The sequence below is a fragment of the Camellia sinensis genome, chromosome 8 (assembly GCF_055761805.1).
Source record: "Camellia sinensis isolate YWXY chromosome 8, ASM5576180v1, whole genome shotgun sequence".
Taxonomy (NCBI): Eukaryota; Viridiplantae; Streptophyta; class Magnoliopsida; order Ericales; family Theaceae; genus Camellia; species Camellia sinensis.
Genome location: NC_138968.1, coordinates 171,059,158 through 171,131,246, shown reverse-complemented (window position 1 = coordinate 171,131,246; position 72,089 = coordinate 171,059,158). Strand labels below are relative to the sequence as shown.

Sequence of the window (72,089 nt, the reverse complement as noted above, 5' to 3'; positions counted from 1 at the left end):
GTAAGCCCGAATGGCATCACCAAAAACTCATAATGGCCATACCGCGTACGGAATGCCGTCTTCGGAATATCTTCCTCCCTGACCCTCAACTGATGGTAACCCGATCTCAAGTCTATCTTAGAGAAACAACGGGAACCCTTCAACTGGTCGAACAAATCATCTATTCGGGGCATAGGATACTTATTCTTAACCGTAGCCCGATTCAACTTCCGGTAGTCTATACACAATCTCAAGGCACCATCTTTCTTTTTAACAAAGAGGGCCGGTGCTCCCCACGGTGAAACACTAGGGCGAACAAAGCCCTTATCGAGCAATTCCTGGAGCTGAACTTTCAACTCAACCAACTCTGCTGGAGCAAAACGGTAAGGTGCCATAGAAATCGGCGCCGTACCAGGCACTAAATCAATAGAGAACTCTATCTCCCGGTAAGGTGGCAAACTAACAAGATCTTCGGGAAAGACATCCGAATACTCACAAACCACCCTCGGTAACACAATCTGGGTCTCATCACACTCACTACTCTCAAAGCTAGCAAGTAGACCACTAAGCTCACTTCGCCCTCGCGAATCAAACCCCGGTGGCAAAACACTACCAACCCGGTCTCCCAAGAAATGGAACCACTCCCCGCTCAAGGTACACAACGTAACCCTCTGGCGGTAGCAATCAATAACAGCCCGGTATGACGATAACCAGTCCATACCCAAAATAACATCAAAACCCTTCATGGGCATGACAACAAACGGAAAAGGAAGCCTATAATCGGCGACCTCTATATCACATCCTCTAACACCCTGTTTCAGAATCAACTCACCACCCAAAGGCGATACCACACAAATAGGAGATGCTAACTGTGCTAACTCCAATTCCAAAACAGATGCAAATGCAGCAGATACAAAAGAATGAGATGCACCCGTGTCTATCAACACATTAGCAACTGAGTTGCAAAACAGAAAAGTACCTCTCACTACTGATGGAGCTGGTACTAAATCCTGCGCGGTAACAGCATACACGCGCCCCGTAGGCCCCTGGTCTACCTGCTCACCTCTCGGAGCAAAAGACTGCTGCACAGACTGGGATGACGAAACTCCCGGATTGGCCCTCGAGGCCTGCACAGACTGAGCTGGCTGAAAACCCTGCGTCTGTCTAGAACCAGACGCTCCCGAAGTGGCACTCAACTGTGGGCAAAACCTCTTCATGTGCCCAGGTTGTCCACACTGATAACAAATCAAGAGCTGCCCCCTGCCCAAACTCTGACTCTGCGGTCTAGCTGAAGAAGAAGCAGCTTTCTGACCCCCACCCTTCTGCGGGCAAACAGAAACCTTGTGACCCAACTGGCCATACTTGTAACAAGTGAATTCTCCCTGACTGCCTCTCCCCGAGCCTACACTCGGCACTGGAAAGGTCGATCTAGAGACTGCACCCTGAGACTGCTGAGGGTTATAACCCTTCTGTCTCCTGACATCACCCTGACTATCCTGGCTCCTCTTGGAGCCTCTCTGACCCTCATCCTCCTCCTGCATCATAAGCTCCATATGAGCTGCAGCATCCACTAGGTGTCTATACTCTCGAATGTAAGACCCACCAATTCTCAACTTGAGGCCCCGCCTCAACTTCCGCTCAAACTCATAACAACGGCGTTCCTCAGACGCCACCAGTTCAGGTGCGAACCTGGACAGACTGGTAAAAGTAGCCTCAAACTCGGCCACTGACAAGCCCTGCTGATTAAGCCGGCTAAACTGATCCCTCAGCTTCTCCCTAGCTGCTGCTGATAAAAACCTCTCCTGAAAAGCATTCACAAACGCCTCCCAAGTACCACCAACACGAGCTTTCTCGTACTTCCACCATTGACCCGCATCTCCCTTCAGCTGGAAGGATGCCAAGGTCACTTTCAGTGCTCCGTCCTCGATGCCAAGCATCTCAAACGTCTTCGTTGTCTGTTCGAGCCATTCATCTGCCTTAAGCGGCTCTTTAGGATCCCCGATAAACTCGTCCGGATTACACCGAAAGAACTCCCTCTTCAAGAAGGAAGGCCCTGTCTCAGCTGCCTGATTCCCAGCTCTAAGAATACCTAAAGCTCCTGCTAACTCTCTGGCCAAGGCACCCATAGCCTGCTGACCCACTGGCTCAGCCACATTGGCCTGCCCAACTCCCTCCTGCACTGCCGGAATCTCACCCGGTAACGGCGCTTCCTGCCTTGCAGGTCTACCACGCCTAGCACCTCTTCCTCGTCCTGACATCCTAATAAAGGCAACACAGAACATTAGCACATTCCTAAGTGTGCCGAAACTAAACACTCACGTCCTAATGCATGGACAACAATAATTCATTCCACGTAAGCACATAATCACATAAGCACCTACGAATTTTATTTCCGGATAATGATAGTCCCAATGCGTTACTATAGTTCCGGTTGGAAGCAGCAGTGATCAAGTGCCTTTCCAACAAGACTACTAGAAACTCAAGGATCCAATCAACATCCTAGAAATTAAATCCCATACCCACATAGTCACATAAGCATGTTATCAATTGAGCACATAGCATATGATACTACATCTAAGTCTCTATCAAGCGAGACAAACCCATTGTGATCCTAATCACTTCCCACGTACCCAAAGTATTCGAACCCGGTACGCTCTGATACCAAGTTGTAACGCCCTCAAAATAATAACAATAAACCCATCAGATAAGACATAAGTATTACATGTTAACCTCATAACAAAATGCCCTACGGGCTTACAGCTTTCCAAGTTAACACTTGGTTACAACAAAGAGTTCTAACTCGTTTACACATTAAGCCCTTGGCTTGAAATTACATGTAATACATCAAAAGTAAAACGACAAAACTATGCCCGCCACTAGCCTCCCAGCTACGTCCTTGGAGGTGGCATGCTTCCTGTACCTGAAAATGATATTCCCATATAGGGTGAGCCACAGCCCAGTAGAAATACACTAAACCAACCATGGACAATGACTAAAACATTAGCAATTGATAGTTGGTCAACACTGATTCAATCACATAAATTACATATTTATGTCAACGACTTACAAGTCCCAATTACTTTTCATTTTCCCTTTTTCAACAGATAAGCATGCTAGCTCTATCATCATTTCCACAGATATGTATAAAAACTATATCTCACATTCAGATAAGCATAAAAGCTATATCCACATTCTCAACAGATATGTATATCAACAATATCCACAGATAAGCATACAAGCTGTATCCACACTCTACAACAGATATGTATATCAACAATATCCACAGATAAGCATACAAGCTGTATCCACACTTCACTTCACAAAGATAAGCATATGAGCTCTATCTTCACTTCTCTAGACAAGCATATGAGCTCTGTCTACGGAGTACATCCCCTATCTCCTCCAAATACCTATCCGGTTTAGAGGTCCATCCCCTATCTTCCCCTAAACCGCGGAGTACATCCCCTATCTCCTCCTCTACACATAACGCATATAAACACATTGGTTCTATATACAATCACACAATACAAACAATTAATGTATTCTTGCAACTGTCAAGTTCCATAACACATTCCATTGATTAGTTTCAGTTTGTCTAATCAACATACATTGTCTACAACAATCACGACTATCCTCCACCGATAGCCCCAAGCAGTTATTTCTAAAACAGAAAATAAATGCACAAATGGATATTCAATCAACATTTCATTTCCTCATTTCTCACCAATTAATTATCCCAATTAATTAAACAATGTAATTAGGTCATTTTCCATAATTACCATTTCAACCCTTAGGTTCCATTTTCATCAATGATTCAACAATCATTCTATTTTTCTATGCCAAACATGCATCTAGGTTTATGATGAGTAAAACCCCAACCTTTGTAAAATTACACAAAAGCCCCAAACTTTCACAAATTACCAAACCAAGCCCAACATCTCAAAATACCAAAATTTAAAGACAAAACCCATAGAGAGGAGTAGGTTATCCCTACCTCAAATTCGGAGTCCCAAAGGAGAAGACGACAAAACCCAACGTGCTCCAAAACCCGAGATTTTCAGATTAAAATGAAGCCCTCGACGATCAACAACTTTTTTGTAAAGGCCAAAGGTGAGCAAATCACTCCTACTAGATCAAAACCTAGAGAGAAGGTAGTATCTAGAGAGAAAGACTCAACAATGGTGTTTTTGGAAAAGTAAGAGAGAGAAGAGAAAGTGAAAAAGTGATTTAAAGAGTCACAAATTTCGGAACTTAAACCCAGTCTTCCGCTCGAGCGTAAAACACCCCGCTCGAGCGGCCACTCACAGACTTCCGCTCGAGCGGCCAACCTCCCGCTCGAGCGCAGAATGCTCTCGCCCAGCACTTTTGCAGAACCAGGCCTCCGCTCGAGCTCCCAACCCTACGCTCGAGCTCACAACACTGCACAACAAGATACTGGATGGATGTAATCTACGCTCGAGCGCCAACACCTCCGCTCGAGCGTACAGGCCAAAAATCTGGGCAACTAGTTTTGGTTTCTAAACTCAACCAACCTGTAACAAACCCGCTCAACACATCCTATAACTCAAATACAAAGTAAGAAAGGATGTAAACAAGATAATAAACAACTACCAACATCCACGGACACATGTCCGGATCACTATACAACAAGGGTAAACCCGGGATCGCTATAACCTCCCCCCCTTAAAGAATTTCGTCCCCGAAATTAAGCACAAGTTTTCAAAACAAGTTTTTCTCCCTTTTAATCAATGTTACACTTGAACATTCAACAATTCGACCCATTACCGGTCATCCCATCCCTTTAACAAGAGACATATCACAATATGTAAACAACATATGTATTTTCAACATGCATCAACATTATGCACTATCCTTCCAATTTCAACAATATATTTAACGCATATAATGTCACTTTCAACTTCCATATGAGGCAAGTTCCAAAACATACTTCCAATAACCAAAACATTTTCAATGTTTCACAACTTAAGACATATATAAAAGCTCTTAGGTTCAACAACATGCAAAATTTAAATACAAGATTACATATCAACAAACAAGTCCGGATATTTCTCTCGGACTTCCAACTCACGTTCCCAAGTGGCTTCCTCCACTCCGTGATGTTTCCACAAGACTTTCACCAAAGGAATGGTCTTGTCACGCAGGACCTGATCCCGCCTATCTAAGACCCGAACCGGTCTCTCCTCATACGAGGCATCCTCATCTACCTCTAAATCAGTCCAATCCAACACATGTGATGGATCTGGCTCATACTTCCGAAGCATACTCACATGAAACACGTCATGCACTCCGGATAACTGCGGCGGTAAGGCTAACCGATAAGCAACCTCACCTATCCTCTCAAGGATCTCAAAAGGACCTATAAACCGAGGGGATAACTTCCCACTCTTTCCAAACCTCATCAGACCTCGCCTAGGTGATATCTTCAGAAAGACATGATCACCTACTTCAAACGCCAAAGGTCTCCTCCTACGGTCGGCATAACTCTTTTGTCGACTCTGGGCTGTAACAAGCCTCTTACGGATAAGCTCAACTTTCTCCATCGTCTCCCTAACCAACTCCGGACCCAATAAAGGTGCATCACCCACCTCGGCCCAACACACTGGAGACCTACACGGTCGGCCATACAAGGCCTCAAACGGTGCCATACCGATACTAGACTGGAAACTATTGTTGTAGGCAAACTCTACCAATGGCAAGTGCCTCTCCCACGTCTCACTGAAGTCCAGGACACAACCCCGAAGCATATCCTCGAGGATCTGAATAGTACGCTCGGACTGCCCGTCAGTCTGAGGATGATAAGCCGTACTAAAGGTCAACTTAGTGCCCAAGGCACTCTGCAAACTCTGCCACAACCTGGCAGTAAAACGAGGATCTCTATCTGAGACGATCGTCACTGGGACCCCGTGCAATCTCACTACGTCCCGAATATACAAGTCGGCAAGATGATCTACCGAATCTCTCACGCGCATAGGAATAAAGTGCGCCGACTTAGTCAACCGGTCTACAACCACCCAAATAGCATCACTACCCCGCTGAGTCCTCGGAAGACCTACAACGAAGTCCATAGTGACATGCTCCCACTTCCACTCGGCAATAGGCAAGGGTTGCAACAAACCCGCTGGCCTCTGATGCTCGGCCTTCACTTGCTGGCAAGTAAGGCATTTCGATACGAAGACAGCCACATCTCTTTTCATACCCCGCCACCAAAACTGGCGACCCAAATCCTGATACATCTTAGTACCTCCCGGATGCACCGCAAGGCGCGAATGGTGAAACTCTCGGAGTACTTCCTCTCGGCAAGACTCCGGTACAAACAAACGGTCTCGGTATCTCACACTCAGGTCGGGATACACCGTCAAACCCTTCTCAACTTTCCCACTGGAGATCTTCTCTCGGAGGGATTCTACCTCAAGGTCACCTCTCTGTGCCTCTAACACTCTAATCACAAGTGTAGGCTGCGCAACAACAGAAAACAAGGCCGCAGCCTCAACGGATTCGCCTAGTAGCAAATCAAACTCGCCAAGTGCTCCCAACATTTCCCATTCTCGGATGGCTATACAAGCTACATCACTAATGGTTTTCCTACTAAGGGCATCGGCCACAACATTGGCCTTTCCCGGATGATAATGCAACTCAAAATCATAATCCTCGATGAACTCCATCCACCTCCTCTGCCTCAGATTCAAGTCTCTCTGTGTAAACAGATACTTCAAACTCTTATGATCCGAGAATACCTCGAACCTCTCACCATAAAGGTAGTGCCTCCAGATTTTCAAGGCAAAGATCACTGCTGCTAACTCTAGGTCGTGTGTGGGGTAATTCTTCTCGTGTATTTTCAACTGACGTGAGCCATAAGCTACTACTTTCCCCTCTTGCATCAACACACAACCCAAACCCTCTCGTGAGGCATCACAATAAACCGCATAACCCAACCCTCTCTCCGGAATAATCAACACCGGAGCGGTGGTCAATCTAACTTTCAGCCCTTGGAACGACTTTTCACAAGTCTCACTCCACACAAACTTGACTCCCTTCCGAGTCAGTCTAGTCAACGGTGACGCTAACCCGGAGAAATCTTTCACAAACCGACGGTAATACCCAGCTAATCCCAGAAAACTGCGGATCTCAAACACACTCTTAGGCTGTGCCCAATCTTGCACTGCCTCAACCTTGGATGTATCAACAGACATCCCTTCCCCGGATACCACGTGGCCTAAGAATTTGACTTCCCTCAGCCAGAACTCACACTTCCCAAACTTGGCATACAGCCTATGGGCTCTAAGTAACTCAAGCACCACTCTCAAGTGTTCCTCGTGCTCCTCCTTAGATGACGAATAGATAAGGATATCGTCCACAAAAACAACCACAAAGCGGTCTAAGAACTCCCGGAAAATCCGGTTCATCAAGTCCATAAAGACTGCCGGTGCATTGGTAAGCCCGAATGGCATCACCAAAAACTCATAATGGCCATACCGCGTACGGAATGCCGTCTTCGGAATATCTTCCTCCCTGACCCTCAACTGATGGTAACCCGATCTCAAGTCTATCTTAGAGAAACAACGGGAACCCTTCAACTGGTCGAACAAATCATCTATTCGGGGCATAGGATACTTATTCTTAACCGTAGCCCGATTCAACTTCCGGTAGTCTATACACAATCTCAAGGCACCATCTTTCTTTTTAACAAAGAGGGCCGGTGCTCCCCACGGTGAAACACTAGGGCGAACAAAGCCCTTATCGAGCAATTCCTGGAGCTGAACTTTCAACTCAACCAACTCTGCTGGAGCAAAACGGTAAGGTGCCATAGAAATCGGCGCCGTACCAGGCACTAAATCAATAGAGAACTCTATCTCCCGGTAAGGTGGCAAACTAACAAGATCTTCGGGAAAGACATCCGAATACTCACAAACCACCCTCGGTAACACAATCTGGGTCTCATCACACTCACTACTCTCAAAGCTAGCAAGTAGACCACTAAGCTCACTTCGCCCTCGCGAATCAAACCCCGGTGGCAAAACACTACCAACCCGGTCTCCCAAGAAATGGAACCACTCCCCGCTCAAGGTACACAACGTAACCCTCTGGCGGTAGCAATCAATAACAGCCCGGTATGACGATAACCAGTCCATACCCAAAATAACATCAAAACCCTTCATGGGCATGACAACAAACGGAAAAGGAAGCCTATAATCGGCGACCTCTATATCACATCCTCTAACACCCTGTTTCAGAATCAACTCACCACCCAAAGGCGATACCACACAAATAGGAGATGCTAACTGTGCTAACTCCAATTCCAAAACAGATGCAAATGCAGCAGATACAAAAGAATGAGATGCACCCGTGTCTATCAACACATTAGCAACTGAGTTGCAAAACAGAAAAGTACCTCTCACTACTGATGGAGCTGGTACTAAATCCTGCGCGGTAACAGCATACACGCGCCCCGTAGGCCCCTGGTCTACCTGCTCACCTCTCGGAGCAAAAGACTGCTGCACAGACTGGGATGACGAAACTCCCGGATTGGCCCTCGAGGCCTGCACAGACTGAGCTGGCTGAAAACCCTGCGTCTGTCTAGAACCAGACGCTCCCGAAGTGGCACTCAACTGTGGGCAAAACCTCTTCATGTGCCCAGGTTGTCCACACTGATAACAAATCAAGAGCTGCCCCCTGCCCAAACTCTGACTCTGCGGTCTAGCTGAAGAAGAAGCAGCTTTCTGACCCCCACCCTTCTGCGGGCAAACAGAAACCTTGTGACCCAACTGGCCATACTTGTAACAAGTGAATTCTCCCTGACTGCCTCTCCCCGAGCCTACACTCGGCACTGGAAAGGTCGATCTAGAGACTGCACCCTGAGACTGCTGAGGGTTATAACCCTTCTGTCTCCTGACATCACCCTGACTATCCTGGCTCCTCTTGGAGCCTCTCTGACCCTCATCCTCCTCCTGCATCATAAGCTCCATATGAGCTGCAGCATCCACTAGGTGTCTATACTCTCGAATGTAAGACCCACCAATTCTCAACTTGAGGCCCCGCCTCAACTTCCGCTCAAACTCATAACAACGGCGTTCCTCAGACGCCACCAGTTCAGGTGCGAACCTGGACAGACTGGTAAAAGTAGCCTCAAACTCGGCCACTGACAAGCCCTGCTGATTAAGCCGGCTAAACTGATCCCTCAGCTTCTCCCTAGCTGCTGCTGATAAAAACCTCTCCTGAAAAGCATTCACAAACGCCTCCCAAGTACCACCAACACGAGCTTTCTCGTACTTCCACCATTGACCCGCATCTCCCTTCAGCTGGAAGGATGCCAAGGTCACTTTCAGTGCTCCGTCCTCGATGCCAAGCATCTCAAACGTCTTCGTTGTCTGTTCGAGCCATTCATCTGCCTTAAGCGGCTCTTTAGGATCCCCGATAAACTCGTCCGGATTACACCGAAAGAACTCCCTCTTCAAGAAGGAAGGCCCTGTCTCAGCTGCCTGATTCCCAGCTCTAAGAATACCTAAAGCTCCTGCTAACTCTCTGGCCAAGGCACCCATAGCCTGCTGACCCACTGGCTCAGCCACATTGGCCTGCCCAACTCCCTCCTGCACTGCCGGAATCTCACCCGGTAACGGCGCTTCCTGCCTTGCAGGTCTACCACGCCTAGCACCTCTTCCTCGTCCTGACATCCTAATAAAGGCAACACAGAACATTAGCACATTCCTAAGTGTGCCGAAACTAAACACTCACGTCCTAATGCATGGACAACAATAATTCATTCCACGTAAGCACATAATCACATAAGCACCTACGAATTTTATTTCCGGATAATGATAGTCCCAATGCGTTACTATAGTTCCGGTTGGAAGCAGCAGTGATCAAGTGCCTTTCCAACAAGACTACTAGAAACTCAAGGATCCAATCAACATCCTAGAAATTAAATCCCATACCCACATAGTCACATAAGCATGTTATCAATTGAGCACATAGCATATGATACTACATCTAAGTCTCTATCAAGCGAGACAAACCCATTGTGATCCTAATCACTTCCCACGTACCCAAAGTATTCGAACCCGGTACGCTCTGATACCAAGTTGTAACGCCCTCAAAATAATAACAATAAACCCATCAGATAAGACATAAGTATTACATGTTAACCTCATAACAAAATGCCCTACGGGCTTACAGCTTTCCAAGTTAACACTTGGTTACAACAAAGAGTTCTAACTCGTTTACACATTAAGCCCTTGGCTTGAAATTACATGTAATACATCAAAAGTAAAACGACAAAACTATGCCCGCCACTAGCCTCCCAGCTACGTCCTTGGAGGTGGCATGCTTCCTGTACCTGAAAATGATATTCCCATATAGGGTGAGCCACAGCCCAGTAGAAATACACTAAACCAACCATGGACAATGACTAAAACATTAGCAATTGATAGTTGGTCAACACTGATTCAATCACATAAATTACATATTTATGTCAACGACTTACAAGTCCCAATTACTTTTCATTTTCCCTTTTTCAACAGATAAGCATGCTAGCTCTATCATCATTTCCACAGATATGTATAAAAACTATATCTCACATTCAGATAAGCATAAAAGCTATATCCACATTCTCAACAGATATGTATATCAACAATATCCACAGATAAGCATACAAGCTGTATCCACACTCTACAACAGATATGTATATCAACAATATCCACAGATAAGCATACAAGCTGTATCCACACTTCACTTCACAAAGATAAGCATATGAGCTCTATCTTCACTTCTCTAGACAAGCATATGAGCTCTGTCTACGGAGTACATCCCCTATCTCCTCCAAATACCTATCCGGTTTAGAGGTCCATCCCCTATCTTCCCCTAAACCGCGGAGTACATCCCCTATCTCCTCCTCTACACATAACGCATATAAACACATTGGTTCTATATACAATCACACAATACAAACAATTAATGTATTCTTGCAACTGTCAAGTTCCATAACACATTCCATTGATTAGTTTCAGTTTGTCTAATCAACATACATTGTCTACAACAATCACGACTATCCTCCACCGATAGCCCCAAGCAGTTATTTCTAAAACAGAAAATAAATGCACAAATGGATATTCAATCAACATTTCATTTCCTCATTTCTCACCAATTAATTATCCCAATTAATTAAACAATGTAATTAGGTCATTTTCCATAATTACCATTTCAACCCTTAGGTTCCATTTTCATCAATGATTCAACAATCATTCTATTTTTCTATGCCAAACATGCATCTAGGTTTATGATGAGTAAAACCCCAACCTTTGTAAAATTACACAAAAGCCCCAAACTTTCACAAATTACCAAACCAAGCCCAACATCTCAAAATACCAAAATTTAAAGACAAAACCCATAGAGAGGAGTAGGTTATCCCTACCTCAAATTCGGAGTCCCAAAGGAGAAGACGACAAAACCCAACGTGCTCCAAAACCCGAGATTTTCAGATTAAAATGAAGCCCTCGACGATCAACAACTTTTTTGTAAAGGCCAAAGGTGAGCAAATCACTCCTACTAGATCAAAACCTAGAGAGAAGGTAGTATCTAGAGAGAAAGACTCAACAATGGTGTTTTTGGAAAAGTAAGAGAGAGAAGAGAAAGTGAAAAAGTGATTTAAAGAGTCACAAATTTCGGAACTTAAACCCAGTCTTCCGCTCGAGCGTAAAACACCCCGCTCGAGCGGCCACTCACAGACTTCCGCTCGAGCGGCCAACCTCCCGCTCGAGCGCAGAATGCTCTCGCCCAGCACTTTTGCAGAACCAGGCCTCCGCTCGAGCTCCCAACCCTACGCTCGAGCTCACAACACTGCACAACAAGATACTGGATGGATGTAATCTACGCTCGAGCGCCAACACCTCCGCTCGAGCGTACAGGCCAAAAATCTGGGCAACTAGTTTTGGTTTCTAAACTCAACCAACCTGTAACAAATCCGCTCAACACATCCTATAACTCAAATACAAAGTAAGAAAGGATGTAAACAAGATAATAAACAACTACCAACATCCACGGACACATGTCCGGATCACTATACAACAAGGGTAAACCCGGGATCGCTATAGTCAAAGTCCATACAAACCAACTATTGTCCAAACTAAAATAATAATTCCATACAAAATATAGAATCATACAAAAATCAAAGCCCTCCGTATACAAAAAATACTTTTACAAAAGCAGAGTAAGACATAGTTAGCAGGATTACACAAAAGTGTCAAGTGTCCTCTATAAACAAAAATGTAGACTATCCACAAGTCCACACCAAAAGTCATCTACAAAAAATAAAAAAATAATTACATCCATTACAAAATATCAATTCAGAAAAACATAGGAAAAAGGTTATAATCTGTTACCCAAAAGACAACCTAAGAGAAAGGGTGAATTAGATTTTTACAAATAAAAATAATAATACCCTAATAAAAATTATGACTAGCACAATAGATAAATATAGTTAATGAAATAAAAATAATTAAAACAAGTATTCTAATAACTATGTCGGTTAATGATTTTAGCACAGTGAAAATGTGAAATATAGCTATGGCAATTTAAATAAAATAAAGAAAAAAGGGAGAGAGAGACAAACAAATTTATAGTGGTTCGGGTTCAACTCGGCTTACGTCTACTCCTCAAGCTTCATTTGAGATTTTTCACTATACTCTAGCTTCACAGGGTGCTAGCAACCTTTTCACAGATGGAGTAATCCTCCACAGATTTTACACAGACTTTCTAACTCAAGAACATTGAGTGTACTACACTCTTACAAGGTTGAAAAGAATGTGTTTTTGCTTTCACAGAAAGTTACAAGAATTATCTCTCAAAGACAGATATAAATATTAAACTCTGATTTTTCTGTAAACCTCACACAGGAATGATGGGCTTAAAGCTATACGTCTCTGTGTATAATTTCTGAAAGAGGATGTAAAAAAAAATTGAAGAACACTTCTCAGAAAATTTTTCAGAGCATAGATGTGAGTGATTATAGATCAAAAAATAGTTTCTGATTTTTTTTGTAACTCGTTTACATTAGAGGCTTTGGTATATATAATGAAATTTATAGCCGTTTATAGCCGTTGTATTCATTTGAATTTATAACATTTTATAGCCGTTATATTCATTTGAATTTCTTCCACTCCATCATTACTAATTTGAATATCTTTCACTTCATCATTACAAATTTAAATATCTTCCACTTAAACATTTTGAACTGCTACTGTGCTGGGCTGTTTGAACCTCTGTTTTGGGCTGTTTGAACTCTTGATTTAATCAAATAGTAAATACATTCTAACAATATTTAGGATAAATGTTTAGGTGAGAAATAATGGGACAAAATAAATTTTGATTCTATTTTTCTCTTTCAAATAAATTAAAACATAATTAAATAAATCATCAAAATAAATGTTGATTCTATTTTTCTCTTTCAAATAAATCATCAAAACAAATTTTAATTCTATTTTTCTCTTCCAAATAAATTAAAATATAATTAAATAAATCATCAAAATAAATTTTGGATTCTATTTTTCTCTTTTAAATAAATTAAAACATAATTAAATAAATCATCAAAATAAATAAGTCTAAAAATCTCCCCCTTTTTGATGATGGCACAGAATGATGTTTTGTTTTGATTTGATTTGAGAGTAAGAAAGCCTCCCCCTCAAGTCATGCTCTCTGAATTCATTTCTAAATACATAGGTTAGCACATGTGTAATAAATAAGTTTTAATTAGAGACATGATATGAGACTAAGATATCAAACTATAAATACATAATATCATATTAGTTTGAAAGTAGTACCATAAATTGAAAGTCATACCATAATACATAACATCATAATTTTCTCCCCTTGTGACATTATCAAAAGGAAATCATGGGTCAGAATTTGGAGGAAGAGGATGAAAATGATAGTAATAAATGGCATCTATACAATTCAAAACATATATATATATATATATACGATTTACGCGCCTCTCTTTTTTTCATCGAAAATCGCGTTGGACACGCGTCCTCGCTTTTGCGTCAGCCGACCGACAAAAACGAGAAGAGTCAATCAACTGCCTCGGCGCGCTCTCCCTCTTGTCTTATTCTCCTCCGTCTTCTTCTTAAGCACTCTCTTTCGCCTTCTTCTTCTTCATTCTCTTCCATCCATTTCTTCTTCTTCGTGAGAGAGATAGAATAGAGAGACTGAGTAGAGCAGAAAGACTGCGAAAAACTACCCTCCTTGCGATTACACCTTGTTCAGCGATCACATGGTCTCGTCCCATCCGCTTACTCTCTTTCTCAAACTGAATGATCCCATAAGGGCTGTTGGGCCAAGTGCCCCGGCTCCTACTCTTCCCAACCTTCCTATGATGTCGATTGAGCAAATAATGGCAGCTCAATCAGACATTGAAGCCAATCATTTCACACTGACGTCTTGTATGGAGACGGTGACGGCAGTCGCAAAATTGGCTCACCGATTGCAGAATATGACGAGTGAGCTCCATCAGGTCAACGCCCAACTGTCTCTGCTCCAGTGCATGTACAAGGATGCGGGACAGAAATAGGCGCACTGAAGGTCGAAAATAAAGAGCTTAAACGGAAGATCACCTCCATGGCCCGATTTAGAGCAACGTCGTTCATGGCCTTTGATAATCAACGGGGGGTCATCGCTCTCGACGAAAGCACAGGGGCAAGGGCGGCAAGGGTCGCCCAAGATGATAAAAAGAAGAAGAAAACGATAGAAGAGGCGAGTAAGTAAGATCGGCGTATGGCCGTAAAAAAAATGAAGGTTTTTTTTTTTTTTTTTTTTGTATAAATATGTTTATTTTGATCAGCATATGGCCGTAAAAAAAATGAAGGGTGTTTTTTTTTTATTATGTAAATATTTGTATTTTGATTTGTTTTTATTTTTATGTTTAAGTACTGAAAAATAAAATTAAGAAGCCGAAAAAAAACAAGAAAATTAAGCCCAAACAAAAAATAATAATGAGAAAAAAAATAAAAATAAAAGAAATTAAGCCTAATAGCAAAATAAAATAAATAAAATAAATTAAAATAAAATAATACCAGCAGAAATTAAACTTAATGGGACGTTGGTGTTGCTGGAATGGTAATGCAAAAAAAAATACCACGAGGGTTTAAAAAAAATCAATGTATGCAAGGCTAATTTTACCTCAAGATGCAGAACCCAAAGAAAAATTACACAGCTGAGAATAGCAAACTGTTAAGGAGAATAAATGTATGAAGGACTTGAGAGCATATGACTGATATAAATGTTTCCATATCAATGTAGCAATACACATATATCATTTTAACAAAAAATCAACTTTCACAGTCATAACAAAACTTTTTAAGTAGAAATCGACATTCCAAGCTTGCCACGAATAAAATTGAAGCGATCCTTGCTTAGGGGTTTTGTGAAAATATCCGCCAATTGCTTGTCGGTGTTTACAAATTTAAGTACAATATCCCATTTTTGAACATGTTCTCTTAAAAAATGATGTCGAATTTCAATATGTTTTGTTCTGTGAGTGTTAAACCGGATTTTTGCTTAAATTGATGGCACTAGTATTATCACAATGTAGCATTAAGTTTAGATAAGTGCCACGGGTGCAATAAGAAGAAGTTCCAAAGGTCAAGAATGAGACACACATGCTGTTATAGCAAGATAATATGGCAACAATGAATCAATGAGCTTATCCATTATGAAGAATTCATGTTATTTCAATCTATTTTCCAGCTAGAGCCAAGTAGATACCAAATGGTTAAAAGTATATGTGAAGCAGCTGAGCATGATCTAACAATCGATTTGAGCATGATCTAACAATCAATTTCTAGCAACAGCGTACAGATTTTATATAAGATAGTTAAAAAAAAAATATGTGAGGTGCAAGCTCATAAATGTGATATCAAAAATAGAGTAGAATCTGAGGGGATTTTTTTTAAAAAAAATAATCTACTTTAAATTCTTGCCCTTGTTTCATTTGGCAAAATCAATAGGAGATGTGATAAATGAAAGCTCATAACTGAAATGTTCTCCTCAATAATATCAAATAGGATGCCAAATATTACCAATAAGGATACCAAAATGATACCAACATGCAATCTACCAAGGATACCAATATGCAATCTTGAAGATTTAACAATCATAGCTCAAGCATTATGTAAAATACCAAATATTGCTCATAATAGGTTAAACTCAATATAATCTCATGCCACTAATGTAATTCCAAAAAATGAAGCATGTTCAAGGTATAACAATCCATATGCCAAGAAAAATCATGAATTTCAATATATAGCACACATTTAAGCATAGACATGATGCTTAGGCAAGAGCATCATCAAAAAGTATACATTGCAAATCATATGAAGCATAATCAATCTTTTTCATATCAAAGTAATAACAGTATTAGCTCAAAGGATAAAAGATAGAATTTTTACCTCAAAAGCTTAAGAGAGTGTAGGAGGCATACCTTTGGTTCATGAGTTAGAAGCTTTTCAATCTTCAATTTTCTTTCATGAGGAGTTCATCTCAAAAGGGTTTAGCAAGTATGTTAGCAAAATGATTTATCCCCCTAAGTTGGTGTTACCATTTTCTAATATGATTTTGTGTAAATATAACATTCATAGAACAATCATTAATACTCAATAAAAATACAGCACAAATCATTTCACAAACTCAAAAGGTGAAAAATAATTCAATGATCAAACAAGAGTTTGGAATACTATTTTTTAGAATTTTCAAGTTGTAGCACATAGCATAATATGCATTAGAAATTAGTGTTATGCTCTTTGTTTTATTAAGAAATGATGCAACAATTTCATTTAATCACATAACATAATCAAGAGGTATTTTCATCAATTCAATCCACATATTCAAGTGTGATAAAACATTTTACTTAATGTAGAACACAACATGAATGTTATAAACAATTAATTCAACAATTTATCAATCAAAAGCATTTCATGAGATGTATGCCAATATAATCCATATTCAAAAGATATTCAATAGGATAGATGCAATGTCTCTACAAACATATGATACTTCTTTTCATTTAGACATTGTTGATGGATCATAATCAAGGAATTTCACAACTCATTCAAATATTCCAATGTAAAGCATATAAGCATGAAATTTTCATATTGAGCATATTCTTGCAATAAAAAATGTAGAATTCAAAATATAGATAGTATACATCTCAAAAACATGTTATGACATCAAAATTGATTCCACAAAGATATGACTCAAAAAGGAATTAACATATTAGTATGAAGTCATATATAAGATGTGAAAAGTATTCTCATAAAAAAATTTATCACTTCTTATCTCTTTTTCATAGCAATGGATGACATGATATAAAATGTTAATGACTACATGAATCATTCATATTCTAATAGGCATTCATCAAAATAATATAATTATTATTTTTGAGTTCAATGAATGTTTGAAAGAAACTAGTAGAACATGACTTAGCAAACTTAGTACAATTAGGTTACATGGAAACAATGATTAGACACAACCTATTGTACACAAATCACACCTTAAAGAATATAAAACTTTAAGCTTAAAGGTGTGTTAGGAGTTATACCTTCATTTACCTCTTTGGAATCCTCACCCATATATTACCTCTATTGTTTATCTTGGTGATTTTCATTTCATCATTCTTCTTCTTGTAGGAGCTGATTTTGTTCTTTAGATTGAACACTCTTGTTGTGCATTTCCTCTCGAAGTCCTTGGTGTTCTTTGAGATTCCACCTACAAAATATCTTGATTTCTTTCTTGGGTCCATGGGGATTAGTCTCAAGAAGATTTAATCTCATAAAAGGTTTAGAAGGATCAAAACCAATGCCTACTTTGTCAAAAACACATCTTTTATTTCCAAGAAGCTTGTTGAGGTTTTCTTTTCTTTTTACAAAATTTTCAAGAGTTTTGTTTAAATCCTCAACATTTTTTTAAAATGTTTTTCTCATTTGTAATAAACGTAAAGTCATTTTTCAAAGTAGCATTTTCTATTTTTAAAACACCCACATCATTTGAAAGAGAAGTAACTAATTTCTTTAATTTAGAATTCTTAACTCAAACATTTCTAAATATGTCATGTAATTCATTGAAAGCACTTTCTAGTTCTACATAATTAGAGATTACCTCATCTTGAGTGGATTCTTCTTTTCCAAGAGCCATGAGACACAGGTTGACTACTCCATCATTTTCTCTCCAAATGGCTTCCTTTTGTTGGCATCCATCATTGAAAGTTCATGAGCCATGAGTGAGCCTAGGAATTCTTCAATGTCTAATTTTGTAGGTCTTTTGCTTCTTGGATAACTGTAACCTTAGCTTCTCATTCATTTGGCAAAGACCTAAGTATTTTTCTTACAAGCACACCATTAGTATAAGATTTACCAAGAGATTTTAAAGCATTAATAATATTGGTAAATTTATAAAACATCTCAGAAATATATTCAAATGATTCCATAGTAAAGAGTTCATAATCATGAATAAGCATGTCAATCCGAGACTCTTTTATTTGGCTAGTTCCTTCATAGGTGATTTCAAGTTTATCCCAAATCTCTTTAGCAGTAATACACTCAGAAATTCTATTGTACTCATTTGCATCTAGTCCACACACAAGAATAAGCTTGGCTTTAGCATTAGCTTGAAGGAGTTTATAATCACGCTCATCAAATTCATCCTCAAGTTTAGGCACACTGATATGGTTTACTACCTTGGTAGGGATTTTAGGACCTTTAGTGATAATGAGCCACAAAGCATAATTGGTAGCTTGAAGATACAAAATCATTTTTTCTTTCCAATGAATGTAGTTACTACCATCAAAGAGAGGTGACCTATTGCTAGCTTGTCTTACAGCAAAGTAAGTAGAATACATGGTTGCTATGGATAAAAAACGCAAGATTGTTAAATCTAAACAAGAGCCCCAGGCTCTGATACCAATTGTTACCCAAAGGACAACCTAAGAGGGGGGTGAATTAGGTTTGTATAAATAAAAATAATAATATCCTAATAAAAATTATGACTAGCACAATAGATAAATAGAGTTAATGAAATAAAAATAATTAAAACAAGTGTTCTAACAACTATGTCAGTTAATGATTTTAGCACAGTGAAAATGTGAAATATAGCTATGGCAATTTAAATAAAATAAAGAGATAAGGGAGAGAGAGACAAACAAATTTATAGTGGTTCGGCTTCAACTAGGCCTACGTCGACTCCTCAAGCTTCACTTGAGATTTTCCACTATACTCTAGCTTCACAGGGTGCTAGCAACTTTTTCACAGATGGAGTAATCCTCCACAGATTTATGCAGACTTTCTAAGTCAAGAATACCGAGTGTACTACACTCTTATAAGGTTGAAAAGAAAGTATTTTTGCTTTCATAGAAAGCTACAAGAATTATCTCTCAAAGATAGATATAAAAATGAAGCTCTGGTTTTTCTGTAAACCTCACACATGAAAGATGAGTTTAAAGCTATATATCTCAGTGTATAATTTCTGAAAGAGGATGTAAACAAAAATTGAAGAACACTTTCCAAAGAATTTTTCAAAGAATAGATGTGAGTGATTATAGATCAAAGAATAGTTTCTGATTTTTTTTTTTTTAACTTGTTTACATTAGAGGCTTTGGTATATATAATGAAACTTATAATCGTTTATAGCCGTTGTATTCATTTGAATTTATAGCCGTTTATAGCTGTTGTATTCATTTGAATATCTTCCACTCTATCATTACTAATTTGAATATCTTCCACTCCATCATTATAAATTTGAATATCTTCCACTTGAACCTTTTGAACTGCTGCTATGCTAGGCTGTTTGAACTCCTGATTTAATCAAATATTAAATATATTTTAACAACATTTAGGATAAAGGTTTAGGTGAGCAATAATGGGACAAAATAAATTTTGATTCTATTTTTCTCTTTCAAATAAATTAAAACATAATTAAATAAATCATCAAAATAAATGTTGATTCTATTTTTCTCTTTTAAATAAATCATCAAAATAAATTTTGATTCTATTTTTCTCTTCCAAATAAATTAAAATATAATTAAATAAATCATCAAAATAAATTTTGGATTCTATTTTTCTCTCTTAAATAAATTAAAACATAATTAAATAAATCATCAAAATAAATAAGTCTAATATAATGACATGCATTTAAGGTAGAACAATCTATAAAAAACATTTTTTTGAAATACAATCATATATATGTATCATGAAAGATTTATTTCAAACTTGATTTCAATTTACAAATAATACAATTTGTAGGAGCATACCTCTTTATAGAATAAATTTTTATGAGTAGAATGTTTTTGTGGTAAATTTATTTTAACTCTTCTTCATTCTCATTTTCCTAATCAAAGTAAAATGATTGAGTAATCTACAGGGTTACTCCATAACTATATCATGCTTTCTTAATACGTTTACCACCCAAATGACCACCGTGTACGATGAAACAATGGCATCATTTACAATAAAATGTTGAACATTTATTGGATGTTAAATTCTCTCTTTTTCGAATAAGTGTAAGTCGTTTCTGGCTCTAACTCCCAAACTACGTGTGCTAATGACATTCCGTCTATTGTCACAAGTCTTATATGTCACAAGAAAGCTGGCTGTGACATCGCTATGGTGGTTCCGGGGCTGTTTCGATTTTTCGCTCCCTTAACGCCCTTTTTCGGTTAAACGTAAGGCATTTTTGGCTCTAACTCCCAACCTACACGTGCTAATTACATTCTGTCTGTTGTCACAGGTCTTATTTGTCACGGCGAAGGTGGCCGTGACTTCCATACGGTGGTTCGGGGGCTGATTCGCAATTTTGCCCCCTTAACCCCATTTTTCGGTTAAGTTTAAGGCGTTTTTGGTTGTTTCGCATTTTTGCCCCTTTAATGCCGTTTTTCAGTTAAGTTTAAAGCGTTTTTGGCTCTAACTCCCAACCTACACATGCTAATTATATTCCGTCTGTTGTCACAAGTCCTATTTGTCACAGGTAAGGTGGCCGTGATATCCGTACAGTGGTTTGGGGGCTGATTCGCATTTTCGCTCCCTTAACGACCTCTTTCGGTTAAGTTTAGAGTGTTTTCGGCTCTAACTCCCAACCTAAACGTGCTAATTACATTCCGTCTGTTGTCACAGGACCTATTTTCCACGGGGAAAGTGACCATGACATCCCAACGCTAGTTTGGAAGCTGTTTCACATTTTCGCCCTCTTAACACTTTTTTTCGGTTAAGCTTAAGGCATTTTTGGCTCTAACTCCCAACCTACACGTACTAATTACATTCCATCTGTTGTCACAAGTCCTATATGTCACGGGGAAGCTGGCTGTGACATCCCTACGATGGTTCCGGGGCTGTTTCGATTTTTCGCTCCCTTAACGCCCCTTTTCGGTTAAGCTTAAGGCGTTTTGGCTCTAACTCTCAACCTACGCATGCTAATTACATTCCGTCTATTGTCATAGGTCTTATTTGTCACGAGGAAGGTGGCCGTGATATCCGTATAGTGGTTCGAGGGCTGATTCGCTTTTTTGCCCCTTTAACGCCATTTTTCGGCTAACTTTAAGGAGTTTTCGGCTCTAACTCCCAACCTAAACGTGCTAATTACATTCCATCTGCTATCATAGATCCTATTTTCCATGAGGAAGGTGGCCGTGACGTTTGTACGTTGGTTCGGAAGCTGTTTCGCATTTTCGCCCCTTTAACGCCCTTTTTCGGTTAACTTTAAGGAGTTTTCGGCTCTAACTCCCAACCTAAATGTGCTAATTACATTCCGTCTGCTGTCATAGGTCCTATTTTCCATGAGCAAGGTGGCTGTGACATTTGTACGCTGGTTCAGAAGCTGTTTCACATTTTCGCATTTTCGCCCCCTTACGCCCTTTTTCGGTTAAGTTTAGGGCATTTTTGGCTCTAACTCCAAACCTAAACGTGCTAATTACATTCCGTCTGTTGTCACAAGTCCTATTTTCCATGGGGAAGGTGGCCGTGACATCTGTATACTAGTTCGGAAGTTGTTTCGCGTTTTTGCCCCCTTAACGCCCTTTTTGGGTTAAGTTTAAGGTGTTTTTGGCTCTAACTCCCAACCTACACGTGCTAATTACATTTTGTCTGTTCTCACAGGTCTTATTTGTTACAACGAAGGTGGCCATGACATCCGTACGATGGTTCAAGGGTTGATTCGCATTTTTGCCCGCTTAACACCCTCTTTCGGTTAAGTTTAAGGCGTTTTCGACTCTAACTCCCAACCTAAACGTGCTAATTACTTTATGTCTATTGTAACAGGTCCTATTTTTCATGGCGAAGGTGGCCGTGAGATCCGTACAGTGGTTCATGGGTTGATTCGCATTTTCGCCCCCTTAATGTTGTTTTTCGGTTAAGTTTAAAGCGTTTTCGGCTCTAACATCCGACCTACACATCCTAATTACATTCCGTCTATTGTCATAGGTCCTATTTGTCATGGGGAATCTGGTTGTGATATCCGTACGGTGGTTCGGGGGTAATTTTGCATTTTCGCCCCCTCAATGCCCTTTTTTGGTTAAGTTTAAAGCGTTTTCGGCTCTAACTCCCAACCTACACGTGCTAATTACATTCTGTCTATTGTCACAGGTCCTATTTTTCATAAGGAAACTGGTTGTGACATCCGTACGGTGGTTTAGGGGATGTTTTGCATTTTCGCCCCCTAAATGCCCTTTTTCGGTTAAGTTTAAGGCGTTTTCGGCTCTAACTCCCAACCTACACGTGCTAATTACATTCCATCTGTTGTCACAGGTTCTATTTTTCATGAGAAAGCTGGTTGTGACATCCGTACGGTGGTTCGGAGGCTGTTTTGCATTTTCGCCCCTTAATGCCCTTTTTCGGTTAAGTTTAAAGCGTTTTCGGCTCTAACTCCCAACCTACACGTGATAATTATATGTCGTCTGTTGTCACATGTCTTATTTGTCATGGGGAAGCTGGTTGTGATATCTGTACAGTGGTTCGGGGGCTTTTTTGCATTTTTGCCCCGTTAATGCTCTTTTTCAATTAAGTTTAAAGCATTTTCGGCTCTAACTCCCAACCTACACGTGCTAATTACATGCCATCTATTGTCACAAGTCCTATTTGTCATGGGGAAGCTGGTTGTGATATCCGTACGGTGGTTCAGGGGCTGTTTTGCATTTTCGCCCCCTTAATGCCCTTTTTCGGTTATGTTTAAAGCATTTTCGGTTCTAACTCGCAACCTACACGTGCTAATTACATTCCTTCTATTGTCATAGGTCCTATTTGTCATGGGGAAGCTGGCTGTGATATCTGTACGGTGGTTCGGGGGCTGTTTTGCACTTTCGCCTCCTTAACGCCCTTTTCGGTTAAGTTAAAGGCGTTTTTGGCTCTAACTCCCAACCTACACGTGCTAATTACATTCCGTCTGTTGTCACAGATTCTATTTGTCAAGGGGAAGTTGATTGTGATATCCATACGTTGGTTTGGGAGCTGTTATGTAAATTAAAATTTTTAGAGATCCTAATGTAATTATGCCAAACTTGTGGAGTTCACTGTATTTATTTATTTTTTTTCAAATCTTAGTGGAGGCTAGTGAAATTTACCCTTAGGAAAGTATGTAACATAAAGATAATGAGATCCATAATAATAAATACATATGAAATCCATCGTCTTTGAGTTTAGAAGTAATAAATCGAAAATTGGGTAAGAAATAATACTCAACTAAATTATAGCATTTCACAAAATCATGGAAAATAGGATAACGTCACCAAAAAGAGATTAAAACAATTTCGCAATAACAGTAAGTATCTACCCTCAAGTTTAATTGACAGAAAATTAAGGCATTTTTTGCTCTAACTCCCAAGCTACGAGTCCGAATTACATTCCGTCAGTTCAATTCTCTTTCAATAAATGATTTTTTTTAATCAATATTATGTTACAGATTCCCTGATTCTCATGCCATGCCAATTTCTTTATATCATCATTTATTTATGTCATCGCAAGTTATAATGCATGAAGCAATTTCCCAAATTCCTATTCTATTGTCATTTAATCAAAATTCATCCCTTACTTTCTCAAGAAACAAAATTAGCCTCAACCAACAATCCACAAAAATTTAATCTTGCAAGATCAAACGATCATATATTATATAGCCTACAATGAAATCCAGAAGCTTATGCGAACAATCTAGCATCTATCAGACAAATTTACCAAAACATGCACCATTAGCTTGTATAAAAACAATCCTAATATCAAGAAAGATGCATATATGAATAAAATAGGAATTAGAAGAGTTCATCATTGGGATGGTTCCTACAGAGTTACACTTACACATATAAAAATAAAAGAACAAAAAAATAAAAGAAAAGAAAAATAAAAAAAAATAGAAAAATTAAAAGTTGATATTTAGTATCACTTTTATAAGTTCGTGAAAAATTATGTAATTTCGTAATAAGTACACCAAAGCATTACTTCACAAACAATAGGTCATAACTAAAAGTCGTAAAAATTATAATGGGGCATGTGGCATAGACTTTCCCATAAAAATATGATTTGTGGACAGAGAGTGAGGGGGGAGAGAGGTGGGGAATATGGTCATATGACCAAACATTGGGGTTGGAGCAGTAAAAAAAACACAAAAACAAAAACAAAGAGGGATGGAGTTACAAAAGAAAACAAGTAGTGGGTATGAACCAAACTCTGAAGAGCTCAGATCTCAAACAGTAATAGTAAGACTCTCTCTCCTTTAGAATTTTAGACCAGACTTTAAAAAGTCTCTCTCACACTCAAGAGGAGGAGCCTCTCACTCGTGCTTATTTGCATCTCTTTTTTTTTAAAAAAAAAAGACTCATTGAAAATAGCATTTGCATACACAACACCCTGACATGGTCCATATGCCTCAAATTTGGTCCAAAAGAGAGAATTTTTTTGTGCAAAAAAAGGGACATTTGAAAAAGAGCATTTCAAAGAATTTGAGGAAAAATGGTGGTGCTAGAAATTTGTGTCCTATAAAGTCTCTTTTGTTCTTTTGAAACATGTTTGAATGGAAGTGTGAAAAACAAGTATCCTAAGTTAAAACTCATATAGTTACTTTGGTTTGATCTATGTTTTTACCGTTGAATTCGCTATAATTATGACCATGTGAAATTTCACATTATGTGGTCAATTGTCACAAGAACAATTCAAACTCAAAACATTCATAAACTTTATTAACCAATCATCAAATTTTCAATGTAAGTAGAAGAAAGTCATTGGTTCTTATTCTCATGGTATCAATGAATTCTAAGTAGTCATTACTCTTGGACTATGATAGACTAATCTTAATTATATATAACCGCGGTAATGTTCTTAAACATTGCAAAAAAATAAAAATTTACCCGTTTATGCAAAAGTTATGCTAATCAAGAAAGTACAAAATTATGAAGTTTTTGTTAACATAAATAGGTCAAGAAGTGTCTAATCTATAGCTGTGAAATAATTGTTGGAAATGGTTATAAAATTCTGGGTAAAACCAGAATTTTTTCCTAAGTTTGGTCTATTTTTTAGGTAGGCCCCGTGCGTCGATTTTCACGGGTCAAAGTAGTAACGCGTTCTATGCCGCGTTGTGATTCACATGGTATATTTGGTTGCTCAAAACCATTACCGAGTGAATGGGAAATTGAAGCCAAAGTGTGCTCTATGGAAATGGAGTTTTGGTGGAAATTCCTTAAGATTGTAAAATGGCTTGTCCCACATTGATTTGGTGGGAAGTTTTGAATGGGTTTATAAGGCTTGGGTTTGGTACTTGGGGTGTGCCCCAAGGGGTACCCAAGTGTTTTAGAGGGAGAGGTTATGGGCAAAATGGGCTAAACCCATTGGACCCAAAAATCACCACACACACGCGCGCGCCGCAGCCGCCGTCCGTCCAGTCGGGCGGGCTAGGCTTGGACGCGGGTGCGTGGTGTGAAGTTGGGCTTGTTCGGCCCAATACTAATCTTTTTGGGCCAAAAACATTTGAATGTAATTTTATTTTTGGCAAAATAAAATCCAGAATTCAAAATTAAACTGGTTTGGTTTTACTGTACATCCAAACAGGGCCCTTCCCGTTTTTGTTATCTGTTTCAATTGTAATCCAACAGATTCAAATCTGTTTAAATTCAAAACCAACAGGTTTCATACCTGTTCAATTCAAAACCTACAGCCACTATTACATCTATAAATAGATTAGCCTCCCATTTGGATTAATCTCTAATTTTTCGTCCTTCATAATTCTGCAAGCATCCTCTTCATTTTGCTGCATTATTTTCTTGTCAGAGAGAGTATAAACACTTAGTGTGTTCGTTAAGCAAACAATTTGTAGTGTTGCTATTGTTTGTAATAGATAATTTTATCCTGGGAGATAGACGTCCAAATTCTGAAAGCACCGTAGAGAGGACGAATCTATCTTAAGGACACAGTGTCAAACACTGGACTTGATCAGATAATTATTTAAAGAAATTAATCAAGTAAGTTGTTTAATTTATTATTCTGTTTTATTTATTTAAATCAGATTTTAATTTTGTTTTTGTAACAAAATAAAGTCTGTTTTTATGTAATTTTTTTTTTGTATTTCGAGTTTGATTTTTGTAATCAAACAAATTCTCTCATTTTCTTTATTTCTTCACATTCTGGTTGTTGTTTAGTACACAACAGTATTTAACCTATTTAAATACAGTGAAGATTGTCCTACAATAATTAGAGAAAAGGGTGAGTGGGGTGAACCATGTAGATCACATAAATTCTGCTACTAATTCAAAATAACCTCATTTTAGTGAATTTTAGTACATGATATTTAATGCTTCTTGTTTACATGTGTTTTTGAGCTATCATTTGTTTCCCTCTCAACATCATTGAAGATAATTTGCTAGAGGAAAATCAAAAAAATTGACAAGGTTGAGCTACTTTATGCGCAAAGGAAGTATACTAAACTAATAATATTACTTGGCATATGTAAGACGATAACTACTTGTACTTAGTAACTTGAGAGATTAGTTGGGAAAAGTAACCCATGAGATTAGTAGAGGTGAAGGTATGGACATCCTTGTGGGGTAAAAAGAAAGTATGCTAAACTAAGATTAGAGGATGATGATATATAGTCAATAAGAACCAGCTAGTTAGTCCAACCGTATACAGTGAAGGTTGAAACCATCATTAATATTCCAAGTGCCCTATGTAATTTCGACCTTGAATCTTGCTTTTTATCTTGTAATTCAAGTGCTACATATTTTTAATCACTACCTATAGACTTAAAAGTATATTTATTTTATACTTCAGAATTTTGTTTAATAGCTATTAAAACCCATTATTTAGAGATATCTCATAAACATTGATGAACAATAGTATCCTTAGTTTTGATTCTCAAATTTAGGTCTTTTGTTCTCAGTCTCCATTTCAACCCTCCATCTCATTCTCGTAATGTTGTTACGTCGTCACAATTTGAATTCAAAATTAACTCTATCACTTAAGATTTGTTAAAATTAAAACAATTTAATATTTTAAAAAAAAATTAAATAACCTGCATTTGACTTAAATTATGACTCAACCACAACCTTAGAAGAGCGAGACAGATAGAACAGAAAATTGAAAAATGAGATCCCAAATGAGGCAGATGGTTAGAACGAAAAATGGCAAAATAAGATCACAAGTCCTAAGAATCAAATTGTGACTCAACCACAACAAATAAGAATCAAAATTACAAATTAACCTCCATTTGACTTAAATTATGACTCAACCACAACATTGTTCTTTTGGCACCTTCAATAACAATCAAATCACTCCATTACTATGTTGTTACACATGACCATACAAGCTTACTTGATTTTCCCTCATTGGATCTCCAATCAATGTCACTTCTAATTTCTGTGTAAGGTATTAAATGCCAAATGTTCAGTAAAATATAGCTGGCCTTACAACTATTTATAAAACTTATCCTTTTACATATTAAAGATTTCTACAATTACATAAAACTTCTGAAGAATTTCTCAATTTGGTTAATCTAACTATTTAATGGGTAATATCCTTCTTGATTAAATCTAGCTAGAAAAAACTAGTCACTCTTCAGTATCTCCCTTATCTAGCATATTTCACTAAATCCACATTTCTAGTTCTAGCTCACTGTTGTGAGTTTTCGCCCCTCAAACAGGCCCGTTTCAATTTCATTTCAACATTTTGTCAAGCACATGGTGAGCAAGAGGGCGGAAGGGAAAGAAGAAGGGAAAATACAGGGTGTGCTCCAATGGTTGCTGCGAGCGAGAAATAGAGAGAAAAAACGCTGCTCTTGCGAGAGAGAGAGAAAGAGGAAGATGCCGGAAATACCTGGTGTGTGCTTGGGAGACGCAAATCGAAGTAGCTACCGTTGTCTGTCGCTGGTGGGGAGGTGGGTTGTACCGTCGACAGCGAGGAGGTGGGTGCTCGTGTGCGACAGTGGTGGACGGTGGCCGGTAGAAGGGTCGCATGCGATGGAGAGAGACAGAGAGACAGAGAGATGATGAGAGAGTGAAATGAGAGAGGACTGTATCTAATTAATTAAGGGACAAATGCTGACTAAATTTTTATTTAGTAGCCAAAATGTTATCTAACAGCGACTAAATATTATTTTAGTCGCTAAAAGTAGCAATTTGGTGACTAAATATTTTAGTCGCCAATTAATTTTGTAATCCCTCCAAAATTCAAAATTTTCCCACCAAATATTTTCATTCTTTAGCGACTAAAATATTTTTTAGTTGCTAAAAATAAATTTTTGGCGACCAAACATTTGGTCGCCAAAGATAAAAAATAAATTTTTATTTTTTATTCGGTGACAAAAAAATTTAGCAGCCAAAACTACAACGACTAAAACAATTTTCAGTCGCTGAAAATAAATTTTTGTTTTTTATTCAGCGACTAAAAAATTTTAGTAGCCAAAACTATCAATTGTGGCATTTTTAGCGACTAAATTTTTTTTAGTCGCCAATAATCAACATTTCCCGACTAAAAAAAATTAGTAGCTAAATATTGTACTTTTGGCGACTAAAAACAATTTTGGTCTCCAATTCCACAGGTTTTGGCGACTAAATTTTTTTTAGTCGCCAAATTTGGTTGCCAAAAGTGCATTTTGTTGTAGTGTTATCAGTTTTGTTTATGGGCATACACAATTGATGTTTCAATTTAAAAAATTAAAAAGTAAAAAAAAAAATAGATTGGGTTTTTTAGAGATAAAAGAAGTCATCTAACTCTTCTATATACAATCTAAAGATGGACTATTTAGTCACGTAAAAAAATAGAAATTATATTTAGATAATATATACGAAAAGTTATATTAAGCTTTCATTTTTAATTAATTGAATTATAATTAACAAACTAACAAATAGCAGTAATGGTATAATGGGATAGCAAGAGGATAAAAATAAAGAACGCAACGATAGTTAAAAGTTTTTAAATTTACCTAATTATACAAAAATCTAATGTTATAATAAAATCTTGAATTCTCAATAAATTTTCACATTTTCTATAAAATAAAATGACAATAGAAAATAAAAAATTTGATACTCATTTTTTTTACTTCAATTTTATGGTCTTCATTTAAGAAAACAAAATCCGATCAAAATCCTTGGCACAGAACATATATAGATACTTCGATTGAAACCATAATCACTAATAATTCGTCTCCATCATGCAAACCTGTAAACAAACACATAAATTTCACTAAAACCGAAACCAACAGCAGAGAGAGAGAATCACACAGGGAAAAAAAATAAAATTAAAAAACAAATAAATTTATGGAATGGTAGGATATTACCCCCAATAACTTAGACCTCACCCTGCCTAATCTGTCAGCTCCTCCACCAGTGCTCGCGAAGTTTAGGAGTTGGGATAACTAATTAGATTATTCTTTAAATAAGACTTGAAAATTGATTAATTTGTCTCATTAAGTGATTAAAAATTTTGATAGATATGCATCAGAAAAATAGATAATTATATTATTAAATCTTAATTCAAATTTAGAGTTTGTAATATTTTGTTTGAGATCCATATCTAAATTCTTATCTTTTTTATTTTTGCGTGGTTTCTTTTTTTTTTTTTCAATTTATTAAAGATGGAGTTGTGGGTATCTATTTTTTTTTTAATTTAATTTAGCTGTGATTTCTATTTGTTTTTAATTATTATTATTTAGGTAAATTATGATGTGAGTTAGATATGTAATAGACATGTGATTTTATTGATTTAAAGTATGATGGTGGGAGATATTTTCACATTAGATTTGTTTAGATAAACTTTAAAGATTTTTAAATTTTAAAATTGGATATTGAGATCCAAAAGAAAGATTTTAACTGAATAATTAAAAATCAAATTTATTAATTTTATTTGTTTGTATATCTGATTTTTCATTTTTTTTTTGTTATGTTATAATATAATATATAAGATATAGATTGATATCCACAACTTTCATAAAAAATAATATCGGATTTTTTTGGAGAAGAGAGAAGGAATGCAAGTTTTAATATTTTTTTTTTTCAAATCGGTGAGAGAGATTAGGATGGAGAGATTATGAAATATTTTTGTTATCTTTCCATTTAAAATCCATAAATTAAGGGATAATTATTATTTCTAAAATAATTAAATAAATAAATCAGTCAATAGTTTTTTTTAATCTAATTGATGATTTTGTCCCATTAAGTGATTTAAAATTTTAATAGATATATATATCAAAAAAATAGATAATTATATTACTAAATCATAATTCAAATTTAGATATTCTTATATCTATTTAGATCCATATTTAAATTCTTATCTTCTTTATTTTTGTGTGGTTTCTATTTGTTTTTGTTTTTTTTTCAATATATTTTAGATGGAGTTGTGGATATCTAATTTTTTTTAAATTTAATTTATCTGTGATTTCTATTTGTTTTTAATTATTATTATTTAGGTAAATTATGATATGAGTTAAATATATGATAGATATGTGAGTTTTATTGATTTACAGTATGATAGTGGAAGATATTTTCAAATTAGATTTGTTTAAATAGACTTTATAGATTTTTAAAATTTAAAATTGGATATTGAGAGGTAAAGGAAATATTTTAACTGAATAAATAAAAATCAAATTTATTAATTTTATTTGTTTGTATATCTGTTTTTTTTTTGTTATGTTATAATATAATATATAAAATATATATGGATACCCACAACTTTCATGAACAATATTATCTGATTTTTTTAAGGAGAGAAAAAGAATGCAAGTTTTAATATTTTTTTCTTGAAAATTGGTGAGAGATATTATGATGGAGAGATTATGAAATATTTTTGTTATCTTCCCTTTTTTCCTTACATAATATGGATATAGATATTTATACTTGTTTTAGATATTTTTTAATATACAAATTATTTTTTTAAAGATTTTTTATAAAAATAATTTAGCAATCCTATCACTAAGAATTGTACGGGGAGGAAATAATTCTCCTCGTATAATCCTGTTGACCAAGTCCACGCTCCTCCGTACGACGTCGCTTTGTCACCTGAAAACACAAACGTGAGCTAGCCGGCGGGTGTGTGCCGGAAACCTCTCCGATGCCTAAGTCAGAAAACTTGACAAATAGACAAAGCTCTAAGTTCTCAGAAAGATTATGTTCAATTACCTCCTCCAAGGTGATGTTTGTAGGCTTTTATAAGTTTCCCGTGGCACAATCCTAGTAGGACTTGTACTTCTCCATGCAGAGTCCTCCTAGGATTCATTCTCCTAAGGATAATGCTTATCCCTTTACACCCTCCCCACTGCTTAAACCAAGTAGGATGGTTTTCTTCATGGCCGAACTACCATATGGCCGAAATAACACGGGCTATGCTGAGCCACAGAGAAGGCCGAACTATCCTTAGCTCGGTCTTCTCCTTTAACTCATTACTTCGGCTGTCCCTGTTCAGCCTTGGTGTGCTTAGATCAAACTTCCAAGTAGCAAGTTCTGACTGACCTAGCCAGAGTATGTCATGACCGGACTAACTCCGAAGCCGGTCTTCCCAGAGCATACTGCGACCGGACTAACTCCAAGACCCTACTCCGAGTTGTCTCTGGACCGGAGTAGAATTACTCTTCCTTGGGCCGAAGCAACTATCTTTCCTTGAGCCGGAATAAACTCACCTCCTTGGGCCGAAGTAACTTTGTCTCCCCAAGGCCGAAGTAACCTTGCCCTCTAGGCCGGAGTATTCAGTACGGCCTTTTTACCTAGTCCTCTGCGCTTTGGGCCTCAAAACCCAACTCGAAGCTCGGCCCAATTTTTCCAAAAATTACCCTCTCACATAGTGTATGAGAGAAGTTGAAAAGGGTGTTGCAATAACTATGAAAGAAGTCAAAAATGGTTGTGGGTTGGAAGAAGTCAATAAATGCTGAGGTTACTATTGTTTTTTATTTTTTTACATATTTTTTCTTAAAATTTCAAAAAATTAATTAAAATAATTAATTTTCAAATGAAGCCTAAATTATAATGCAATTACTTTTGTTTTTAGTTTTGATAGAAATATGATAGGTATCAATAATCGCTTCGAGAGTATTAAATTAAATTATTTTTGTTTATTTATAATCAAAGTTGACAGATATTCTATTATATAATGGAAAAGATCTAGATTTTCTAGCAAGCGAATTTATATTTTTTTGGATATTTTTGAAGGTATTATTTATTTTTTCGTAGTAGCTACGTCACAAGGACTATAATTAACACTTGGATAAGGGGGTGGAATATGTATTTGATATTTTTTATTATATACTTTTGTATATTTGTATTTAATTACTGCTTTATAATTACTATAATTAACACTTGGATAAGAGGGTGGAATATGTATTGGATATTTTTTATCAAATACTTTTGTATATTTGTATTTAATTACTGTTTTATAATTATTATAAAATGAATAAAATATATATTTTTAACATTATATATGTTACATTTGCTTTCCTATTGCTACAGTAAATGGCACTTTTTTGTCTTCCCAAGTTACCAACTTTCGGCCCATGTTTTGGGCTTCTTCTTTATTCATCCTTTTAGGAGCTTTATTTTATTCTATTCTATTATATTTTAACATAAGATTTAAGTTGACGTAAATATCAAGGATTTTTTTTTTTGTAATTTTTTTTTTTAATATTTTCAAAATTTCTCAAAACATGATAGTAACTGCTTCAATTCTCTCTAATTACTTCATATAACTGTCATAATTATTAAATTTAGTTACAAATTTGCACCAATCTCTAGTAATAATTAAGGCCTTGTTCGGCATACGCTTATTTTATTTTAAATGTCAAAAAATTATTAAAAAAGTCAAAAATTATACAATTTTATCCTACACGCCTACCCTACGTTGTAATCACGTGATCGGTGGACTTAGCAGAGGTCAAATGACCTTTTTACCCCTCATTTTTGTGTTTTTATTTTCTAGTATTTTTTTTGTTTTTGTCCAAACCCAGCATTTATGTCAAAAGATGTGTTCAAGTACAAAATTACTCACTGTGTTCAAGTACAAAAAGCCTACAATTGTATTGTTTGTTTTTGGTTTCCGATTTTTTTTTTGGTTTTGAGTGACTACATTTACCATTAACAATTTTTATGTGCTTTTCTCGAAAGACCTGTTTTTGTACATGTTTCTACAAAATTTGTGACAAAATATATTATACAATAATTTCACAACAATACAAAAATTGTACATTATTGATTAACACTTTTTTTATTGTTGCTATTTTATTTTCTCACGATTCTTTTCACACATTTTTTTCCGTGTTTTTTATGTTCGGTGTATATAATACTTAAATAAATTGCTTACAATATTAAAATTATTCAGTGCAAAACAAAAGTACGGAATACTTCTAATTCTAATTTTTTGATAAGTGAATCCTAAAAAACCAAACCAAACAAGCTGATTACATTTCACAAATTATAACATAACATTTTCATAAATTATTTGTTTTTTTTTTATGGGAACTTTTCCCGGAATACCAAATTGGTGAAGTATAATATTTGATTTCTTTTTATATATTTTTTGAGAAAAATAGCGTTTTGCATTTGTTTTGACATTGATGTGTTCACGAGTTTTTAATGAAGGTTGGAAAACAATTTGGACAGATATACAATTGTCGACGAAATTGTGAAAATTGTTTTGTAATAAGCTTTGAAAAGACTTTTTGGAAAAAAAATTAATACAATTATTACATTCCACAATTTATAACAAAACGTTTTCGTCAATTAAATTGCAATAGATTTTTTTTTGTATGACTTTTTTTTTTTTCTGAATTACAAAATTGGTGAAGTCCAATTTGTAGATTTTTTTTTTAAAAAAAAAAATATTTTTACATGAAAAAAATGGGTTAAGGTAGCAATGTGTATTCATGTTCCCGTATCACCTAAGCCTATATTGCTGAATGCTGCAATAATTTCTACTGCATCACTTCACCTGACAGGATGTCAGGTGAAATCACATGGTGACAGATTGAACAACAATATTGAAGAGCAAAAATGTCAATTTACTCTTTTTTTTACTTTATTTATATTATTTTATTACACAATTTTTCGTAAAGAGTTAAAAAGTTCTTTCTAAACAAATAATTTTTTTTACATCATATTTTGGTTAAAAAAGTCAAAATTACCACATAAGCTTAGATAAATAAAATTACAAAAGTATTTATTTTATTATTTTTATTTTCTACTATACCATTTGAGGCACCGATGTCTTATAGCTAACCTTTTTGCTGCTTTCAGCCCATTATGGTCCTATTTGGTAGAGCTTAAGAAAAAATATTATAAATTATGGCTTAACAGATTATGGCTTATAGCTGTAAACATAAGTAGTTAGCCTGTTTGGTGCAACTTTGGGATTATAAATTTAAGCAGCAGAGTAGTGTTTGGTTAATAAGCTGTAAAATAACTTTTTACTTATAATTGTCCTTTTTGCCCTTATATGATATATAAAAATGATTATTTTGTCATTTTTTTCAGTTTTAATTTTAAAAAAATTATTTCATTAATAAAAGTTAATATAATTAGTATTACAACAATTATCATTTCATTAATAGTATCAATTAGTATAAAATTATTTCATTTTTTCATTATAAATTAATTAGTGACAATTAATGGCTTAATAAGCATCAATTAATACTAAAATTATTAATAGTTTCAATTAGTATAAAATTATTTCATTTTTTTCATTATAAATTAATTAGTGGTAGTTAATGGCTTAACAAGCATCAATTAATACTAAAATTATTAATAGTTTCAATTAGTATGAAATTATTTCATTTTTTTTCATTATAAATTAATTAGTGACAATTAATGGCTTAATAAGTATCAATTAATACTAAAATTATTAATAGTTTCAATTAGTATAAAATTAATTCATTTTTTTATTAAAAATTAATTAGTGACAATTAATGACTTAATAAGCATCAATTAATACTAAAATTATTAATAGTTTCAATTAGTATAAAATTATTTAATTTTTTTCATTATAAATTAATTCATGGCAATTAATGGCTTAATAAGCATCAATTAATACTAAAATTATTAATAGTTTCAATTAGTACAAAATTATTTCATTTTTTTCATTATAAATTAATTAGTGGCAATTAATGGCTTAATAAGCATCAATTAATACTAAAATTATTAATAGTTATAAAATTATTTCATTTTTTTCATTATAAATTAATTAGTGTTAATTAATGGATTAATTAGCATAATTTAATACTAAAATTATTAATAGTAAATCAATTAATGGCTTAATTAGTCTCAATTAATACTAAAATTATTAATTAGTATAAATTAATATTAATAATTAATTTTTATTAGTATCAATTAATATTAATAATCAACAATTGTAATTGTTATTAAATAGTATCAATTAATAAATAATTCATTACAAAAGTATACAATATTAATTTATTAATAATTAATACCAATTAATATTGATTTTTTAATTATATTGATTTTTTTTCTTTTTCTTTAGAAATATACAATTTTTTCTTTTTTAATTAATATAAAAATATACAATATTTATTTATTAATAATTAATACCAATTAATATTGATTTTTTAATTAATATTGATTTGTTTTAGGGTTTTAACGCTGTCAGCGAAGATCTGCCGGTGGCTAGGGTTTCAATGTAAACCGCGACCGCGACAGTGACAAACAACGCAGATCGAGAGAGAGAGGGATGGCGGTAGTTAGGGTTTCAGATCGCAGAGAGAGAGAGAGAGAGAGCTCTAGTTCGTTGAGAGCTTTGGTTCTCCGACCAGATCGCAATGCTCTAGTTAGGGTTTCAGATCGTGAAGATAGAGAGAGAGAGCTCTGGTTCGTTGAGAGGTCTGGTTCTCTGACCAAATTGCGATGCTCCAGTTAGGGTTTCAAATCGCGAAGATAAAGAGAGAGGGGGAGAGCTCTGGTTCTCCGACTAAATTGTGATGCTCCGGTTAGGGTTTCAGATCACGATGGCGGTAAGAGTTTCAGATCATGAGTGAGAGAGAGAGAGAGAGAGAAGAGAGAGAACTGTGGTTTGCCTCCGCTGGAAATCACCCTTGCCGAAAAACCTCTACCTGAAATCGCCTCTGTCTCTCTCTCTCAAGTGAGCAATGAACAGTGTTTTGTGAAATAGGATTTATATAGTTGGATTTTTAGTAATATTTGGGTATTGACAAGGGCATTTAAGTAATTTTATGCCCCCACACCAGCTGCGCACTTAAGTCAAAATTTTAAGCACTCTTGGAGCAACTTTCAGATTTAAGCCGAAAATGGCTTAAATTAAGCTATAATCTATGCCTCATAAGTTGTACCAAACACACCAATATAGCTTAATTTAAGCCAAAAGCTGATTTAAGCTAAAAAAAAGTTTTACCAAACAGGCACTATGCCGTGTTCGCGCTTCTTTATTCACCATTTAGGACCTTTTGTAGTAATTAAATTTACCTTACATGTTTGGATAAATGAAATTATAAATTTATCCCTTATTATGTAATTTTTTTTTTTGCATTCCCTCCTCCTTTCTCCATCTGCTCCAACCGCCTAATTACCTCCAATCACCACCTCTCACCGACCACCCTATTGCTTGTTTTTTAAAATAAGTTTTTAAATGCATATCTACGGATTTTTTTTTCTCATTTTCAAAATATATACATATATACATATATATATATATATAAACATGTTTAATACTTTTTATAAATAAAAATAATAAATTATAAAATGTTTCTAAACGCCTCCTAAGTGTTCCTTCATGGCATCACCTCCTAGACTAAAAAAACATGTTCTATCAAGCCTTTATAAGAGCTGTTGGCTTTTTGGCTTTCGAAGGTAATTTTTGTAATTGCGAGCATGCCAGCAAGGATTGAAAAATCCTTACAGATTAAATTCAAGCCAATTATCAAGCGATTGCGTTGATGGTTCTTTTGCCTCAACAAAGAGGACTTCAAAATTGCCAAGTGTAGAGAAAAGAAAAATTAAAAGAAGAATGAGGGAGACGGAGAAAGACGATTGAGTGAATAATCAAAGTAATAATTACTTACCTCTACTCCTATGCTTCAAAAAGGAAGTGCATAAAATGCTTCGAAAAGGAAATACTGAAAATAAATGCTTCGAAATATAAATCTATGTTAAACTACTCCTAAGATAAGGAAAATGACAAGAAATATTGAAATCAATTGTCTTTGATTATGAAATCTGGGTGCTTTACAATGTAGCCATTAATAGCTATTTATAGAGAAAAAAATACAGTAATAACTACTTAGTAACTACCCATTTCTTCCATCTTCATTCTTGTCTTGCCATATGTCTTTCCACTCATCCACTTTGTCCTTCATATTCTCCATCATCTCTATAACTTCTTTTAACTTCCAAATGAATAAGAGGATGCCACGTGTCTTGAAAATGATAATAATAATAATAATAATAATAATAATAATAATAATAATAATAATAATAATAATAATATTTTATGGTGCCAATATTACCCCCTGCGGCCCTTAAAAATGATGTTTATTTAAATTTTTGAAGGGCCGAACCAAGCACATGACTAATCTAAGCAATAAAGTGCTTCGAATAATATCAACAAAGTGCTTCGAATGATATAATAGCACCAATAAAGTGCTTCGAATGAGTATGAAATTATGACTAGATGACTAATAACAAGCTTCGAAGGTGGTATAAAAGACCAAATTCATCGTTCGAAGGTCTTGTGGCACAACTTTGAAGAAACAACATCACCCCTCGAAGGTTAGAAACATTGATATAGGATGATGATACTTATAATGAAGTTTCAAAGTTAGACTTGATGCTTCGAATGTATCTTCGAAGCTTTATACAATTTCGAAAGTAAAGTAGTCAACCTTCGAAACAACTCTTAATGCTTCGAATGTATCTTTAAAGCTTTATACAGCTTCGAAGGTGAAGTAATCAACCTTCAAAACAACTCTTGATGCTTCGAATGTATCTTCAAAGCTTTATACAGCTTCAAAGGTGAAGTAATCATCCTTCGAAACAACTCTTAATGCTTCGAATGTATCTTTGATGCTTTGATTGTGTACATACAAACAACTGGGCATCAATTTGAAAAGATAAGTCATTCTCAACCACTTATTTAAATGCATAGGTTTTTCCTAGTCAGGTTCATACATTTTAAATGGTCATCCCCTGTTCTTAGGGCTTCGAACTCATAAGAACAATTTGTTAATTTTATTAGCCACATCATCAGAATTATATTTTGGTGTGATCCACAAATCCAAAGCAGGTTTTGAACACCAAGAACCATAGTACAAGATGGCCTTAAAAATTCAAACAACTTGACATTTTGAACAATTTTAAAAAATTCAAATTCATGAACATCAAATTGTTCATCATTCTTAGCCATGTTTGAAAATATGTTATTTTCATGACTTGACTTTCTAAAATTTGGTTTTTGGACCCCCCGAGTCATGCATGGAACATCATTCTTAGCCAAATTTGGTTCAAGAACATGATTTTTTATTATGTTAATTTCATAATTTGGCTCTTTAAAAATGGGTTCTTGAACCTCTCGAGTCATTGATGAAATCAACTCTTTGCTTTTGCTATTTTCAACCATGAAAAAATTCTGAAAAAATTCACCAATTCCGGCCATTAAAGCCTCAGTTAAAGACTTGGTAATGAGAGTTGATAACTCATCATTCCATTGGCAATTTTTCATATCAAGTTGATGAATTTCTCCAATTAAATGGTGCATTTTTTCTTCCACCAAATAGTATTGTAAGGGATGAAAGTTTTTTTCATCAAGAAAATGGATCTCTTCTTGAAGATCCAATTTTTTTTGTTTATGCCAATAGATTTTATCTAGGCTATTGGAAATGGACAAATCCAATTCATTTTTCATTTTTTACACTTGACGTCCCATCGGGCGTGCCAAAAATATATGTTGGCTTTCTGGCTTTCGAAGGTTATTTTTGTAATTGCGAGCGTGCCAGCAATGATTGAAAAATCCTTGCAGATTAAATTCAAGCCAATTATCAAGTGATTGTGTTGACGATTCTTTTGCCTCAACGAAGAGGACTTGAAAATTGTCAAGTGTAGAGAAAAGAAAAAGTAAAAGAAAAAAGAGGAACAGAGAAAGACGATTGAGTGACAATCAAAGTAATAATTACTTACCTCTACTCCTATGCTTCGAAAAGGAAGTGCATAAAATGCTTCGAAAAGGAAATACTGAAAATAAATACTTCGAAATATAAATCTATGTTAAATTACTCCTAAGATAAGGAAAATGACAAGAAATATTGAAATCAATTGTCTTTGATTATGAATTCTGGATCCTTTACAATGTAGCCATTAATGGTTATTTATAGATGAAAAAATACAGTAATAACTACTTAGTAACTACCCATTTCTTCCATCTTCATTCTTGTCTTGCTATGTGTCCTTCCACTCATCCACTTTGTCCTTCATATTCTCCATCATCTCTATAACTTTTTTTAACGTCCAAATGAATAAGAGGATACCACGCGTCTTGAAAATGATAATAATAATAATAATATTTTATGGTGCCAACAAGAGCATTATGCAAACATTATACAATACATTATTTGACAAAAGCTTTTATTGTTCAAACCTCCCAAAATACACTTACATTCATTTACACACACTGATATTACACAAGCAGCTACAAATATGAAACAACTATCAACCATTTTCACTTATGCCAAAGAGCATAACTTTCGTTTTTTGGGGCTCTAACTTCATTGATATTACATTTTTTACTAAGATTTTGACACTAAATCTTGTGTAAAACCAAGTGAACACCATATTGGGGACGAAGTATGAAGATGAAAGATGGAGCATGAGTGTAGGAAGGAGAGAACTCAAAAGAGAAATTGATAAGAATCAGTGCTATTGCCATTTTTGCTTCCGTCATTGCAAAATTGTTCCCAATGCATATTCTCGAACCCTCTCCAAAAGGAAAGAATGATAGTTGTTTCTTAGTTGCCTTAGCAATTCCTTCTAAAAATCGTTCTAGTTTGAACTCTTCTGCATATTCTTCCCAAATTTCACGGTCATGGTGAACAAAGATTGTTGGTACCATAACACATATTCTCCACAGGTAATGTCATATCCCTTAATTTTGTTTCCTCGTGAATAACTCGCATAAGCATTATTGAAGAAGGATACAGCCTAAGAGCCTCACTCAATATCATTGTTACACTTTTAAGGCGATTTAACCCATCGTAGTTTGGCTTATTGTTCCCAAAAACTTGCAAAACCTCTTCTCTTGCCCGAGTTTGCCAGTTTTGGTGCTAGCTTAACAAAACCATTGTCCAAACAAGCAAATTAGCGGTGGTCTCTTGCTCAGCAAAATAGAATAGCTTGCATTCCTCGATCGCCTCTCGAATATTGATTCTTGCCTCGTCATTTCCATGTTCTTCAATTTCTTTTAGATTGGCTTTTAGTAGAATACCCAATAAATTATCATTCCAACCAGCTTTTCCCATTTTCATGGCTTTCTCTTTCTCATTGATTATTTCCCTTACAAGTGCTTCCACTTCGTTGTTGATTTCTTTCATTCTCCTATTCGCCTTTGTTGGTAGAAACCTAAAATGGAATTCAAAACAAACTCAAAATTGTTTTTTTCATTTTATTTTTTGTATGACATTTTCAATTGCTATTTACCAAATTACTACAGTATATTAGACACATATATCTTGATCCTGGAATTAATGATTGTTGAGCTTTGCTCAAAAGATGAGATTGTTCAATTTGGAGTTTAAAAATTCTCCTTCTTTCTTCATAACTGACTTCTAAATGCTGTTTGAGAGATCACGTCAGATGTCAAATTATAGAGATAAGGCCTTACATCCAACTCGTATGATTTTTTTTTTCCTGACACTAACTCCTCCCATTTGTTCATTGTCTCACTGCAACTCAAATAGATTGCTGGTACCATATTCTGCAAGAAATACGCAAATTTTTTTTGGATCACTATGGGGTTATGCAAAAAAACAAAAGGTAAACTAGAGAACATATCATTTGTCAGTGTTCGTGATGTGACAAATTCTGCTACTTTTTTTTGATGAAAGTTAGTTTAGGAGTCAAATGGGAAGGATTGCAAACATGAAGAGTCAAAGTGAGAAAGGTTACAAACATGAAGGGCTAAAGTGAGAAAAATCAAACTTAAATGGCTAAAGTGGGAAGGATTGCAAACATAAAGAACGAAAGTGAGAAGGATTGTAAAGATAAAGGGTCAATGTGAAAAAATCAAACTTAAAGGGCCAAAATGGGAAATGAATAAAACTTTAGGGGATAAGTGTAATTTACCTAATAAATTGATAATTTCAAAAAAGGGTGATTCTACTTACACCACTACTTTATCTCTTTACTCCCTTTATATGAGTTTTTTTTTTCCTTCTAATTTTATCCATGTGCAAAATTACCTTTAAGGACAAAACACAAAAATTAAATATATTTTGTTATCTTCTTACATCCCTTGGTCTTCAATCCCTATTCCTCTTTTTCCTTTCTTAATTTTTCTTTTCTTTTACACATCTCTTTTCAAAAAGTGAGAATCATAGTATTTTGATCATTAAAGAAAGCAATGAATGAAGAAACGGTGGTGAAGAACCATCAAAAAAGTGAAATGGTGAGTTTTTTTATTTTATTTGGTAGGTTTTTGTTTCGTTTTTCTAGACTGGTATTCGACTTTCGTTCGGTGGTTCGAAATCGAACAAAATAAAATAGTCCGGCATCACATTGTCGAACAAAAAATATAAGTCTGGTAACCAACTACCGAATGAAAGATACATTTTCGGTAACCCCAAACCGAATTTTTTTAATTTGTTCAGTTTCTCATTACCATGTATTTTCAATTTTTTTTTTTTTATATTTTATATTTTTTTGCTTGGAAAGATTATACTTATACTTATTGCAACAATGCAAGTACTACAATATTAGTGGACTTTAGTCATGAATTCATTACAAATGAGGTTTGTTAAGTTTTTTTTTTATGAATACGATTTTTACTTATTTTTAATTTGGATTGAGTTTTATTAATAATTTGACGTATAAATGTATTTATTATCTTTAGATTTGTGGTAGTCATGAAACATTAATTAAATGAGTTTCTGACATTAGAAAGAAGACTGTATTTGTCATTGTTATAAAAACATTAGATGCGGGAAGCAATGGCAAAAACCAAGACTTACACTTGCTTGTAAAAGAAGTGGTTACTATAGAGACACACTACAACAATTCGCACTTTTGGCGACCAAATTTAGGGACTAAAATGAATTTAGTCACCAAAAGTCAGCCCTTTGGCGACTAAAATTTGTTTTGGTCGACAATGGTTCATATTTTAGTTACTAAAATTTTTTAGTAGCTGTATTACTTAATGGCGGCTAAAAATACAATTAGTAGTTAAAAAATGACTCAATAGGCGACTAAAAAATAGTTAGTCGCTAAAAAGCGCTCAATAGGTGACTAAAATACAATTTAGTTATTAAAAAGTTACTCAATGGGCGACCAAAAAACCGCTTAGTCGGCAAAGGTTATTTTCAGTGATCAAAATGATTTCAGGAATAAAACTAAATTTTTTTGGTGGGAACACAAATTTGCCGCCTGATTTTGGTTTATGTTTAATATTTATTTTATTTTATTTCTCTGTATGTATCGATACATACACCAAAGGAAAAACCAATCAACACATTGTTTGCTCTCACTCCCGTCGAACTGCCTATCGCTCTCCGTCGGTTCACTGTCTCATCGTCACCGTCACTCACCATTGCTCACCGTCTCAAGCCCATTGATTTTGATGCAGGTATTTCTCTCTCTCTCTCTCTTCCTCTATTTCCCCATTTCACTATAGCTCTAGGGTTTTTTTGTTTTGTTTTGTTTTGTTTTTTGATGTTGTAGGAGTTTCATTTCTAGGAAACGAGTAAATTGGTTGTGATTTTTGTTCTAGATTTAGGGTTTTTTTGTTTTGTATATATATATATATATATATATTTTGATGCAGAGGCTTGATCTCTCTTGGTAAATAATGAATATATTCATGGAGATTTGAAGTATTTTACCCTCAACTTAGAAACATAGTTCATTCCACAAACAACATTCAACCGATTGGTCTGTTCTCGAAACAACATTCAACATGCAAATTGCTGTCAATCTGGTTCAAGAAACAGACGAGGTATGCCCTTCTTCAACTTCCATATGCCATTAGTTGTGTAATCCAATTCTTAATTTCATTATCCTATGGTTGCTTGATTGAGAACTCTCTTGGCTCTCTGTGTCTGAGTTTGGTTTGTCCTCATATTGAATTGTATTCGTAGCTGTTGATTTGTACTTTTCATACATTTGTTCTTTCCCATGAATTTCTTCTTCCTGTTACATCTTGCGCCCTCCAACTGTTTGATGCAATGCCCAAATCAAAAATTACTTATCTTCTTCTTCTACTTCTGTTGTAGTCTGAAGTCACATAGTGGTTTGGGTTTTAATATTTAATAAATTTATTTCTTATTCCTCTAGACCCAAGAAAGAATATCATGAAAGAAGAGAGAATACAATTAAGAATCCAAAAACTGCTGTATGGCTGTTAAAATGTGATTGTAAGCAAAGTTCTGATAATTTTCTTCCCCTCATGTCTAAAGAAAAAAAAAAGTAGATTAATATGAGAACAACTCATACACATTGATTGTGTATTTATTTGCATGTATGGCTGCTAAAATGTGATTGTAAAGCAAAGTTCTGATCATTTTCATCCACTCCTATCTGGAAAAAAAAAAAAAAACAAGTAGATTAATATGAGAACAACTCATACACAGACGGTTATGTATTGGTTTTAATAGCTTTCAGAATTGCAAAATGTCAAACTATATATACAATCAATGGCTTTGGCTACACCTTTCATTTCTTTCAAGTTTCCAAAGTTGGTTAGTGTTTTTTGGCAGGGAAGAACCATATATTGAGTTGAGATTTCAATTTTAACGTTTTAATTGAATGGATCAGACCTGCATTTTTTCCACTTGGGTGGATTTTCAATAATTGTCATGAAAAGATTATATTACAAATGCAAATGTGGTGGTATCTTCTGATTATTTTCAAGTGGGTTAGATAAAACTCCAAGTGATTTTAAATATTTTAAAACCATTTGGTGAAAAATATATTTTTGAACTAATAATTTTCAATATTTTAAGACTTTTTGGTGAGGATGGCGATGGTTTGTTTGGCATTATCCCTAAGAACTGATTCTGTTTTCAATGATAAAAAGGTACTATGGTGTGGAAAAAAAATATTTTTTCTGCAATTTTGGGAGACTGTTTTCCAAATAATTTCTTAAAAAACGAGGCATCATATCTGTTCAAGCTGTAAAAAGAATGATTTTTCTAATTTGCAAGTATATACAAATAAGCATTGTCGGCTGGGTAGAGTTTTTGATTAGGTGATTTGAATTAGAGCAAACTATTTTTTGAACATGATCCTTCATAGGATTTTTTAGTATTTTTCTGTTCTATTGTTGGTTCTTGTAGGATTGTGTAGGTATCCCCCTCTTTTTTTTTTTTGTGTGTGTGTGTGTGTGTGTGTGTTATTATTTACATAAAAACATACCTATCTGAGCTTGAGAACATTTCAAGGAATTTTTGGCATACTTAATGACCATATTGTTGGAAGGCATCTTAATCTCTATGATAGAAACAGTTGGAAGATTTTGTAGGCATCCCATTTTTTTTAATCTTATTATTTACATAATAACACAAATGTGCTTGAGAACATTTCAAGGAATTTGTGGCACATTTAGGGAAGATATTGTTAGAATCTATGGCATCTTAACCTTTGTGGTAGAGACACTTGCAACAATTTGGAAAGATAAACTTAAATTATTGAGTCTGAATTGTTTGAAAAAGAGAAGTGTTGGAGGTTTATATAAAACTGATTGAAGCCGCAATCAGTAATTTGATTTCACATCCTATAGTGGATGACTGGATGGTATGGTCATGGAAAAGGAAGTAACTAGATGACAAGATTCACTGAGAGAACCAAATAGTTGGAAGAATCCAATACTCATGTTGGATTCTGGCAACAATGAATAGTATTTCCAAAGGTGTGTAAAGCATCTTGTCTCCATAGTTCTATTTTCCATATATAACCCTCCCTTTTGTAATTTCATTCGCATTTTCCTACTGATATAATCATTTTTTGGAATTCAATTATCGTTTTCAGTTTTACCCATGCCTGGGATTGTGCTTGACTCTTCTAAATGAAGCTAATGATAAGTTCACCCAATGTGCTTAATACCCATGGCCAGCCCATACTTTGTAACTGCTAGTTGACTATTACAAATATTTCTCCCTACGACAAACAAATAAGAACTTGTTGGATGTGAGGCATTCTATTTATTTAATTATGTTATTGTAATTCCTTCCTGTTCTTTTATTGTTCTTTGTCTTGATGTCAAGCGTGTTATCTATTCAACTTGATGAATAAAGTGGGTGATTTATAATGTAGTTTCCTTGTTACCACATTTTATCTTGTGCATGTGTGGCTCCATGTGCACCATGTAATCTAACTGTGTCATTAGTTTAACATTAAAGTAGTTTAAAGTAATAATACTTGGTTTTTGTTTTGTTTTGTTTTTAAAATTATATCTGCTGCTAATAGTTTGGATACATTGTCAATATTATTTGATATGGATGCTATGAATTCCTAAACCAAGCATCTTTCAACAACATGATATATTGATCTCCATGTTTTTTGGAATTTTAACTTGGTTATTCTATGACATATTGATCAATTATTGTGCATTATTTATAAATGGGAAAATAGATTATATATATTTATATATCCCCAATGCCCCATTTATAAGTGGATTGTATTGTTTGTAAATTTTCTGCAAAATGTTTAATTGGCATATATCATGCCGTCACAGGATTTTCTGCTAATAAGCAGATACCACATGGCCAAATTTCTTTAGTTTAACTTCATTGACAGATCTTGTCTTATTTTTCAATATCATGGTCTTGTTAGTTAATTCATGGACGCTACTTTCTGAAGACTTGACTTAACTGAGATTGCTGCTGGAAAAAAAAAAAGAAAAGAAAAAGAAAAGCAGAGGAATTAAGCCTAGTTTACTTTAAGACGCACCAAATAATAATTAGTTATAAATAATAACATAGGTGTTTGTCAAAAATTGGAAAAAAAGCATTGTTTTTTCCCCATTTTCTTTTGTACTAATCATTTTTATGGTTATAAACCTTATTTGCAACAGAGCAGAGGTTGTCTTAGATGTTGTACTAAGCCCCCTCTGATAATTGCTGTCAACAAGCCATCCAAGAGACTGAGAATTCGAGGCCAAACAGTTAAGAAATCAAGCATTTCAGAGGATTTTTGGAGCACCAACACTTGTGAGATGGACAATAGTATTGTTCAGTCCTAGAGAAGTGGATCATCAATGAGCACATCAAATCCGCCCCTAGATCCCCACAACAGTGCTGGAAGCACAAGTAATCCTACTGAATTTGTAAATCATGGAAAATTCAAAAAGTAAGTTAATTCTTTCTATTGTTAACTGCTTACCAGAATGGTTGCTTGCATTCCCCATAATATCAATCAACGTGTTGCTTAGCCATTGTTTCTGACAAATTACCTCTACTCATCCTCTAAGATATTCTAGGCCCCAAAACTGTGAACTAGATGATTATCAATCTTTATTTAGATTAGAGGTGGTTCTTTGGATAGATGTATGGTTGGAACCACTAATTCTTTTTTCTTTTTTTCTATTTTTGGTCTGTGGACTATGGAGTCTGGGCACTTGATCAAATTTTGAAAATGCCCCAATATCCATGCCGCTCTGATTTAACAAGCATGTAGTAACTTCCACAATACATGTTTTATATTACTGATCTGTTAAGTTAAATGCTTTGCATTTCCCCTAGGCCACAAAGAGCTTTTAAGGGCACTCCCATATGAGACTTCTCCAGTAGTGTGCTTCTTTGTCTACTAAATTTAATCCTTCATTTGTCCAGGTCGTCTTCTTTGGAATTATATAAGACAGGAATGGATTGGAAATAAGAGGTCTCAAAACCGTACATAAGTTCCCAAACCCAAACTAAGGTGTTTTACTTCGCCTTTCTTATATTTATGTGATGTGCAAACTTGTCATCTTCATTTATAGTTCCTTGAAGCTTCTGTTCTTGTTTTTCATTGCAATGTGACTTGATCATCATTTATGATGTTATCACAGGTTTTATTGGCTGATGATATCTAGGTTATGATCTTAGGTTACCAGCCGAAATGTACTCGATGGTATAAAAAATTGAGTCACTTGCTCGGCAGGTAAGTTCCACAAACAAGACTGCATCTGATTTGCCATGTCTGCTTCTTGATGTTGTCTATCGTTTAATGGCCTTCAAAACATATTTATTCATGCCGATTTAGTGTAGTGTATTTTTAATTGAGCTGCTCTCTGTGACAATACAAATTTAATGTGCCAAATAGTATTGAGTATGGCCACTTGCTAGTTGGAACAATAGACAAATGGAGATTCTTTTGTTTGGCACCAACACCAGTGCTGTGCTGTTATAACGTTGTAATGCTATCTGTTATCTGCATATCCATTGAGCTCATTGTTGTAATGCTATCTGTTATCTGCATATAATGTTGTAATGCTATCTGTTTGGCTCGAACCGCCGTGTGGCCGACACGAACACCTCCCCCATGCCAAATAGGACTTGTGACAATTGACGGAATGTTATTTGGACCTGTAGGTTGGGATTTAGAGATGAATACGCCAAAACTTTGTCGAAAAACGGCCTTTTATGGGCGAAAATTCAAAACAGCCCTTGAACCGCCGTGTGGCCGACACGAACACCTCCCCCATGCCAAATAGGACATGTGACAACTGACGGATTGTAATTCGGACCCGTAGGTTGAGATTTAGAGACGAATACGCCAAAATTTAGTCGAAAAACGGCCTTTCGGGGGTGAAAACTCAAAACAGACCCCGAACCGTCATGTGGCCGACACGAACACCTCCCCCATGCCAAATAGGACTTGTGACAACTGACGGAATGTTATTCGGACCTGTAGGTTGGGATTTAGAGACGAATACACCCAAAACTTAGTCGAAAAAGGGCGTTTCGGGGGCGAAAATTCAAAACAACCTCCGAACCTCCGTGTGGCCAACACGGGCAGCTTCCCCATGCCAAATAGGACATGTGACAACTGACGGAATGTTATTCGGACTTATAGGTTGGGATTTAGAGCCGAATACATCCAAAACTTAGTCGAAAAATGGCGTTTCGGAGGTGAAACTTCAAAACAGCCCCCGAACCTCCGTGTGGCCAAAATGAACAGTTTCCCCATGCCAAATATGACTTGTGACAACTGACGGAATATAGGTTGGGATTTAGAGTTGAATACGCCCAAAACTTAGTCGAAAAAGGGCGTTTTGGGGGCAAAAATTCAAAACAGCCCCCGAACCTCAATGTGATTGACACGAACAGCTTCCTCATGCTAAATAGGACGTGTGACAACTGACGGAATTTTATTCGGACCCATAGGTTGGGATTTAGAGGCGAATACGCCCAAAACTTAGTCAAAAAAGGGCATTTCGGGGGCGAAACTTCAAAATTGCCCCCGCACCTCCATGTGGCCGACACGAACAGCTTTCTCATGCCAAATATGACTTGTAACAACTGACGGAATGCTATTCGGACTCGTAGGTTAGGATTTAGAGACGAATGCGCCAAAACTTTGTTGAAAAAGAGCGTTTTGGGGGCGAAAATTCGAAACAGCCCCCGAATCTCCGTGTGGCCGAAACGAACAGTTTCCCATGCCAAATATGACTTGTGACAACTGACGGAATGATATTCAGATCTGTAGGTTGGGATTTAGAGACGAATACGCCCAAAACTAAGTCGAAAAAGGCCGTTTCGGGAGAAAAAATTCAAAACAGCCCCCGAACCTTCGTGTGGTCGAAATGAACAGTTTCCCCATGCCAAATATGACTTGTGACAATTGACGGAATGATATTCGGACCCGTAAGTTGGGATTTAGAGACGAATACGTCCAAAACTTAGTCGAAAAAGGTCATTTTAGGGGCGAAAATTCAAAACAGTCTCCGAACCTCCATGTGGCCAACACGGGCAGCTTCCCCATTCGGATCTATAGGTTGGGATTTAGAGCTGAATACGCCCAAAACTTAGTCGAAAAAGGGCGTTTCAGTAGCGAAAATTGAAAACAGCCCCCGAACCTCCGCGTGGCCGAAACGAACAGTTTCTCCATGCTAAATAGGACTTTTGACAACTGACGAAATGTTATTCGGACCCGTAAGTTGAGATTTAGAGACGAATACGTCCAAAACTTAGTCGAAAAAGGGCGTTTCGGAGGCGAAACTTCAAAACAGCCCTTGAACCGCAGTGTGGCCGAAACGAACAGTTTTCCCATGCCAAATATGACTTGTGACAAATGACAGAATGTTATTTGGACTCGTAAGTAGGGATTTAGAGCCAAATACGCTGAAAACTTAGTCGACATAGGGCGTTTCGGGGGTGAAACTTCAAAACAGCCCCCGAACCTCTGTTTGACTCTCATGGGCAGCTTTCCCATTACAAATAGGACTTGTGACAACTGACGGAATGTATTGGAGATGTATAGTAATGGAAAATTATGGGAAAAATATTTAGAAACCAATATGAACTCAGTTTACGCTTTGTTTTAAACTTGCTAATTTTTTGAATGTACACACGTGTGTTATTATTTTTATCACATGTTCTAATATCCTTTCTAAAATGGCACTAACATACATTAATAAGCACTGATAGTTTTATATCCAATCTAATGATTCAAGCGCCTTTTGCAAATAAATAATGAGGAAGTTGGTAAAAAAAATACTTTCTATTCACATTGGGCTTTGATATTAGTTTAGCCACAGAATTTGGATACATGTTGCATACAAATAGAAAATTGTTACATTAGCTTTATGTTACTGATGAAAGATTTAGTAATGATTGTTTTGCATTTAACAATGTTCCTTATAACAAAAGACTTTAGAAAGACTGTACAATGACTGATAATTGATTCATCATGGAAGGTTGCTTGTTACTTATTTTTATTTGTCACTTGTTTCCAAATTCATTCATGAAGTTGGGCATTTTTGGGTCCAATTCTAATGTTTTTTTTTTTTTTTGTTTTTTGTAGATGACTTCGTTGCGTAGACTTGCAGAGATATTTTGGTGTATGGAGAAGAAATTGTACTTTTGTATAGAAGTAATATAATACTTTTGTCGTCTCTGGCTTTTGTGCAATCAACTATTCCTGATACAGAAATTTTTGATAGCGAACAGATAATTATTGGCATGGTAGATGGATCACCTTTTGACGCCGTACAGATATATGATTTTTTGTCGTGATACATAGATGTATTTTTGGCTTGGTATATACATCACCTTTTGTCGTAGTACAGATTACGATGGTAATTTGTACCGTGCCAAATTGTCATTTCACATGGTATAGTAAATGTAATTTTTGTATATGGAGGGTTTTACTTTTTGTATGATTGTATATGTTGTATGAAATTATTATTTTAGTTTGGACAATAGTTCGTTTGTATGTACTTGGACAGTTAACGCAATTTATTTTTTGTATACGGATGTTGTGGAATGATTGATAGTTTATGTATCATTTTATTTATACACGTATTACAGGTTGCATGGAATACAGATAGGTTATGGACACATTATAATATTTGTAATAAAACAGAATATCATGTTTTTGCCGACTAAATGATTTGTAGCCAATAAAAAGGGAAAAAAAAAAAAAAAACATTTGGTTACTAAAAGTTTTGTAACTAAAAGAAAATCAAATATTTGGTTACTAAATTTTTTGTAGGCAAAAGAAAAACAACTATTTGGCTACTAAATCTTTTGTAGCCAAATGAAAATCATACCTTTGGCTACTAAAAGTTTTGTAACCAAAAGAAAAACACACATTTGGCGACTAAAATATTTAGTAGCTAAAAATAAAAGTTGAAGAATAAAAATACTTTTGGCGACTAAAAATTTAGTAGCAAAAAATGTCTGAGTTTAGGCGACTAAATTTTTAGTAGCCAAAAGAAATAATATTTGGCGACTAAAATTTTAGTAGCTAAAAAAGATCGACTTTAGGCGACTAAAATTTTAGTAGCCAAAACACTAGTATTTGCTTTAGGCGACTAAAAAATTTAGTAGTTAAAAATTTTTAGGGTTGGTTTGGGGTGTCCTAAAAAAGTGCACTTTTTGTCTTTTTGGACTAAAAAAGACAAAAAAAAAAATATGGAGGTTTGGGTTAACTTTTTGACTTTTTATGAAAAAATGTGTATTAAAAAATTGTTTGTACAAAGCATTGGACTGTTTTGTTTGGCCCGTGGGGGTCATCACGGGTCCCATTTTAATAATCTGAACCGTTCAATGTGTGTAACTCGTCGAACACTATGTACCTATAAAAAATCACGTTAATCGGATATCGATAGCTATCTGATCAAATTTATTTATTTTTCAATCATTAATTATAACACCATCGATTTGTTGTATATAACTGATTTGATCATATAGTTATCGATATCCGATCAATGTGATTTTTTGCAGACATATAGTACTTGACGATTTCTACACATTGAACGGCTCAGATTATCAAAACGGGACCCGTAATGGCCCCCATGGGACGAACAACGGTGTGTGTATCATTTCATTTTTGCTGCACAGCCGCTGCTTTACATCAATTCAAATTGTACTTTTTGAGAAGAAAATTGATCTTTTAAATTTTTTTTTGGTGAATAGTAATATCTTTTTGGATTTTGGAATAACTTTTTGGCTTTTTGACTTATATAGTATAAGCCAAACTAGGCCTAAATAATTGGCTCTGGGTGACAAAAAAATTGGTCGGCAAAAATGTATTATTTAATTAATTTTTCAACCTATTTTTTTTTTTTTGATTGGCAAAACAAAAATTTTATTGATGAAACATACAGAGTGCAATATTACATCAATAAAGAGGAGCTTGGAGCTAAAAAAACACCAAGCGCCAGTTGGTGAGAAACTAACAAAAGAGAGCAAGAAAAAAAAAGCAAGAAAAAGGATAGACTAGTCTAAAACATGGAACTAAGAAACCAACTGGTATATAAACTGGTAGGAGCCAAAACAGTGACCAACCAACAGTAGCAGAATACACCCAGATCAGCATACACCATAGCAAAGCAGCATGCACCCACTACCTAGGCACCATAGTAGAACAACAAACACCAACAACACACAAAGCTTCAGCCTTAACAGCTGCAGCCTTCTAAGGCCAACCCAAAACAGATTCAAGACAGCAATTAATAGCTGTAGTGACTCATCAGCCTACCACCTGAACCCTTCCAATTTCAGGACAAAACAGATTCATAAACATCAACATAATGCAGCCCATGGATCAGACATATCAAACCAGGACTTAGATACAGAGCAGCAGAAAATAGCACAGATGCAGATTTCCAATTCAGCAACAAAAAAAGAATCAAACCATAGAGCTTTAGCAAGACATCAAATAACTACACACAGAGACAGATTTGATTCAGGTTATATATAACATCGTGCACCGAATAATTAAACCCCTTCAAAGATGAGGCTACCCACAAAGCTACTCTAGCCTTTATTAGCTCTTCCAAAGCATTCCAATCCGGTTGTACCTTATTAAATAAACAGTCATTTCTACTTCTCCATACTCACCACATAACTGCTACCGGAATTGTTTTCCAAACCTATTGGCAACTAAATATTTAGTTGGCAAAGGTATACATTTGGCGACTAAATTAGCTTTAGTCGGCAATTAGATTTCCCGACTACTCTTTCACTACTAATTTTCCGACCGAAAAATTTAGTCGCTAAAGACTATAGGCGACTAAAAGAAAACTTTTGGCGACTAAAAATTTAGTCGCCAAAAGTGAAAATTCTTGTAGTGACAATAGAAAAGTCAAGGAGGAACAATTGAGATTAACAGGTTCTAAAACGTGTGGATGTCTATTTCAATAAAGGGGAAAAATTACTTACAAATTACCAAGACAAATTGTGATAATATGTTTGATTGATGGATGCAAACAATGACAAATTTTATGATTACTTTATGGATATTCGTAGACTTGATGTTCTTATGAATAATTTTATAGATACTTTTTATGTATAATTTTATGGATGCGTGTTTGATTTATGAATTTTTTTATAGATGCTTCAAGAAAAAAGTAAATATTTCAATGTTCAGCGATAGGGGCCTAGACAACTCTATTTTAGTTTGGCAACATGATACTAGAGTAATCCCATTTGTATAACAATGTATCACTGAACATGCACTTTACAAGTGGCCCAAATTAATTTATTGTTATTATCTAATTGGACGGCAACATGACACTGGAATAATTTAAATTAATTAGCGTTGTATTATCAACAGACCCACCACAAATTAAAAAAATCATTGTTTGGAAGAAAGTGTCTCTATAAATGTATAGCAACAAAATGCTAGAGAGATCTATTTTTTCCAGTAGTATAACACCGGAATAATATAAATTGTTTAAAACCGTGTTACCAAAATTAGTGGTGCAAAGAGATGAAATAGTTAATTTAAGGTTAGTTTTGGTAATATATTGGAGGTGTAATGAGAATTACATTTTTTTTAATGGTATAATGGGATGGAGGGTGTAAAAAAGTTAAATAGTGGTGTAAGTAAAATCACCCTTTCAAAAAATTATGCGATTAAGAGTACATTTGAGGTGCGAAAAAATGCATAAATAGGGAAGATTAAAAGGGGAACACAACCTTTAACATTCAAGATAGAAAGCAGGGTTCATGATTCTGCGATGCTTAGCCCATTTGTCTTCCTCGTAAGTGACAAGCCCAGCGACTAGCAAATTGTGAAATGGACTTTGCTTTGTCTTTTGGTAAACACTGCTCTTCACCAATATTTCATTTATTAGTTTTGGTTCCATCATGTTCACCCTTGGAAGTGGCCCAAACGCCATCTAAATGAATTCTCACCTGCCATTATCCGGCCAAAAATTGGGAGTTAATATTGAATATAATTGTAATATTATGTGTCGTTATCAAGTTTAAATGAATATTTTTAATTTGTAATAGGGATCATAATATTGCTAGATTTGTGAGATACAAGACTTTTTATTTGGTTTTATTTATGATTTTTTTATTGACCGGCGATACATTGTTATACTTAAGAAAGATCAAAAGAAATACAATCACTAGACACATGAAAATTGAAACATAGAAGGGTGTTTGGGAACCACTTAAATAAGTCAAAAAATCACTTAAGTATTTGTCATGAGCCAAAAAGGGCAAATATCGTATCGATTTTTTCACTCACAAAAAGTAATTTTTTTAACAATTTCTCAAACACATTGACTTTTTTAGTTCATACAAAAGCTAAAAATCAAAAAATTATAAAAAAAACCCCCCAAACACCCACATAATTTAATGATTAAAAATTAAAAATCCGACATATATTCTTATTTCTTACCTTCTGTTTTCACTCTAAGACACAAGTGAGTGAGTCATAGATAAATTTATGAATGTAAATCTTATTACTTAGCGAGAAAATAAAAAAATATATAATTATATCTAATTTTACTCATAAAAATTTATCGAACTAAAGAAAAAGCAAAATTTAGGAACATAAAATTCTGTACCCACATGCTAAACAACTCCAATAGCCACTAAGCATTGAGAGGTTTACTTTTGACTTCTTTGAACAATTTGAACATCTCTTTGGTGTCTCTATAATACAACCGATAAGGATTTTCCCTCTAGACCTTGTTCTCTCTGTAACCTCTCAATCTTCTTTGGTCTCGACCACATTGAATTCATAACTTTCCATGTATTCGGTTAAATTAATGTATAAAGAAAGAGAGAGAATTGTGTATTAATGGATATTGTATATTGCATGTTTGAATAGGTACACACACTCCTTTATATAGGAGAGAAGATGCTATGCTACAAATATGATGCAAACACCATCATGGGAAAGTAGACGAAAGGAACCGAAATCAAATGCACTGTCTGCACTATCTAATACATATTATAATACTACGAAGAAGCTATGTTATGTTAGGGGTTACAGAGTGTTTCAGAGAAGCAGAGTGTTTCAGAGAATGTCAGAAAGGGTTTGCAGCTATCAGAGAACGAAGAGATTTCAGAATGGTTTGTTTTGCACTGCTTCTATCTAGCCTCAGCCTCGATTTAAATAGAGAGCGAAGAGACAAAGACGACAAACGGGAGCGAGAGCCATGTGAATCGCGCGATACTCGAAGCCACAGTGTCATGCGCGACTTTTGATGTATTGGGAGCAACTTTTGAGGGCGCGACTTTTGAGGGCGTGATATATATATATACATGTATAGCTTTGGGCTGTTTATATACACGATTATACAGTGTATTCTCCAACGTCCGACACGACCACAGTGTCTGTTACAATGGTTTGATACGACCTCACAGTGTCTTCTACAGTAGTCTGACACGACCACACAGTGTCTTCTACAACGGTCCGACGCGACCACACAGTATCTTTTATAACGGTTCGACACAACCATAAAGTGTCTTCTACAGTGGTTCGATACGACCTCACAGTGTCTTCTACACCAGTCCGACACGAGCCATACAGTGTCTTCTACACCGGTTTGTCATAACCATACAGTCTCTTCTACAATGGTTTGATACGACCATACAGTGTCTCTTATCCTATTTTTATTTATTTTCCCGTTTTGTTACTCTCTCCAAACTCAAGTTGGTTGGTACCTATCCTCATTGAGTTTGAGGGGGGCTGTTAGTATTATAATATGTATTAGCTAGTGCAGATAGTGCATTTGTTTTCGGTTCCTTTCGGCTACTTTCCCATGATAGTGTTTGCATCATGTTTGTAGCATAGCATCTTCTCTCCTATATAAAGGAGTGTTTGTACCTATTCAAACATGCAATATACAATATCCATTAATATACAATTCTCTCTCTTTCTCTAGAAGAGACTGCATGGTCGTGTCAGACTGTTGTAGAAGAGACTATATGGTTGTGGCAGACTGGTGTAGAAGACACTGTATGGCTCGTGTCAGACCGCTGTAGAAGACACTGTGAGGTCGTGTCGAACCGTTGTAAAAGACACTGTATGGTTGTGTCGAACTGTTGTAGAAGACAATGTGTAGTCGTGTTGGACCGTTGAAGAAGACACTGTGTGGTCGTGTCGGACCATTGGAGAATACACTGTATGATCGTGTATATAAGCTGCCCAAAGATATACATGTATATATATATCACGCCCTCAAAAGTCGTGCCCTCAAAAGTTGTTTCCAATACATTAAAAGTTGCGCATGACACTGTGGCTTCGAGTGTCGCGCGATTCACGTGGCTCTCGCTCCCGTTTGTCGTCTTCGTCTCTTCACTCTCTATTTAAATTGAGATTGAGGCTGGATATTTAAATCGAGATTGAGGCTGGATAGAGGCAGTACAAAACAAACCATTCTGAAATATTTTCGTTCTCTAATAACTACAAACCTTTTCTGACATTCCCTGAAACACTCTACTTCTCTGAAACACTCTGCAACCCTTGACATAACATGGCCTCTTCTTATCGTGGTTCGCTCACTTTTTTTCTTGACCTGAATGAGTCCACAATAGAGATAACCGGTTCTGTCGCCCTTGAAGCGCAACCAAGCGCCCTTGGACCGAGTACAGTTGCCTTTGCTTTATTGAACTTTCCAATACTGTCAGTGGATCAAATAATGGCAGCGCAAACGGACATTGAAGCCAACCATTTTATGCTGAAGTCGTGCTTGGAGACAGTGACTGCGGTCTCTAAGTTGTCGCATCGGCTACAAAATAGAACTAGTGAGGTGCACTAGTTAAATGCCCAACTCGCTCTGCTCCAGATCATGTATAAGGATGCGTGAGCAGAGATATGCGTACTAAAGGTGAAAAACAAGGAGCTAAAATGGAAGGCCAAGGTTATGTTCCGATTCGGAGGTCCGCCGTATGCTGCATTTGAGGAGCAGCGGGGAAGCAACGTGCTCGGTGGACTGGGAAGCATGGAGGCAGGGCCGTCAAGGGACGCCTAAGGCGGAGGCAAGAGGAAGAGAGCAATGGAAGAGGCGAAAAAGTAAGGTCGGTGTTTGTGGTTGGTGGTTTTGTTTTGTTTTGTTTTGTTTTTTTTTTCTTTTTTTTTTGTTGTTTTGATTTTTGTGTGTAATGAAATAAAACAAAAATTTGAAAAATGAGAAGTGGTTTGAATCTGTGGACTGGTATTGCGTACTATAATATATTATGATAGTGTGGTGGGAACAAGCCCACGAGGTGACAGTTGGTACACCACATATTCAAAAGGTAGTGAAGTAGATGATTATCAGTGAAAATTCAAAAGTCGTGGAGACAGCATAATGCAATAAAGAATGTGATGATGGAGGGTGATGCGGCTGAGGAGAGCACAGAAGGAAGGGAAATTCACAGACGCACCAATGGCAGAAGTTGGTGGCGGTGATGGTGCCATTGTGAAGAGGGTTTTGCTTAGAGCTGCTGTGTCCACTAGTGCCATGAAGAAGGCCAGTTTCCGGCGAGATCGGCGTCAGATCGAGGCCAGATTCACCACCGACCGAACGCTCTCAACCGAGTCGGAGTAGACATGGAGGAGGAAAGAGGCATTGGTAACAAACTGCAAGTTGTTCCATCTCTGAATGAAAATAAGGCCACCGAGAGTCTTCTGAGCGTTGCGAGTGCCCTTTCCAAGAAATGAACACATGAAAAACTCTGCTTTCTGCTTGTACTGCTCAAACACCGGTGCATAGTGACCGGCTCTGCCTCCCATTAGAAGCTTGGCAACAAGAGTTTGAACACCAGGATACCTGACATCCCATCCGAACTCGGTCATGACCCAACCGGTTCCACCAAGAGAATCACCATTGTTGCCAAGGTAGCTCAAGTAGTACTGGTTGTTGGTAGCCTTGTACAACCATGCAGCAGCCCATAGTAACTCATCTTCGTATCCACTGACAGAACGGTAGTACTTTTGAGCCACGGTGATGCTGCTGTCATATTTGCCCCTATACTTGTCCGCAAACTCGAATAGCTGCTGGGCGTGGATTTGGCATAGGAGGGGTTGTGGTGGCGGAAGACGAAACTTGAGATGGTGTGGTTCCGGTTACTGGAGCAGGCTTTGGCTGGGTTTTAGGAGCTGGAAAGGTCACTGGAAGGAGCTGGTTGTAGCCATGTTGGGAGTATTTAGCAGCTCAATTGTGTTGCCGCCGAAAGAGCTGGTGGCGGCCGGAAGCAGGACGGTGTCGCCGAAGATAATGGCGATGACGCTGGTGAAGCGATTTCTGGACAGCAATCAATCGGCGGTGTCCATGCAGATCGGAGACGATGTTCAGTTAGCCTATACTCATCACAACCAGTCTCCTTTACAGCCCAGATCATTTGCAGTGAAGGATGAGATATTCTGCTTGTTTGAGGGAGCACTTGACAGATCATTTGCAGTGAAGGATGAGATATTCTGCTTGTTTGAGGGAGGACTTGACAACTTGGGGAGCTTGAAGCAGCAATATGGGCTAGCCAAGTCTGCAAATGAGGTCGTTCTGGTCATTGAAGCTTACAAGGCGCTTCGTGATAGAGGTACATATTGGACAATTTTCACTGTATTTAAATTAATTAATTTTGTTTGGGTATTTAACAATAAACAAAATATAAAAGAAATAAAGAAAATGGAAGAAAATTGTTTAATTACAAAAATCAAATTAGAAACAGAATTAAATAAATAAAACAAGATTTTATTTTGTTACAAAAACAAAATTAAAATCTGATTTAAATAAATAATAAAAACAGAAAAATAAATAAATAATTTACTTGATTAATATCATGAATATTATTCTGATCAAGTTCAGTGTTTGACACTGTGTCCTTAAGATAGATTTGTCTTCTCCTCGGTGCTTTCAGAATGTGGATGTTTATCTCCCAGGATGAAATGATCAACTACAAACAATAGCAGCACCACAAATTGTTTGCCTAACGAACACACTAAGTGTTTATACTCTTTCTCACAAAAATTAAATGCAGTAAAATGAAGAACACATTTGCAGAGGTGAAGTACGAAATTTTTGAATGTAAAACATCAAATGAGGGTTGTCCTATTTATAGATGTATTGGTGGCTACAGCTTTTGAATTAAACAGGTGCAAACCTGTTTGAACAGGTATGAAACCTGTTTGGTTTTGAATTAAATAGATTTAAATCTGTTGGGTTCAAAATCCAAACAGATAAAAACGGGAAGGGACCTGTTTGGGTGTACAGAAAAACCGGATCAGTTTATTTCCGGAATTAATTTGAATTCTGGATTTTATTTTTTTAAAAATAAAATTAAATTCAAATATTTTTGAAGCCCAACCCAATCTTAAACCGCGCCCAAGCCCAGCTAGACGGACGGCGGCGCGCGTGCGTGCGTGTGGTGATTTTTGGGTCCAATGGGTCTAGCCCATTTTTCCCATAGCCTCCCTCTCTAAAACACTTGGGTACCCCTTGGGGCACACCCCAAGTTCCAATCTCATGCTTTATAAACTCATTCAAAACTTCCCACCAAATCAATGTGGGACAAGCCTTATTCAAACCTTTAAGGATTTTCCATCAAAACTCCATTTTTATGGAGCATACTTTGGCTTCAATTTTTCATTCACTCGGTAATAGTTTTGAGCAACCAAATATACCACGTGAATCACAACGCGATATAGAAGGCGTTACCACTTTGACCCGCGAAAATCAACGCTCGGGTCTGACCTAAATAATAGACCAAAGTTAGGAAAAAATTCTGATTTTACCCAAAATTTTCCAACCATTTCCAATAGCAAACACGTTTGTCGCTCAGAAGAAGAATTTGAAGGTTATTGATGTCGATGGCTGTGTAGAAAACTCCAGCGGGCAGCGAAGGTAAGGTTGTCGGCCCACTGCTCGTCGGTGAAAAAGAAATATAGGCCTAAATCTTATAACTCTGATACCATGTTAAATTAATGTATAGAGAAAGAGAGAGAATTGTGTATTAATGGATATTGTATATTGGATGTTTGAATAGGTACACACACTCCTTTATATAGGAGAGAAGATGCTATGCTACATGATGCAAACACCATCATGGGAAAGTAGTCGAAAGGAACTGAAAGCAAATGCACTATCTGCACTATCTAATACATATTATAATACTAACACATACGCTATCTAATACATATTATAATACTAACACATACGTTACCAAAACAATCAAACCAAATGTCACTGCAACTAAGTGAAGTGTAACTTCCATTTTTAGTAGCAAAAACTAGTAGTAGTAAAATTTGGTGTATGTGAACAAGAGAGAGATACAGAGGAAGAGCTTTTATGAGTTGATACTAGTGAATCAATCTAAGCAAAAACATCTAATGAAGTCAGTAGTAAGTATTTGCAACGTCGACATAAAACTTATAATTTCCAATTAACAACCAATTATGCAACTAGTTTGATTACAGAGCTTTCGAAAGCCTTCAGTATTATTATTATTTTTAATTGATGAAAATAAAATTTATTGATGTAAAAGATATGAGTAGAAGATTAGATACATCACAAGTACATCAACTTTCAGCATTAGTTTAGGACAAAATTCAATTATTGTTGTGGGGAAAAGGGTAGGTATCATATGTAAATTATGATATTTGTGAGTTTGATTATCTGAAATGTCATAATTCAATTCTACGAGTATTGTAAGTAAAAGAAAAAAAAGAAGAAGTTATAACCATAAAATGAGATATAATCAAAAAAATTTGAGATCATAGTTAAAATAATATTATAACTAACATTATAATGTGTCATAGCTAATATCACTATAGGTCATAAAGGAATGTCATAAGAGTCATAACCAATGGTGCATAGTATTACCCTATTGTTAGGAGTATGATAACGGTACTCTTATTATTATTTTGGGCGTGATCTAAACCATATAAAATCTTATATTATTACTCTATGTAAAGTCTTAAAATATCCTAGGATTATAAAAGGTTGTAGACAAATCCAAATTTTGTTCAAAAGTAAAATTTGCTTAATCAACCGCACAACAATATAATAGTGTACCAATTGATTGTTAGAATAATTAATGATAGGCATGGGTGGGACAAACACATCAAATCATGAGCTATTCTCATGCTCTTCCCCTTACGTTTTTCATTCTTTTAGTGGAATTCAAAAGCTAATGGGAATTATCTAAAATAATAAATCTGTTGTTAACTCCACCAAATATATATATATATATATATGTATATTACAAAAAACGCCAACAGCATCAACAACACAATGTGGGTAATACTGTAAATGAACTTATGATCTAAGTATATCACATCATATTATAAATAAAACATGGTATATAATAGTTAAACTTAACGTTAATGGCTTGGCTTGGGATTTGTATTTGATTGGCTAATGTATGTGCAAACCTAATTTAGAATGTGTGTTTTAAACAATGGTGCTTATATTCTAATCTTTTTTTTAATTAGTGTAATTTTGTTATATTGCTTGTACTGTATTATTCATTTATAAAAAAATTGATATAGAGAGAAATTATATAAATTGATATAGAGAGAAATTGTATGTATTATAATTGATTGATATTATTGATTGATATTATGTTGTATATTACAATTCCTATATATAGAAGAGAAGATGGTAGTAGGTGTAGGTGGTAGTGGAGGTGGTAGGTGGAGTGGGTGGTAGTGGTAATTTACATTTACACAATTTACATTAACAGCCCCCCTCAAACTCAAGGAGGATAGGCACTAGCCAACTTGAGTTTGGAGAGAGTAACAAAACAGAAAAATAAACTGATAAATAAAATAAAACAGGATAGGAGACACGGTATTGTCGTGTTGGACCGTTGTAGCAGACACTGTGTGGTCGTGTCAGACCGCTGTAGAAAACAGTTTATGGGGTCATGTCGGACCGGTGTAGAAGACAGTTTACGGGGTCATGTCGGACCGTTGTAGCAGACAGTTTACGGGGTCATGTCGGACCGTTGTAGCAGACAGTTTACGAGGTCATGTCGGACCGATGTAGCAGCTGACCGGAATCAATGTCGGAACAGTTTATGGGGTCATGTCGGACCGTTGTAGCAGACACTGTGTGGTCGTGTCAGACCAATGTAGAAGACAGTTTACGGGGTCATGTCGGACCGATGTAGAAGCTGACCGGAATCAATGTCGGGACAGTTTATGGGGTCATGTCGGACCGTTGTAGAAGACAGTTTACGGGGTCATGTCGGACCGATGTAGCAGGACAGTTTACGGGGTCATGTCGGACCGATGTAGCAGAGGTTGTGGTGGTGCACAGTGCGCCATGAACGACTTATACATGATACTGTGTATAACCCCCCCTCAAACTCAAATAGGTGTGAAGATAGAAACCTATTTGAGGTTGAAACAAAGGGATTGATAAAGCTGACCGGTGTAGAAGACACTGTATGAGTGTGTATATAGGCTGCCCAAAAGATATACAGGGATATAGATATCGAGCCCTCAAAAGTCGTGCCCTCAAAAGGTGTGCCCGCACCCTCAAAAGGCGTGCCATCAAAAGGCATGCCCAAATGCATCAAAAGGCGTGCCAGGTTGTCGGCGAGCGCCGAGCGGCGCAGGATGCGCGTGTCTGCCTTGGCTATATAACCAAGACGAAGGCAGAGGCTAAGGCAGAGACTGAGACAAAAAAAAAACTGAGAGAAACGTCTGAAAAACTCTTCGTGTTCTGAGAGAGAAACTCTGTAATATTCTGTAACACTCTGTTGCCCAGAAAATGGCCTCTTCGTCCCGCCCTCTGCTTACTCTCTTTCCCGACCTCAACGAGTCCACAAGAGAGATAACTGGTGCGGTGTCCCGTGAACCTCAACCAAACACCACTGGGTTTGCTCCGTTGAACTTTCCGATGCAGTCGGTGGAGCAAAAAATGGCAGTGCAAACGGATGTGGAGGCTAATCAGTATACTTTGAAGGCATGTGTGGAGTCCATGACGGCGGTCACAAACTTGTCGCACCGGCTGCAGAGTAGGACAAATGAGGTGCAACAATTAAACGCCCAACTGGCTCTGCTCCAACGCATGTATAAAGATGCGCGAGCAGAGATAAGCGTGCTAAAGATGGAAAACAAGGAGCTGAAGCGGAAGGCCACCGTGATGTTCCGATTTGGAGGTCCGCCATATGCTGCAGTGGAGGAGCAGGGAGTAGTGATCATGCCCAGTGGAGTGGGAAACATGGAGGCAACACCGTCAAGGGCCATCCAGGACAGAGGCAAGAAGAAGAGACCGGCGGCAGAGTAGAGAAGGGACGTCGGGGTGTAGCCGTCTGCAGAAAAGAAAACAAAGCCGTTGTTGTGTTTGTTTTGTTTTTTTGTTTTTTTTTTTTTTTGGTGGTGTAAAATGGGGATCGGGGTGAGCCCCGACATGAATAAAAGGAGTTTGTGGAATGATGAATGTTTTTGTTTTGTTTGTTTGTTTGTTTGTTTATTTGTTTTTTTTTTTTTTTTGTGGGAAAAGTAAGGGAGTAATTGGGGCAATAAAAATAGAGCACCAAGTAAGTTATAAAAAATAAAAATTGGGCGGTGGATGAGCGTGATTAAAAAAAAAAGAAAAATGAAGAAAAAAAAAGGAAAATGGGTTTTAAAAACGATGTCATGTGAGTGCTGTGTGCACTTGTCTGTCGGTGGATGGGGTGATTAAAAAAAAAAGAAAAGAAAGGAAGATTGGTATCCGTGTTGGTGAGAATAAAAAAAAATATATATATATAGAAAAAAAAATAAAAAGAAAGGTGGGTAGTGGAAACAATTATGGTGGAGGGACAAAAAGCGGCTAAGGTGGGAGAGAGGAAATAGAATATATGGAGAAGCTTTTACAGGTTGTATCAGAGAGAGAGAAGAAGTTGGGTGGGTGTGTGTGTGATTATTCTTTAAAAACCATGCTGTTGGGTGCTATTCTAACCGAGAGTCAGAGAGAGAGAGTTGTGTCGTGCATGGAGAGAGATGTGCACCGTGTGTGTGTGTTGAAGCAGCTTGTGTGTCGTCCTCTCCGTAACCGAGACTGCCGAGAGAGAGAGAGAGAGAGAGAGATTCTGTAAACAAATGAAGGGAGAACCAGTCCCGAGAAGGAGGCTGATCTCGACAAAGAAGAGAGACCTGAGGTACTGGGTCTGCGTCCACCATATGAAGGAAGGCGGGGGTGAGGTCTGTGTGACGGTTGGTGGTGGTCGATTCGGGGGAGGACGTTGCGGATGAGTTAGGAGCGCGGCAGGGCTTGGTGGATCTCCATTGACGCTTCGTTGAGAACCAGGACTGTGATGGTCTCGCGACTGTTGTTTCGTCACCGAGCCTTGTTTGGGTGAGGTAGCTATTGAAGAGAGTGTAGTCTGGGAAGGAAGAGAGGATCTCTGTGATGTTTTGAGCTTTCATCGTGGGAATGGTGATGATGAGAGAGAGTGTGAGGATGAGGAAGATGAAGTGTCTTGCGCCCATGGTGTATGCTAGTGCCCTGCAGAAACTGAAACAACAATAGGGAGAGAGAGAGATTGACAACGGCCCTCTCTCTATCACCCGTGGCAGTACAGGTGGATCGGTGCAGAGGTGGTGGCTGAGAAGATGAAGCAAAGCCGTGGTCAGTGAGAAGGGAAATAGAGCTGTCTGCAGAGAGAGAAATTAGAAAATTTGGGTTTGTCCGGCGGACGGCCAAGGCGAGGCTGCCGCCCGCCGGTGAAGCGGAATCACTAAATTCTTAACCTTGCTCTGATACCATGTTAGACAAATTGATATAGAGAGAAATTATATAAATTGATATAGAGAGAAATTGTATGTATTATAATTGATTGATATTATGTTGTATATTACAATTCCTATATATAGAAGAGAAGATGGTAGTAGGTGTAGGTGGTAGTGGAGGTGGTAGGTGGAGTGGGTGGTAGTGGTAATTTACATTTACACAATTTACATTAACATTGATGATAAAAGAACAATCTAGGTGGGTTAAAACTTGAACCAAATTAGATAGCATTACTACAAATCTATTATTTAAATTAGTCCAAATTTTTTGAGATAAACTCAGATTCAAACTTACGTAAGCAAATTTGAGGAAAGGTTGAGCTAGGACTTTGGATAAACTTTTAGACTAAACTTTGATAGACTCTTAACTTGACTTAATCTTCCCAAATTACAACCCTAATTACACGTAAACATAAGGAGCAGTTACAAGCCAATCTCAATGTCTCATAGACTAAACTTATTACGAATAAGTTTCTGCTATAATTTTCAATGATACAATTGTCATTATAAAAATATGAGATTTTTATTGATAAGTCCAATTTAGAAGTGTTTTAACCCAAGAAGTCCATGAAGGAATTTTTTAACACATTTAGTCCCATGTATGTATAGTTTTATTCCATAAAGTCCATTTTCTTGATTTACACTATTTTCTTGGACACTTATGCCATTATATTTAATTTTGATACCCTTATAAATATTTTTTCAACGATTAGCAATTTAATGATGTGAACATTCATATTTTAAAATTCACATTTGTAGGAATGTAAATTGGCCCGTGGGCGGCCCGAAACCCGCCCGCGAGCCAGGGCGGACCCGGCCCGTTGACAATGTGAATATTCACATTGACATGTTAAAATTCACATTAATAGGAGTGTAAAATTGGCCCCCGTCCCGTGGCGGCGCGAAACCCGTTCGCGGCCCATGGGCGGTCCGGGGCGGGCCCGGTCCATGGGCGGCCAAAAGCTTGCCCACAGCCCCGGGCCGGCCCGTTGACAATATGAATATTCACATTGACATGTTAATATTCACATTGATAGGAATGTAAAATTAGCCCGCACCTCGTAGCTACCCGAAACCCGCCCACGGCCCGTGGGCGGGCCCTGCCCGGCCTGTTGACAATGTGAATGTTCACATTGACATGTTAATATTCACATTGATAAGAGTATAAAACTAGACAGCAGCCCAGGGCAGGCCCGACTCGGCCCGTTGACAATGTAAATATTCACATTGACATGTTAACATTCACATTAATAGGAGTGTAAAATTGGCCCCCATCCCGTGGCGGCGCGAAACCCGCCCGCGGCCCATGGGCGGCCCGGAGCGGGCCCGGTCCAGCCCGTTGACAATGTGAATATTCACATTGACATGTTACCATTCACATTGATAAGAGTATAAAATTGACCCGCGGCCCATGGACGGCCAAAAGCCCGCCCGCTGCCCGAGGTGGGCTCGGGCCGGCCCGTTGACAATGTGAATATTCACATTGATAAGAGTGTAAAATTGGCCCGCAGCCCGTGGGCGACCTCGAAGCCCGACCGCAGCCCGAGGCGGGCTTGGCCCGACTCGTGACAATGTGAATATTTTCATTGACATGTTAACATGCACATTGATAGGAGTATAAAATTAGCTCGCGCCCCGTGACTGCTCGAAACCCGTCCACGGCTCGTGGGCGGCCCGGGCGGGCCCGGCCTGGCCTGTTGACAATGTGAATATTCACATTGACATGTTAACATTCACATTGATAAGAGTGTACAATTGGCCCGTGACCCGTGGGCAGCTCGAAGCCCGACCTCGGGCCAGGGCAGGCCCGGCCCGGCCTTGGCAATGTGAATATTCACATTGACATGTTAACATTCACATTGATAGGAGTGTAAAATTGGCCCGCAGCCCGTGGGCGGCCCGAAGCCCAATCGCAGCCCGAGGCGGGCTTGGTCTGACCCATGACAATGTGAATATTCACATTGACATGTTAACATTAACATTGATAGGAGTGTAAAACTTGTCCGCTACCCGAAGCTCGCCCGCGGCCCGGGGTAGGCCCGGACCCAAACCCGGGCCACCCCGAGCCGCCCATGGGTCGCGAGTCAATTTTACACTCTTATCAATGTGAATGTTAACATGTCAATGTGAATATTCACGTTGTCAACGGACCGGGCTCGCGTCGGCTCGGGGCCGGGCTTCGGGCTGCCCACGGGTCACGGGCTAATTTTACACTTTTATCAATGTTAATGTTAATATGTCAATGTGAATATTCACATTGTCAACGAGCCGGGCCGGGCCCGCCCTGGGCAGCGGGCGGGCTTCGGACTGCCCACGGGTCACGGGTCAATTTTACACTCCTATCAATGTGAATGCTAATATGTCAATGTGAATATTCACATTGTCAACGGGCCGGACCGGGCTCGTCCCGGGCCGCCCATGGGACGTGAGTCAATTTTACACTTTTATCAATGTGAATGTTAATATGTCAATGTGAATATTCACATTGTCAACAGGCCGAGTCGGGCCCGCCCCGGGCCGCCCACGGGCCGTGAGTTAGTTTCGGGCAGCCACGGGGCGCGGGCTAATTTTATACTTTTATCAATATGAATGTTAACATGTCAATGTGAATATTTGCATTATCAATGGGTCGGGCCGGGCCCGCCCAGGGCAGCCCACGAGCCACAGGCGGGTTTCGGGCCGGCCACAGGCCGCGGGCTAATTTTACACTCCTATCAATGTGAATGTTAACATGTCAATGTGAATATTCACATTGTCAACGGGCCGGGCCGGGTCCACTCCGACTCGGGCCCGGGCCCGGGCTTCGGGCTGCCTACGGGTCATGGGCCAATTTTACACTCTTGTCAATGTTAATGTTAATGTTAATACTAATATGTCAATGTGAATGTTCATATTGTGAACGGGTTGGCCCGGGCCCGCCCCGGGCGACGAGCTGGTTTCGGGCCACCCACGGGCCGCAGACCAATTTTACACTCCTATCAATGTGAATGTTAACTTGTCAATGTGAATATTCATATTATCAACGGGCCGGGTCGGGCCTATTTTTTTGGCTTGTGGGCCGGGCCGGCCCGACTCGAATTTTTTCGGGCACCCACGAGAATCGACATGAGTTGGGCCCCTACACATTGGCGATATAAACATTTATATTGACGGTGTGAACATTCACATTAAGGGTATTTTGGTAATTATGTCACCCATAGGACTTATTGAAACATAAGAAAATAATGTGAATTAAATGGAACATAAATAGATGAAAAGGGTATTTTGGTCTTCTTATCTCAAATTGGACCTAATGGAATAGTCAAAAAGAATATGGGTTGGATGGAATAAAACTCTTAGAAAATGGATTTATCAAAAAAACTCCCTAAAAATATCTTTAAAATTTACAATTCAACTATTTATATATTTCATCTCATATTTTAGTACAAACTATCATAAATAATCTAAAAATAAATCAAAACTCAAAAAACTAATTTTTTTTTAATCATTTATCACTTTGATAAAATTTTTAGTATCATTACTACTATCGAATATATAGCGATCCCGGTTTTCCCTTTTCTTGTTTAATTATATTCCGGACTCGGTTCTGTAGATGTGTTATGGCCATATTCTCATTTCTATCCTTTACTCTTTATATTTGAGTCTTGGGTTGTGTTGGGTAGGTTGGAAACAGGTTGGTTGTGTTTAGAAACCAAAAGTTGATGCCCAGATTTTGGCCTTCACGCTCGAGCGGGGCTTTTGATGCTTGAGCGGACCCTTTTGTTTTTGCTTTGACGCTCGAGTGTGATTTTCCATCTCTCAGTATTTTGTTCTACAGGTCATTGGACGCTCAAGCGTCCACTTTCATGCTCAAGCGGGGACCATCGACTGCAAAACTTCTGGAAGTGTGCATCCGACGCTCGAGCGGCACTTTTGACGCTCGAGCGTGAGTCTGTGTCTGATGCTCGAGCGGGGAATCCCACGCTCGAGCGGACCTGTTTGTATATCAGTCCGAATTTCGACTTTTGGATCACTTTTTTGGTGCCTTTTCTCTCTCTAACTTTTCAAAACCTCCATTGGAGAACTCCTCACTCTAAACTTCAATTTCTCTCTAAGGAATCATCTAGTTTGAGTGATCTTTTACCATAGTTCCTTTGTAAAAAGTGTAGAACTTGGCTTGGGCTACATTTCAATCCAAAAATCTTGGGTTTTGGAGCATTTCGAAATTCTTCATCTTCTCCATTTGGTCTCATCTTTTGTGGTAGGGATAACTATTCATTTTTGTGATCCTTAACATAGTTGTTGGGCATTTTGTATAAACGGTTTGATTTGGGAAGTTAGGGTTTGAGATTTGAAATATTGAAAAGAGGGGTTTTGTTCCTTTTGAACTATATATGTGTATATGGGTCTCAAAATGAGGTTATGAACATTTATTAATGATGTTTGGACCTTTGGGTCAATATTGGGAAAAATAGGGAAAATGTCATAATTGGATTTTATTGGGTCATTAGTGTGATTAATTACTTTCATTGTGAAATAATGAAATTAGCTTGGAAATAGTGAAATTGAGAAGTTATGAGAAAGAATGGTGGAATTGGATTGATTAATCACTCACTTTTGAAAATATTGATAATTTATCTGTTGATGCATTTATTATCTGTTTAGAAATAATTGCTTTGGGCTATCGATGGAGGATACTCTCGATTGTTGTAGACACTGCATGATGATTAGGTGAATTAAAACTAATCGGTTGAATTTGTCATCGAATATGACGGTTGGAATAATACATCGAATTTGAGTATTAATTGATCGTGTATATGATAATTGTTTATAAACATTGTTTTGTGTGGGAGGAGATAGGAAATGTGCTCCACGGTTTAGGAGGAGATAGGGGATGGACTCCTAAACCGGATATTATTTGAGAGGAGATAGGGGATGGACTCCATTGATACAGCGAATCTGTGTATCATTTGTGAAGTATGGAAGTGTTTTTATTATGAGTTGCTATCTCATGTGAATTCTGAAGTATGGAAGTGTTTTATTATGAGTTATAATCTCATTTAAATTGTTGATATTGGAAAGGTTTCTGACATGAGCTGTAGTCTCATGGGAATTGTTTAGCCAGGTTCTGAGCTATGTTTATAAATCGAAATTGCTAAGTAAAGGAAAATGGAATGAAACATGGACATATTTGTTATGGAATTGGGTTGTGCTGTATGTTGGTTTATATTAGTTAAAAATTTATCAAATGCTAATGTTTTAGTTATTGCTCATATTATGTTTAGCATATCTCTACTGGGCATTGGCTCACCCTATACGGGACATCATTTTCAGGTGCAGGTGATATGCCACCTCCAAGGATGTAGCTTGGGAGGTTGTAGAAGCTGAAGGCTTCCCTTTTGTGATTATTTTGAGTATTACATGTATATCAAGCCAAGGGCTTATTTTGTGTAAAGAGTTAGAACTCTATTTTTGTTGAACCCAAGTGTTGACTTGGAAAATTGTAAGTCTGTAGGACATTTACTTTTGTTGTCAACATGTAATATTTCTTGTAAGAATACTCTGATGTTGGTAATATAATATCTCTTTTTATATCACGAATGTATGATTTTGGGTTTATTTTAAGGGCGTTACAACTTGGTATCAGAGCGTACCGGGTTTGAATACTTTGGGTACGTGGGAAGTGGTTACTACCACAATGGGTTTGTCTTGCTTGCTAGAGACTTATGTGTGATATTACATGTTTATCTGATAACATGCTTATGTGACTACTTGGGTATGAGATTTAGTTTCTAGGATGTTGATTGGATCCTTGGGTTTCTGGGAGTCCTATTGGAAAAGCACTTGATCAATGTTGTTTTTAACTGGAACTTTAGTAACGCCTCGGGACTATCATTATCCGGAAATGAAATTCTTAAGTGCTTATGTGATTATGTGCTTATGTGGAATGAATTACTGTTGTCCATGTCTTAGGACACGAGTGTTATAGTTTCGGCACATTTGTGAATGTGATAATGTTCTTCGTTACCTTTATTAGGATGTCAGGACGAGGACGTGGTGGTTGGCGAGGTAGGCCTAGGAGGCAGGAGATGCCTATATCGGATGAGATTTCAGCGCAGCAGAAAGGTGTTGGTCAGGCCAATGTGGTCGAGCCAGTAGGTCAACAAGCCATGGGCGCCTTAGCCCGCGAGATGGCAGGAGCTTTGAGGGAATCTATGGGCATTCTCAGGGCTGAGAATCAAGCCCAGGCCCATGTAGTTGAGGCAGGGCCTTCCTTTCTAAAGAGGGAGTTCTTCCGGTCTAACCTGGATGAGTTTGTTGGTGATCCCAAAGAGCCATTGAAGGCTGATGAGTGGCTTGAGCAGATGACTAAGACATTTGAGATGCTTGGCATCGAAGACGGGGCTTTGAAGGTGACCTTGGCGCCCTTCCAGCTAAAGGGAGACGCAGGTCAGTGGTGGAAGTTTGTTCGAGGCCGTATCGGTGGGACTTGGGAGGCTTTCGTTAACGCCTTCCAGGAGAAGTTTTTGTCTCCCGCTGTCAGGGAGAAGTTGAGAGATCAGTTCTGTTAGCTCAAGCAGTTGAGTTCATCAGTGGCCGAGTTTGAGGCCGCATTTACCTGTTTATCCAGGTTCGCACCTGAGCTAGTGGCGGCTGAGAAACGCCGTTGTCTTGAGTTCGAGAGGAAGTTGAGGCACGGACTCAAGGTTAGGGTTGTTGGGCCCATGACTCGGGAGTATGGATGCCTTGTGGATGCTGCGGCCCATATGGAGATTATTATGCAGGAGGAGGAGGAGGAGAGGATGAGGGGCTCCAAGAAGCG

The 72,089-nt window shown here is 36.9% G+C and overlaps 1 long non-coding RNA gene and 2 pseudogenes across 7 annotated transcripts; 1 reads left to right on the top strand and 2 right to left on the bottom strand.

The window, feature by feature from the left end:
• Positions 1-40,229: 40,229 nt before the first annotated feature.
• Positions 40,230-40,538, bottom strand: LOC114311001 (cytochrome P450 72A225 pseudogene; annotated as a pseudogene).
• A 2,439-nt stretch (positions 40,539-42,977) lies between these two features.
• LOC114310958 (uncharacterized) lies at positions 42,978-51,084 on the top strand. 7 transcript variants are annotated; one of them, XR_014338689.1, is made up of 6 exons: positions 42,978-43,317; positions 43,361-43,631; positions 46,712-46,981; positions 47,464-47,551; positions 47,682-47,773; positions 50,639-51,084. It is a non-coding gene; the product is annotated as an uncharacterized LOC114310958 (long non-coding RNA). The 7 variants fall into 7 exon arrangements; XR_014338690.1 differs by having other exon boundaries at positions 42,980-43,262; positions 43,461-43,631; XR_014338684.1 differs by having other exon boundaries at positions 42,981-43,317; positions 46,707-46,981.
• Positions 51,085-58,060: 6,976 nt separating this feature from the next.
• On the bottom strand, positions 58,061-58,702 carry LOC114311000 (endoglucanase 6 pseudogene; annotated as a pseudogene).
• Positions 58,703-72,089: the final 13,387 nt, after the last annotated feature.